The sequence below is a fragment of the Castanea sativa genome, chromosome 10, assembly GCF_040712315.1.
Source record: "Castanea sativa cultivar Marrone di Chiusa Pesio chromosome 10, ASM4071231v1".
NCBI lineage: Eukaryota > Viridiplantae > Streptophyta > Magnoliopsida > Fagales > Fagaceae > Castanea > Castanea sativa.
In genome coordinates, this window is record NC_134022.1 from 24,635,870 (window position 1) to 24,706,847 (window position 70,978).

A 70,978-nucleotide genomic window follows, 5' to 3' on the forward strand; every position below is an offset into this window, starting at 1 on the left:
TAAGTAGCTCAAAGGATTATGCATACTGTTGGATTCTCTTTTTAACTTCAAATAACACTCCACTTAGCAATAGATCCAGGTATTTGCAGGTGTTAATTTATTCATGAATATACCATGGATATACTTGCAAATGCTTTGAGTAATGCTCAAGGGCATATTTCTTAGTTAAGTTATTACAACAAGAGTCTTGGCCATCCACCATAGATAAATTAGATACTAATTTACCCAATGTATGTGGTCCAAGGAGCCAGACATGATCGAGATTCTATTTAGTACTTAGATAACCAAAGAAGTGTTAATTTACCCAAGGTATGTGGTCCGAAGAGCCTAGCATAACCAAGGTTCTGTTTAACACTTAAAGGAATAAGAAGCATTAATTTACCTAAGGTATGTAGTCCGAGAAACCAGGCATGACCGAGGTTCTTTTTAATAATTAAACAAATAATGAAGAGTATTAATTTACCCAATGTATGCGGTCCGAGTAGCTAGACATGATCAACGTTCTATTTAATACTCAGATAGATAGTGAACAATGCTAATTTACCCAAGGTATATGGTCCGAGGAACCAGACATAACCAAGGTTTTGTTTAACACTTAGATGAATATTGAGCAGTGCTAATTTACCCAAGGCACGTGGTCCGAGGAACTAGGCATAATTAATGTTCTGTTTAACACTTAGATAAATGTTGTAGAGTATTAATTTACCCAAGGTATGTGATCCGAGGAACCATACATGACCAAGGTTCTATTTAATACTTAAACAAATAATAAATACAACAAATAATACTATAAACAAAAATGTAGCAGAGTTGTCTTCCATTAATAATAATACCTTTGCAGGTTATTTACATTCCAAGGACATTGTATAACATGCTCATCTAAATCTTCTAGGAAATAAGCCCATGTATTAGCTACCAAGGTAATACGATATGGCCCCTCCCAATTAGGCCCCAACTTTCCCCATGCTAGGTTTTTTGCAGTACTCACAACCTTCCTCAGTACTAAGTGACCAAGTGCTAATGGCCTTTCTCTCACATTTGTATCATACCCCTACTTGAGCTTCTGTTGATAATATGCTAACTGGACCATGGCAACTTCTCTTCGTTCCTCGCTCAAATCTAGGCTTTTTTCTAATAGGTTATCATTGTTGTATGAGTAAGCAAACTCGCCCTCAGCATTGGAAATCCAGTCTCTAAAGGTATCACAGCTTTGGACCCATAAGTCATCGAAAATGGCGTTTCCCTAGTTGACCGACGAGGACTAGTCCAATCTGTCCAGAGAACATGTGGTAGCCCTTCTACCCATCTACCCTTTGCATCGACCAACCTCTTCTTAAGTCCATTCACTATAACCTTATTAACAGCCTCGATCTGCCCATTCCCCTGTGGGTAGGCTGGAGTTGAATATCTGTTTCTAATGCCTAATTCACTACAATACCTCTTGAAAGCTTTACTATCAAACTGAAGCTCAATTATCTAAGATGAGAGTGTGAGGAATCCCGAATCAAGTGACAATATTTTTCCATACAAACCTCTTTGCATCCATGTCCCTAATATTAGCTAGCAACTCAGCCTCTACCCACTTTATGAAGTAATCGGTGTCGACCAGAAGCCATCTCCTGTTTCCTGCTGCTTTAGGAAATGGTCCTACAATATCCAAGCCCCGCTGAGCAAAAGGTCATAGGCTAGACAAAGGATTAAGGATGCCCCCTGGCTAATGGATGTTTGGAACAAATCTCTAGCATTGGTCACATTTCTTCACATACTCCTGTGCCTCTTTCTGCATACTTGGCCACCAATACCCTTGAGTAAGGGCCCTGTGGGCTAGTAATCTGCCCCCTGTATGACTTCTACAAATTCCCTCATGCAACTCCTCTAGAAAAAGAATGTTTATACAACTTTTGATCCTCGGACAACCAGAAACGAGGGACTTTCCTACAAATCTTGTCTGCCTCTACCTTCTCCAGGCAGAATGCTTTCCTTGAGGAATAAAACAACAAAATCCATCTAGCTGGGCCGACCTTGATCTGGTGACCTTGGACCTTATCCTTATTCTCCTTGGTGGGCTTATGTAGATCTTCAACAAGTATAACTTGAGGTAAGTCATGTGTGGAGGAAGTTGCCAAAGTAGCCAGAGGATCAGCATGTGTGTTTCTGTCCTCGGGATTCGCTGCAAAGTGAAAGATTCAAAGCTTGATTGCAAGCGTCTAGCTTGTCTTAAATACTCTTGCATTTTTAAATCTCTAACTTCCAACTCTCCCTTTACTTGGCCCACCACTAGCCTCAAATCTAAGAATACATCCACCTTCTTTCCTCCCATTTTCTAAACCGCAATCATCCCTACCAATAAAGTTTTGTGACCAAGAAACCTAACCTTAAAGACTTCTCAATAGTAATCTTCTTTGGGGACACCACAACTAGTCCCACTCCAGATCCTCTTTGATTAGCTGCACCATCAACATACAATTTCCAAGATAAGGGTCCCTGTAAGGAGATTGCTTCAACTAGTTTTCCTCCTAAATTCTACTTTCCATCCTCCATTTCTAGTGGAGACTTAGTAAACTCAACCACCAAATCTGCAAGAACCTGGCCCTTAATAGAGGTCCGAGGCATATACTTGATGTCAAAAGCAGCCAAAATTGTTCCCCATTTAGCAATTCTCCCTGTGTAATCAGCTTTCCGAAGTAGTGATTGAAAAGGAAGTTAGGTTAAAACCACAACTGTATGAGCTTGGAAGTAATGAGAAAGTTTTCGTGTAGCATGTACCACCGCCAAGATAGCCTTCTCTAGTGGCAGATAACGAATTACTGCCTCTTGCAATGACTTGCTCACTTAATAAACTGGCCGCTGTACTCCATTGTCCACCCTTATCAATACCAGGCTCACCGCATGAGAGGCTACAACAATATAGGCAAAAAGAACCTCTTCTTCTTCGGGCCTAGACATAATGAGTGGCTGAGAAAGATATTCATTCAACTGTTGAAAAGCTAAGGCACACTCTTTAGTCCACTCAAATCCCTTCCACTTGTGTAACAATTGGAAGAAAGGCTTGCACCTGTCTGCCGACTGAGAGATGAATTGATTCAAGGCAGCAATTATTCCTGTCAACCTCTGGACTTCCTTGGGATTTCAAGGAGGCTGCAGATTGTTAATTGCCTTAATTTGATCGAGGTTGACTTCAATTCCCCGATAAGTGACCATATAACCAAGAAATTTGCCTGAACTAACGCCAAAAGAACACTTAGAAGCATTAAGGCGTAATTTATGCTTTCTTAGTATTTCAAAAATATTTCCGAGGTCATTCACATGCTCGAACTCTACCTTACTCTTCACCACCATATCATCTATATAGACTTCAATGTTTTTGCCAAGTTGAGGCTCAAACATCCTAGTCATCATCCTCTGATAAGTAGATTCTAAATTATTCAATCCAAAATGCATCACTTTGTAGTGGTAGTTCCCAGTGGGAATAACAAAAGCAGTCTTCTCTTGATCATCCAAAGCCAACAGTATTTGATGATACCCTTGAAAAGTATCCAAAAAGCTCATTCGAGGATGGCCTACAATAGCATCTACCAATTGGTCTATCCAAGGCATTGGAAAAGGGTCTTTTGGGCAGGCTTTGTTCAAATCAGTGAAGTCTACACATACTCGCTATTTCCCATTCTTTTTCTTTACCACCATTATATTAGCCAACCATTCAAGATAAAAAACCTCTTTTATTTCCCTTGCCTGCTTAAGTTTGATCACCTCCTCCTTAACAGTATGAGAATGTTCTTTAGGAGTACAGTTACCTCCTCTGGAGAGGGAAGAATTGATTTTTTTTTCCTCAGGGAGAGTGTTGATGTGTTTGCATGGAGTACTTATGAAGCTCTTGGGGTGAATCCATTATTTTCCATCACTTAAATGTTAATCCATCTGTTCCTCCTAAGAAGCAACCACCTTAAGGGAAAGTTTTGTATTCAAAGCCCAAAAGTGAAAAGGACTAAGGCCTAAAGAGCCCAAAACAATAAATTTGTAGAAAGCGGGCTAGAAACTGAACTCTAATGAGTTGGACAGTAATCACAGTAAGCCAAATGATACTTGAAAGCATGAATAAACAGTTTTGTGCAAAGAAAATCCTCCTAGACAAAGGTCAAGGATGATAGTTCTTATATATTTCTCTTAGACTTAAACACAATTATAATTCTTGAGTGTACAGTGATTTTTCCATAGATTATCTGATGATCCCTTGTAACGGGGATTTCCTTCTTTATATTCCCCTTCCTCACTTCATCTCAGCCCTCCACATATAGATCAAATTGTTGGCTTTGATACTTGTCCCATTAGCACCTTTTTGAAGTCTTTGTGGATAGCTGTAAGGTCGGAGGTCACTGTTCATGTATCACCTCCACATTAATGCAGCTAGAGAGTTAACTCCAACGCATTCAATGCGATGATAGCAGTTTTCTTCTTAGATATTTCTCATCTTTCCTTTGTCTTATCCCCATCTGATGCTTATCCTTACCAATTTGATCGTTTGGTGCCTTATTCTTGATGAGCGATCGGACTTTTGACCTCTACTCTACTTGGCCAGGGAGGTGTTTCTCCTCGGACTACACTCTCAATCACTTATAACCAGACTTCTTCCACTGACTACTGACTTGTAGGCCCTCATTAGTATTTGTTTGTCCTCGGACGACTTGATGTCCTCGGACACGGCCCATGGCCCAATATCCATTTCCAGACCCTTTATCCTTACATCAACAATTGCAAAAATATTGTGAAAACAACAAGTAACAACATTTTCACAAAACATTTATTTTCAGTTGTGGTTGGTCACAATTTCATATATTATTATTTTATTTCGACCTATAAGAAATTGACTCCTCAATTATTGTAAAAATTTTGTGAAATTTTTTGTGTCAATATAACAACATATATGCCAGCTCATATAAATATTTAAAAAAAAAAAAACACAAACCGATGACTGAAGAAAAAGAAAAGCCAATGAAGTGATGAACAATACAAATTGAACAAACCAAAAAGTATCGTAGCTTTTACACATTCACACAACAAGTTTTACTATATTTTCACAAAACATTTTTTTTTTCAGTTGTGGTTGATCACTGTCTCATATTTTATTTCGACCCATAAGAATTTGACACCTCAATAATTGTAAAAATATTATGAAATTTGTTGTGTCAGTATAACAATATATATATGCCAGCTCATATAAATATTTAAAAGAAAAAAAATTATAAATCGATGACTAGGAAAAAAGGGGGGCATTGTATTTACAATACCAATTGAACAAACCAAAAAAGCACTGTAGATGCCGTAGATTTGTGCATTCGTGCTTTTTATACATATAAATAAATATAAGCCCATCAGTACACTCTCCCTTCCTAAAATTGGACACAAGGAAATAACATCCTTCAATTTTAGAAATCCCTCAAATGCTAGAAGGAGAGGGGAAGGCAAGCAAGGGAAGAGAGGGTTGAGAATTTGATGGATGTGATTAGGGTTTTGTTTAAGGGTCCAGCAATGTTTGACATTTTTAAGAAGTCTCAAATTTTGATCCTAAGAGCATTACCATCAGCTCTTCTATCTCAAATGTCATTTTCACACATAAAATCCTACTTTTTATATCTTAACACACCACTTTGTGTGTGTGAGTATATATATATATATACAAAATCCTCCACCACCCATACCCAATCAACCGCCACAGCCCACAACCACCGACCACCCCCACAAAATCAACCATCCACCACCAATATCAGCCACTGCTACCAAAAAAAAAAGAAGCAAACAATTCAAACAAACACTACAACCAATATTATCCCCTACACCAAAAATAAAAATAAAAAAAACCACAACCAATATTAGCAGCGGCGCTGGTGAGACCCATCCATTGCCACAAATCTACACCCACAACCTAATCAACCCACCACCACCATCAACCAATATTGGCAGTAGCACTGGTGAGACCCATTGACAGTCACAAATCTCACACCCACAACCCATAACCCAATCTGAGACCATCCTAAATCTCAAACCCATCCCAAATCTCACACCCATAACCCGATCAATCCACCACCATCAACCAAAATCAGCCAACCACCAACAATCAAAACAACCAACCACCATTAGAAACACTGCCACAACCACCAAAAGAGAGAGAGAGAGAGAGAGAGAGAGAGAGAGAGAGAGAGAGAGAGAGACGAGGTGTGGAGAGAGGAGAGATCGGTAGCTCTAGGCAAGATCGGCGGGCGGCGGCTCCAAGTGAGATCGGTGACACGACAGCAACTTGAAGTCCGCGGAGTAAAGTGAGGACGATAAAGGAAGAGAGTGAGAGATAAAAAAAAATGAGAGTGAGAAAGAAATAGGGAGCAAGGGAGAGATGGAGACTAGAGAGGAGAGAGAGAGAGCTGTGTTGCAGACAAAGAGAGAGATATGTGTTGGGAGGAGAGAGAAAGTAAATAAAATATGCAAAAAAAAAAAAATTGGGATTGATGTCCGTATCGTCTCATATTTGAGACGGTACTGTAGCGGTGTGCCAAAAGTTTTAAGATTTGAAATACCTGATGAGGATTGGTTTTTGGTGTTTGGTGTGTCAAATGCCAAATATTTGGCATTTAACACACTTGATGGTAGTGCTCTAATAGGCTAACACTACTGTGTCCATGAGGCCATGAGCTCCTTGGTGCCACTCAAGTGACACCCTGTGCTGTGACGGTGAATGTTTGTTTTTCAATTAAAATGTAATTTGTATTTTCTCACTACCATAGTGCCATTAATGGTATTTGAGACTTCAGACTTGAGACCTAACTTATTAAGCATTCTCCATCCATCAAGTTATACATACAAGAGCATTCACATTAGTCTATATATAATAAAAAAATGTGTAGAATTTACACTGTTTTGCCTAAAAATAACTCACATCAGTCTGTGTAAATTTACACTGACACTATTCATTTTATATTTAATTGTTTATTCTTTCTTTACTTATCTTGAGGATGAAAGAAAAGAGTGGATGATGGTTTTGTGTGTGAAAAAAGAAAAACAATTAAAAAATCAAGAAAATTTGATATTTAATAAAATATAGTGTAAAATAGATAATTTGATGTGAGGTATTTTGAAAAATAAATATGTAAAAAAAATAAATATATATATATGCTAAAATAGACAGAAATTTTTGGACTATGTAAGTTTGTCTACAAAACACACCTATTAATTTGGGATACAGATCTTGTGCAATATTGACACATGAAATACATGAAATAATTCATCTATGGCATTGGCACCTCACTCACACAGTGCCTAAAACATAGGATATATAATACTGTGTTGGGAAAGGGGGGAGGTGGAGAGAAAAGAAGAGAAGATTGGCCATTTCCTCCATTTGGTTGCTCAAGGAGAAAGAAAGATAGGGATAAAAGTTCCCCCGGGCCCACTTTTTTTAACCATCCCATTTTGGGCGAAATTGAAAGAGAAAACCTGACACTTCGATCAATTAAAAGTTAAAGTTGGTCCCTAAAAAAAAGTTTAAAAAATCTGAACCTCTACACGTCTTTGGTGTAATGGTTATTCTACAAGTATAAGTGTTTGCGGAGTGTAGGAGGTAAGGGCTAAGATTCAAGTATCTAGGAATGAGTTTTACACATATATATACTTAGATTAGGTTAGAGTAGAATTTCCATCTTATATGTAAAAAATAAAAAAATCTGACACTTTGACTCTTTATGACATTAAATTTACATTTTAATCCAAAATTTTACTTTCATCTCTCTCAAATTTAGGTGGGTATAAAAGTAAAAAGACGCATATGTTTCTTTCCATTTACAAACCAAACAAAGGAAAGCAAAATAATTGTTAGCTTTTCTCTTCTTATTTCCAAACATACATGAGAGAAATGTTTCCTTTTCTCTTATTTTATTTCATTTCTCTTCTTTCAGTTGTAACCAAACAAAGTGTAGAACTTAAAGTAATCCAGGAGCAATATATCAGACTCTCACATAAGATGTGAGTTCCATAATAACACAGAACACTGCTTTCAGACTACCTTTACTAGAGAGGGTTTTGGCTAGAAGCATTGCAATTTGTGGGTGTAATGATTAATTTTAAATTCTAGAAGCAAAGAAAAAAAAATTGTCAAAAGATAAAAAAGAAAAGGTGATAAAAAGCAACGTGCAAAAAAAAAAAAAAAAAAAAGAAATGTTAATGAGCAGCGTTGCGTTGAGTAGATTGCCGATGATTGATGAGTTCTGTTGTGTTGGAGTCAATAAGGGTCCCCCCATTCCTCCCGACACCACACAAGACTCTCTTCTCTTCTTCTAATCTTCTCTATGACAGACAGTCTGGCTGCTTTTGGCTGGCACGCGTGGTTGCCACAGGCCAGCCCTCGTGGAAAACTGGGAATGCTCTATTGCTACTTTGTGGGAATGGTCCACTTTCCCATCCCATTTTTATTTCCCATCCAACTATCCCTCCATCCTAGCCCAAATCATTCTAAACAAAATGCTAAAATATTAAAAGTTTTCCTGCATGATGATTACAAATTGAGATAATTAAGTTTCAACCATCTTATGAATAAATTTTGAATTTACTCTTAGTTATTAGTAACAATGTGTATCAATTTGTAATTTTGTAAGCTAAATGCTAATAAATTGATGTGAAAATAAATAAGATTAGTAAATTTTAATCACCTAATAAGTAAATTTTGAACTATCTATTTATGATTAATTACATGTCAATTTGTAATTTTATAAGCTCACAATAATAAAATATGGAATACCTTTACCACTAATATAAATAAATATATATATATAATTTTAAATTTAAAACACGTGCATATATTACCTTAATTATATATTATTGATTTTAAATGAGATAAAATTATATAAGCTAAAATATTATTCTATTCTAAAAAAAAAAAGCCTAAAATATTTTTTTTTTCTTAAAGTTTGCATGAAATTTGTTTTTCATGGCAGAACTTTTTTAAAGAGGTTTTTTGTTCCCAATAGTTAATCATTTTTATTATCACTATAGCAACACACAAATCATTCTCTCTTTTGTTCTCTGCCTCTCTCCCCTTTTTGAATACTTTGCCAAATGTCGTGTTGCAATTGTTGGTAGTCTATGCATTGTCATCAGGATGTTGTGGTGGTCGTTGGCGTTGGTGGTTGATAACGTTAACATGTTGTTGCATGTGGTCGATAGTGTCAATGTGTTGTAGATCTAAGATTTTTAGATTTTAGCGGGTTTTTAAGATCTAGGTATTTTTCATGTGGTGTTGTTGCATGTTGTAATATTCATAGATAACTAAATTAGCCACAATACTATATCATTATCCAATTTAAACTTCTTCTTTTTTTCTCTCCAAACATTTTTTTCCTAATCAACCCAAAATTTAGATCCTCATGAACAACATACCCCAAAGTGAACCCTCATTGACATCATTATCCGATTTAAGTATTACTTTTTTTCTCTCTCTAAACAATTGTTTTTCCTAATCAACCCAAAAATTAGATCCTCATGATCAACATACCCTAAAGTGAACCTTCTTTGGCTCAACAGTCATCCTGCCAGCACATGAGAAGCTTCATTAGCTTCTCTAGGAACCTAGTTAAAATTGCCATTGGCCTTAATTTGCCGCTCCAGCACTTGGATGTCTTTAACCAAAGTCAAAATTCTCCATGATATCGAAGAGCATTGCCCTTACACAGCTTGAATACAAACTTGATTATCACTTCAATATCTACATTGTTCAAATTGTTATCTTGCTAACTGTATAAACCATCTAAGAGAGAAAGAGAGAGCAAAATTTTGGCTAAATGTGGTTTTGAAGAATTTGTTGCTAATGAAGTGACTTTTGGTAGGTAAAATGTTTGTTTCTTTTTTGGCATCTTCGTATGAGAATACTCATACAGAATGTTGCCAGGCATAAAATTATTGCCAGATGCATAGATTGTTGATGAAAAAACATTACAAACATTGGAAACAATGCCAGGTAACAAGCCACCAAATAAAATTAATTCATGTGACGTTACCTTACAAATTTGTCCAGTTAGCCTAGGTAATAATGCAAAAATAATGGCATATCAATGCACCTTCATGAAACGTCTTGTTCAAGTTCAAGAAGGTCTACTCCTTTCCTTATATGGCATGCTTAATATTGGGCCAAAATGGGCAAATGCCCTTTTCGCGCAAAAAAAACAGCATTATGCCTTATTTCCCAAACTAATTAGATAAATGCCCCTCTTTTGAAACTCAATTTTCTCAAAATCGAGTTAAGCCCTATAGCGACATTTTAAGGAGCCTATAGTGGCATTTTGTAACTCGAGCTTCATGAAATCGAGTTATAGGATAAAAAAAATAATAATAAAAAAAAAAAAAACTTGCATGGAACTCGAGTTCATGAAACTCATGAACTCGAGTTACAAAACGCTACTATAGATCTTTAAAATGTCTCTATAGGTCCTTAAAATGTCGCTATAGGCTCCTTAAACCGTCGTTATAGGGCTCCAGTTTTTTTTTTTTTTAATTTAATTTTGAGAAAATCGAGTTTCAAAAGAGGGGCATTTCCCTAATTAGTTTGGGAAATGGGGCATTTCTCTAATTAGTTTGGAAAATGGGGCATTTGCCCTTTTTTTTTTTGTGCGAAATAGGCATTTGCCCATTTTCGCCCTTAATATTGTCCTAATTTAGATAAGTACGAGATAAGTTGGAAGCTCTGGTGATCAAACAAAATCAAATCCCTTCAACAATTTACAAGGACTATCACTATTTCGTGCCTAAGAGCAATTGCTTCAACCCCTTTATAATAGAAAAAGTGTATCATTTTACAAATTTTTGCACAAAATCTACCCACATAAGTCGTTCTATAACCCTATGTATTTTCAAAATTGTTATGGTAACCATTTATATTTAAAGCAACCGCATTAGTCATTCCAAAATAGAAAAGATGTTAGTTTTACACATTTTATCCAAAAAATACCTGCATTAGTGCTTGCATAACTTTGTATATATCCAAAAGTGTTACAGTAATCGTGCATATGTACACGGTTATTGTTGCTTTGCATTTAATATTTTAGTATTTTTTTTCTCTCTCCTCTTTGGCCCCACTCACCCTCACCTCACTCTCTCTTTTTCTCATTTGATCAGAACGGGTTATTACTTCCAACTCTCTCAGCTCTCTCTTTCTCTCATCTCATAATCTTCCTCTAGCTTCCATGGCTGAACATCACACCGCTAATCGCCACTCACCCTTGCCACAGTCGTGGTGGTTTTCCTTTGTTTCTCGTCAAAGCTCTCGCCGAAGCATCTCCAATCTCTCGTCGCTTGCCACAGCCACCTCTATGGTGGTATCACTTCTTCTATTTTTTTTTCTTTGATTGATCAATGAGTTTTGGGATTCTTTGTATGATTAGTGGGCTTTGAGATTTTTATCAATGGGTTTTGATCCTTTTTTATTCTTTGTTTGATTAGTGGGTTCTGGGATTCTTTTTTTGATTAGTGAGCTTTGGGATTTCATATGCATTTGGGTTTAATAGGGTTTCGGGTATTTGGGTTGAATGGGATTCCATATGTATTTGGGTTGATTTGGCTGGTTTGAGATTTCTTTAGATTTGGGCTTTTGGAGGCGGGTTGCATGATGAAAGGTGGGTTGATGATAGTGGTTGATCTCATTGATGGTGGCTAGGTGGGTTGATGGTGGGTGTGGATTGATCGTTGATGGTAGCTGGGTGTTGGTGATTTTTGGGTTGTGTTGGGTCTGAGAGAAAGAGAGGCAATGAGTGAGAGGGTTCTAGAGAGGAGTGTGGAGGAAATAATAAAAAGTGTAAAAAAATAAATATTTTATTGAATAAATTATTAGAACAGATTAATTGTTGTGGGCGTTTTGTAAAAGTGGGTGTGTAAAATAGAAATTTTTTTTTTTTTTTTTTTTGTAAAATAGACAAAAAATTTTACACCCACCGATGCAATTACTCTTACATGGTTATTGTAACTTTCTATTTGAGTTATAAGAATATATAATAGCAAGTGTATAATAGAAAAATGGGTAAAATTTATAGATTTTGGCCTAAAAATGACCTATATTAGTGAATGTATAATTGTGTAAATTTAAAAATATGCTACAATAACTGTGTAGATTTATATTAATACTATTCATTTTGCATTTAGTTTTTTGATTATTTCTTTATACATCTTGAGTATGAAAATAATGAAGGTCAGTTATTGTTACGTGTGAAGAGAGAGAAACAATTAAAATAATCAAAAAAATTAATATTTTTAATAAAATTTAATGTTAAACAGATAATCTAATGTAAAATTGAAAAAGTAAATTCTTATACAAAAATAGAAATAAATTTTTGCTTAAGATTATGCAAGTGCTCTAATATTACCTTAAAGGAAATCTTAGAGCATCCACATCAGATGGTGGAAAATCTTCTATAATACACAATTTTCTTCATTTTATACATTTTTGCCAAAAAACACACCTACGTCAGTGGGTGTAAAGTTGTCTAAAATTGCACAAAAATGTAAAAATGCTACAGTGGCCGTGCATATATACACGGTCACTGTAGCTTGTGTATAGATTAATTTAATAATTTCTTCTCTCTCCTACTACGCCTAACTCTCTCATCTCAGCTCTCTCTTTACCATTCATCACAGCTCTCTCTTCCTCTCATCTCTTTCCCGATCAGCTTCTCCTTCTTCAAAATCTCAGGCTGATCTCAGCGGAGATCTCTCGCGCCACGGACTGAATCCGATGGAGATCTCACGCGCCACGGACTGAGTCCGATCGACGAGTTTGGGCGGCGAGTTAGTTGGGAACGCTGATTAGCCTCTTCGATCCAACAATCCGTTTAGAAACGGAGGGTGATGGAGAATTGATCGGACATGGAGGGCGAAGCTCGTTACTACCTGGACAGCTCCAGCGCCTCCTCTGGTGCCATGGGGTTTTTTGTGAGGCCGAGGTCTCAAACTCTAGCGCCGCCGAAGATCGAGACGATGAGTCCTTGATGATGGGTTAAGGGGTCTCGATTTTCTGTGGGGTTTGGATTTACTGTTTGGATTTTTTGTGGGGTGATGGTGGTTGATGGTGGTGGCTGGGTGGGTTTGATGGTGGTGGCTGGGCGGCTGGTGGCTAGGTTTGGGTTGGGTCTGTGAGAGGGTTCTAAGAGGAGGAGAGGGAAGAAAATAATAAAAAATGTAAAAAGAATGAATATTTTATTGAATAAATGTGTAGAATAGATAAACCGATGTGGGTGTTTTGTAAAAGTGAATGTGTAAAATAGAAAAAATGGATTTTTTCGTGTAAAATAGACAGAAAATTTGAACGAGCTGATGTGGTTGCTCTTACCATATTCAAGCGGAGGAGCTTAGGGTTTGGGCTGCTCATCCCAAAGCAGTGGGCCATCTAACCCCTGGAACAGAGGCATTAACCTATGAATTATGAAACTATTAAATGATTGTAGGACCATGCAGCCCTCCCATATGAAACATAACATACAACAAACGAATTCTTATGGGATCGCTCAAAAGCCAGTACTTCCCTTGAGGCTTTTACACCGCCTCCGGCCATTTTTAACGCCAATAGAATTCCCATTACGTACGTTTCCATAGGCAGCAGTTGTGTGTGTGTGTGTGTGTGTGTAATGCTAGATACTCATACTAATAAGTAAAATGTTCAAATGAAAAAATAGCAATGTTATAGCTATATATAATAAATAATATGAAGGAGGCTTAATTATTTGATTCCAGAATATGAGAATATTTTTGCATAACATACTCACAAAATAATAAAACATGCCTCCAAAAATGTTCGTTGAGATGTGAAGAAAAAAACACATTTTGAAAGAGAATTATTCTATTCCACCATGTGATGTGACCTATCTTGATAAACTCATTAGATGGAAATAGTATATGTTAACATATAGAGTGTTGTGGGCTTTAGGCCCAACTAGTTTACTTGTTTAGCACTCTTACTTGTATAGCACTCTTACTTGTACTACACTCATATTTACTTGTATTGCACTCATATGCCTCCTATATAAAGGCACTCATGTATATTCTTTCAGTGAGAAATACAAGACTATTCAATTCAGTATTTCTAACATGGTATCAGAGCCACTGCTCTGACCTTTTCTTAGCAGTCTTGTCTTTATTGGTGTAACTCCGTTCTCAATATTGCTTCCGCTGTCACGACAACTGCCGCAGCCTTTCGCCGTTGAACCTTCGAGTCTTCCAGACATCGTCCTCAGGTTTCGGACCTGCAACAGCCGCCGTTGAGGAGTCCGAACACTGCAAAGACCACTGCCTTTTTCAGCACCGCCGTGAATATTGCTCCGAAAAATTTTCCGAAGGTATCACGAAGATCATCTTGCTCCGATCTATCTTTTTCGTGAAAACCTCACAGTTATCGGAGTCTCCACGCGCCCTCACGCGCCGCCAGAAGTTTCTGCACTGCAGTTCACGCGCCCACACGCCTCCACGCGCCGAACCAAGCCGCCACGCACCTGCTCACGCGCCTCCACGCGCCATACTGATCCTGCTGACGTCAGCCCTAGCCACGTCATCTGCCACGTCAGCTGCCACGTCAGCAAGCCACGTCAGCTACTGTTGACTTTGACCGTTGACTGTTGACCGTTGACTTTTCTGGAGTTGACTTTTTCAGTCCAGGTTCTCCTTACTCAGTTTTTCGCGTAGATTTCATTTTTGCAATCCATTTTTGCATATTTTGCTTCTAAATGAAGAATAAGGACAGGTCTTCTTCCTTTTGCAACAATCATCGCAGACAATCTAGTAAACGCTTTTGCAATTTTTGCAAACGTTTTGGCCATAATATTGAGACTTGCTTTCAGCGCAATAAATCAGCTGTTTCAGGTTCTTCTGCCACTATTGCTAACATTGAGAGTGTCCAACCAATGGCTCCCGTCTTTGCACAGTCTAAGTCTTCAGGTCGCACTTTCACCATGACCACAGATGACCTTAAAAACATCATCGCCAATGTCATTCGTATGGTTGGTAATGCATCTTATTCCTCTTCTCTCTCAGCTTTGTCCGGTATGTCTCCTTCCTCTTGGCTTATGGATTACGCTTGTTGCAATCACATGACACCTCACTCGTCCTTATTTTCTCGAACTTAAACCCGCACCACACCCTCTTACTATTCGCACAAAGAAATGGTTCCACAATGTCCGGTCATAATATGGGTTCCGTTTCAACCTCCAACTTCTCCGTTTCTCGGGGTCTTTAATGTTCCCGACCTTTCTTACAATTTGTTTTACGTGGGACAATTAGCCGAGTTGGGTTATCGAATCATATTTGATTATTCTCGGGTGTATTGTGCGGGATCCAAGGACGGGACAGAGCTAGGGACCGGTCCCGAGTTTGGCGTATGTTTCCGTGGACAACCTTCGTCTTCCACTTGTTGCTCCTGTTTCTATTGCCGCAGCTGCTGCGGTTTCCTCTATTCCTTCTCTTGCTCTTTGGCATGCTCGACTTGGTCACGCATCTTCTTCCAGTGTACAACAATTGGCTTCTAGAGGTTTGCTAGGTTCAGTGTCTACAGAAAATTTTGATTGTGTTTCATGTCAATTAGGAAAACAACCAGCTTTGCCTTTCAATTCTAGTGAATCTATATCCACTGATATCTTTGACCTTATTCATTCTGATGTTTGGGGACCTTCCTCTGTCTCTAGTATTGGTGGATCTCGATATTTTGTTGTCTTTGTTGATGATTACTCTCGCTATAGCTGGATCTTTAATATGAAACATCGTTCTGAATTATTGCAAGTGTATTCTAATTTTGCAAAAATGGTTGAAACTCAATTTTCTAAACGTATCAAAATTTTTCGATCTGATAATGCTCTTGAGTACACTCAATATACTTTCCAAGCTGTTTTGCATTCCTATGGCACTGTTCATCAACTAACTTGTCCAGGTATCTCTCAGCAAAATGGTAGAGCCGAACGAAAACTTCGTCATATTCTTGACACTGTTCATGCTCTTCTTCTCTCTGCCAAAGTTCCTGCTCCTTTTTGGGGCGAAGCTGCTCTTCATGCTGTTCATACTATTAATCGCATTCCCAGTCCTGTCATCCAAAATCAAACTCCATATGAGCGCCTTTTTGGGTCACCTCCAGACTATCACCACCTTTGCTCATTCGGCTCTGCTTGTTTCGTTCTTCTTCAGCCACATGAGCATAACAAACTTGAGCCTAGGTCAAGACTTTGTTGTTTTCTTGGTTATGCCGAAACTCAAAAGGGGTATCGGTGTTATGATCCTATTTCTCATCGTCTTCGTGTCTCCCGCAATGTTGTCTTTTGGGAACATCGCCTCTTTGTCGAGCTCTCTCACTTCCGTGCTTCTTTATCTTCCTCTTCTGTCTTAGATCTATTTCCAGATGAGACACAAATTCCTTCTGTGGCTGCTCCTGACCCTCCTATAGCTGATCCTGATCCTCTTGTAGCTACTCCTAATTCTCCTATTAACTTCTCTGTCCAACCACCAGAAATCCTTGATCCCTTTCCTAGTTCCCCTTTTAATGAACAGGTGGAAGATGAACAGGTCGAAGACGAGCTACCCAACCTTGATCCTGGTTCCCCTGCTCCTGCTCCGCCTGAAGATCATGTACAAGACATTCCACCTCGTCACTCAACTCGGGTAAGGTCTATTCCTGCACATTTACTTGACTATCATTGTTACACTGCCCTTGCTACATTGCACGAGCCTCACACCTATCGTGAGGCTTCCACTGACCCTTTATGGCAGATTGCAATGAAAGAGGAACTTGATGCATTATCTAAAAACCATACTTGGGACTTGGTCACTCTCCCCCCTAGGAAATCTGTGGTTGGCTGTAAGTGGATCTACAAGATTAAGACTCGCTCTGATGGGTCCATTGAGCGCTACAAAGCTCGTCTTGTTGCAAAAGGTTTTACACAGGAGTATGGGATTGATTATGAAGAGACCTTTGCTCCGGTTGCTCGTATCTCATCTGTTCGTGCCCTCTTAGCTGTTGCTGCTGCCAGTAAATGGGATCTTTTCCAGATGGATGTCAAAAATGCATTCCTTAATGGGGATTTGAGTGAAGAAGTTTATATGCAACCTCCTCCTAGTCTCTCTGTTGAATCAAACAAGGTTTGTCACCTTCGACGTGCACTTTATGGCCTTAAACAAGCTCCACGTGCTTGGTTTGCCAAGTTCAGCTCTACCATCTCTCGTTTGGGTTACATGGCCAGTCATTATGATTCTGCCTTATTTCTTCGTCGCACTGACAAAGGCACTATTTTACTTCTCCTGTATGTAGATGATATGATCATAACTGGTGATGACCTCAGTGGCATTCAAGAACTCAAAGATTTTCTCAGTCAGCAGTTTGAGATGAAAGATCTTGGACATCTTAGCTACTTCTTGGGTCTTGAAATCACTCATTCTACAGATGGACTTTACATTACTCAAGCCAAATATGCCTCTGAACTCTTATCTAGAGTTGGACTCACTGATAGCAAAACTGTTGACACTCCAGTCGAGCTTAATGCGCATCTGACTCCCTCAGGGGGGAAACCATTGTCTAATCCCTCTCTTTACAGACGCTTAGTTGGCAGCCTAGTTTATCTCACTGTTACTCGTCCAGACATTTCCTATGCTGTTCACCAGGTGAGCCAATATCTGTCTGCTCCACGATCGACTCACTATGCTGCTGTTCTGCGCATTCTTCGGTACTTAAAGGGCACTCTCTTCCATGGTCTTTTCTACTCTGCTCGGTCTCCTCTTGTTCTCCGTGCATTTTCTGATGCTGATTGGGCAGGAGATCCCACTGATCGCAGGTCCACCACTGGTTATTGCTTTCTTCTTGGTTCTTCTCTGATTTCTTGGCGAAGCAAGAAACAAACTCATGTGGCCCGTTCTAGTACTGAAGCAGAATATCGTGCCCTTGCTGATACCACATCTGAGCTTCTTTGGCTACGATGGCTTCTCAAAGACTTAGGTGTGTCGACATCCTCTGCTACTCCTCTTTATTGTGACAACAAAAGTGCCATTCATATTGCTCACAATGATGTCTTTCATGAACGGACTAAACACATCGAGATCGATTGTCATTTTATCCGTTATCATCTTGTCCATGGTGCTCTCAAGCTAATCTCAGTCTCCTCTACAAATCAACTTGCAGATATCTTCACCAAGTCACATCCTAAGGGACGCCTTCGTACTTTGGTTGACAACCTCAAGTTGGTCTCACATCCACCTTGAGTTTGAGGGGGGCTGTTAACATATATAGTGTTGTGGGCTTTAGGCCCAACTAGTTTACTTGTTTAGCACTCTTACTTGTATAGCACTCTTACTTGTACTACACTCATATTTACTTGTATTGCACTCATATGCCTCCTATATAAAGGCACTCATGTATATTCTTTCAGTGAGAAATACAAGACTATTCAATTCAGTATTTCTAACAGTATACACGTTCAAAACTCATTTTGGATCTTCTAATAAGCAACCTATTCTTCCTCCTGTTGTTTCTGAACAATTGAAGAAAGAAGGATGTCGTATAGAGAACTGAAGAATTTAAACAGAAAGATATCTCACCCCATGGAATAAATAATTGAGATAAATAATGGAATTATATACCTTAATTCTTACGTACATGCTAAGATAATTACAATACTCGCACGAGCTGAAATCAGGTGGTTCTTGAATCAACGTGGCACTAGAATCAGGCGGTTCCATCCATCTACGATTTCGATTACAATCAAAGTTGAACTTGATGAAGGTAAATTAAACCCTTGTGGGCCGTACCGCGCGTACTCATTTCCATTTATGTTTTTATTATTCAAACCAAAACTATATATTAGGATAATACATTTAAATGAGTTATTTCCATCCATTTGAAAGTATAGTTATACCTTCTTCTTCTTCTTTTTTAGAAGCAAAAGTATAGTTATACCTAAAAGAGAAACATGTGATGCTTTAAAATTCGGTACACTCCATTTTTAGATAAAGTAATTTTTGAAGAGAGTTTCAGATTATAGCGTCCGCTCTTAATAATAACTGCTTATCATCATATTAAGATACCAATTAATTTTTGGTGTAGGCGAAGATCGAATTTCAAATCTTTTATTTTAATTTTAAGTTTTTTTATTAAACCAAATTATTTAAATTAATAGGTACATACGTAATAACACACTCCCATCAGTCCCATGGCCCTGGGAATTAATTATTTCGTTATTGTAACATCATATTAAATTGGTAACTGAATAAATTCTTAATTAAATTAAGTGTTCGTGTCAACTGTCAAAGTCAAAATATGAATCTATGACTTATCCTTTGTTATCATTCCAGCATGGATTTGACTGTACCTGCGCTGCCGTTGAGTGTCTCTTATCCATGAATGAAGAAATTGTAAAAGAAACCTAATATATATATATATATATATATATATACACACACACACACATACACACATATACATACATACACGAGAAATGATATTTTCATAATATTTTAACAACAAATTATATTGTTACTAATTGAAAAAAAAGTAATTTTAATGGTGGGTTTAAACTGAAACTAGTAACAACTCATCACTAAAATTTGTTGTAAAAATGTATGTACCCTCTATTATTATTCCAACATGGATTTAATATCACTTTAAAGGAAAATATAAAAGTTGTGAAAAAAATCAATAGTTTTTTTTTTTAATAAAAATTTTATAAAAATATTTTCTAAACCAATATCCTAGTATTACCCCTGTATCACTGAATCCTTGATTAGACAATTATGATGGACACAAAACAACACATTCATTGAAGCCACACAAAGACTTCTACAACCAAACCAAACCGGCGTTTTTGATAAAGTAACTATAAAATCCAAACTATATCATTAGTAAGGCAACGTTTGAAACAATTTGGATTTCTAACAAATCAAGTCCTTTGGACTCGATTTCCCCATGGCGCCAACAATTGAGGTGGACAATTAATCCAGCTGTATGTCCACCTGTAAATCGAGTTCATTGGACTCGTTTTCCAAAATCGAGTCCAAAGGACTCAAGTTTCTGGTGTCTGAGCCCACCACCTTCTAATTTCATATGCCTGGTCATGTGGATCTATTTAATAGAAATCGAGTCTAATAGACTCGATTTTCTGTCTGGTCGCCACCTGGACAAATCGACTGCATTAGACTCGATTTTTTTTAATGGAAATCGACTCTACTAAACTCGATTTTTATGAATGGTCCCCAGCCCGTCCACGTGTCATGTGAGTCCCAACTAAGACCTTTTTCCCCCCTTACCCGGCTCACACCCTCTCTTCTACTCTCACACCTCTCTTCTGCTCTCACAACTTTCCTCTCTTCACTCACACAACTTGCCTCTCTTCACTCACACAACAATCACACTCAACTTTCATCAACTCTCAGGTAATGTTTTTACAATATTGATAATATTTTTTGCTAGTTAATATTGTGGTTATTTGCTAGATTTTTTTTTTTTAAGAAACAATTAGAACATATTAGGAAAATTTTTGTTTTTTAGTTTGAAAATTTTTGTTTTTTTGTTTGTTAGTGTAAATATTGTGATTAATTTATTTGTTAGTATATTGTGGGTAGTTTATTTGTTAGTATATTGTGATAATTTGTTATTTTTTTAATTATTATTATGATTAATTATTGGGAATACTTAGTACTAAATATTGTGATTAATGTTATTATAACATATTTGGAAATATTGTTTTTTTTTTGTTAGTGTAAATATTGTGATTAAATTATTTGCTAAGTTTTTTATAAAAAAATTAATATTGTGATTAATTATTGGGAATTTTTAGTACCAAATATTGTGATTAATTATGTTATTACAACATATTGGGAATATTTGTTTATTTTTTGTTAGTGTAAATATTGTGATTAAATTATTTTCTAGGTTTTTTAAAAAAATTAATATTGTGATTAATTATTGGGAATATTTAGTATTGGGGAAATATTTAGTACCAAATATTGTGATTAATTATGTTATTACAACATATTGGGAATATTTTTTTTGTTAGTGTAAATATTGTGATTAATAATATGCTAGGTTTTAAAAAAAAAATTAATATTGGGAATATTTAGTACTAAATATTGTGATCAATTGTTAGGAATATTTAGTACTTTTAGGTTTTTGTCATTGGTATGAAATGGATTATGAGTTTGATACCTAAGACACCCATTACAGGCTTTTTAGAATAAATTATTTCAAGATATAGTTGTTTAAAATTTGTAACAAAGATTTCAATGGGTAACTAGTTGGTATAATATTTTTGTTCATCATATCTTATTTGAATGGGTTTTGAAAGTCATGCCTCTAGAATGATTTGGATATGAGTATATGCAAATTTGGTTGAGGTTAGTATTGTTGGCATGTCATACGCAAAGTTTTGTGATTGATGTTGATTGAGAGTTATAAATTTGTCACTAACACAATTGCACTTGATGATCTATAGGTTGGTAATGATCTATATAAATATATATTACGGTGGATCCCTTAGCAATGTCAATCCTTATGACAGATTTCCATTTCAAGGTCCGGGTATCTAGTGCTGTTATATGATGATACGCCGTAAGTTGAAGACCCTGAGTGATTTGAAGATAAAAATTATGGAAGAACTGCAACTGAACCCTGCTTTGCATGACATACATATTACTTTTCGTTCTCCACATGAAGTCCTCAATCATTGCATTAATTACAGATATATGGCGATAACAGAAGATAAACATGTGAATTTCATGTTTCACAACATGCGTTAATGGGAACAAGTAGCAAATTTTGAGTTGTACATCACTTCGGAGCCGCGTGCGAAAGTCGGCGCAAATTTTGAGTTGTACATCACTTTGAAAGCTTATTTGAACCTTTTCTTGACCAATTGGAGACGGTAAAGGTAATTACCCAGGGAACTTGTAATGACAAACTTTAAAAGGAAGCTATATCCTTTTAAAAAAAATAAATAAATAAAAAAGCAAGGAACTTAGATAGAATCAATTACCTGAGAGTGAGAGAGAGACCGTGAATGACCTAACAAGGCTCGAAAAGATGCTAGGATCGCAGAGATGGTGGGTTAGAGAGATGGTTAGAGTCCGATGAGGAGATGAGCCAACGACAACAGAATGAGCCACCGATGAAGCTGAGCCGCCGATGAGTTGAGAGGAGAGAGAGAGAGAGAGAGTCTCGTGCTTGAGTGGGTTTGAGCGTCTAGGTGTTTAAGAGTGAGAGTGAGAGACTGTAAGAGAGATTGTGAGCGAGATGGTGTGAGACTAAGTGAGTATTTGAATTTTTGTAATTTTGAGAGTGAGAGATGAGTGTGATCTGTGATTTTGAGAGTGAGAGCGAGAGACTGAGAGTGTTTTGGTGAGAGTGATCTAGGAGTTTAAGTGTTTGGGACACGTGGACGACTGAACAGAAATTAAGTCCAAGAGACTCGAGTTCTTAAAACGACTCCAATATACTCAAGTTTTATATCTACGTGGACATATTATCCACCTCAGCTAGTACCACGATTGGGAAATCGAGTACAAAGTACTCGATTTATAAGCCCAAAATCGAGTTCATTGGACTCGATTTGTTAGAAACCAAATTAGTTTCAAACGTTGGCTAACTAATAATATTGTTTGAATTTTATAGTTATTTAAAAAATTAGGTCAACTAAACCACATTTCACGATTGTAATTTGCACCAAATTCTAGGTGTTTTTTTTTTTTAATTTTTTATTATGGGCAACTTCTAGGTGTTTATCACAAGGCCCACTTGATCCATTCATAAGTTCCGTCACTAGCTTGGCTTGTGTATCAAGCGATAGATGGCTGATTTTTTCTTAAATTATACTAGCCTCTGAGCATGCGCTCACGCGTGTACTCAGAGACTCTTCTATTTTTTAGGTAAAGATTAATAATTTTGCATTTATTATAATTTGGGATTTCTACTTTTTTCCATCACAAATATATATATATATATATATATATATATAAGGGTGTGATAAATACGTGGGGTGAGTTTTATAGATTGGAGGAGTTTCAAAATTAACAAAAGAGTGGTCCTATTTTGTAGGGAGTTAGTGAGTAGATGTAAAAATTTAAATCAACGTAAAAGTAGGAGTTTATTAGAAGAAATAAGGCATGTCAACATAGAAGTAGGAATTTATTATTTTTGTCAATTTACTATTTTAACTCCATTTTTAAGTTTTAGGTAGGGTATTTTTGACAGTAAAAAAGTAATAACTAACTTTCTTTTGTCAATTTACAATTTTAACCCCATTTTTTAATTTGTTGGTTAATTAATTTAAGAGTATTTTTAACAAGAAAAAAAACAATAACTAACTTTATGAATCCACTTAATATATACAGATAAAAGTAAAGTTGAGAAATTATTACCTATCTTCTTTTTATTTGTATTGTCCTGGATAAGATCGCCTTTTTTTTTCCCTATCCAACAGTAATCAACGTGCCGACCACACACCCAACCTTATTACACCATCGTTGCTTTGCCAACTTCTAAGGTCCCAAGTTTTGCTGGTTAATGAAATGGAATGTTTATTAAATTAAAAAAAAGTATATATTTTCAAGTTTTGCTTATTTTGTCGCTGCTAATCTGGACCGGCGGGCCCAACATTGTGTGTGAATTGGGCCCTTCTCAATTGCTGAGTCCGAAGTGACTCCCCTCCTCAAAAATAATAATCATATTTCTTACAGTAACGTTGGTTACACTAACGTTGGTTTTCTTTTTTCTTTTTTCTAAAATCATTAAAAACGTTGTTCAAACTAATCATTCTAAGCGAGTAAACGACAATGTACAAAGAGAGAGAAAAGAAAAATGACACGTAGTGTAATTATTATTTTTTTTTCAAAATACACACGTGGTGTAATTGGGAATTTATGTTCACCTTCTTCTTAAATAAACTGCATCCGGACAAACTCATTAACAACGAATGTGTCGTGTGATTAGGAAACTCTATCTGTTATAAATAAGTCCCATAATAAGCACATAGAACTATATTTTCTACTCCTGTTTCACAAGGAGAGAGGGAGAGAGATTTTGCTCCCAAAAAAAAAAAACAGAGAGGGAGAGAGATTTGCATGTTCTTAACACATTTCTTTGTTTCATTTCAAGAGCACGCATTTTTCGCACCATTTTTCTGTTTATATATATTTTTTTATTGACAAGGATCTCCACATTCTCTCCGTTTTACGTATCCACATTTCACACGGCTTTTTTATGGTCATAAATCACAATGTTTGTGTACCATTCCTCAAAAGTCTCATTCTCTCTGGGACTAGTTTGATCAGCCATTCAGACACTTTAAAGCTAAACAATCTCTCACTTTTTTTCTCGTTTCATTAATTTCTAAGCAAACCCAAGAAAACCTTGATCCCACTGCATTAGAGTCAGATTATCAAGTTTTTGCAGAAAAAAAAAAGAAGTGAAAATGGCTATCTGATTCTCTGTTTTCTTATATAAAATTAGATTACAGACTTGAACTTTTTGGTTTCTTGGGTATAGATTAATAGAGAGAGAGATAGTGTGTGTGCGTGAAATAAGGGTGTAGAATCAGTATCAGAATCTGATGGCTGAGTTTGGAGCAAAATGGGGTTGGGGTTTGAGATGGGTGTGGATGGTTATGATGTATTATCTGATAGCTTTGGTGGTTGTTTCGGGCGTTTCGGCCCAAAGGGAGCTGAGACTGGAAGCTTTAAGTTTCAATGGAACTGAAGAAATACCTGAATCCAATTACCTTCTCAAAGCTGTAAATTTCTTGTGGCAAGCCAACAAATCGGGTTATCACCACGTCTGGCCGGTATTTTTCATTTTCAATTTCACTGTTTTTCTTTTATTCCTTCTCTTTTTACTTTCCTCCTATCAAAGTCCTTTTCGATTTAAACTATATTACTTTAGATTCTTCTATATATATCCACATGTTAATCAATGATCAAGTAGTTTTAGTTGTGTGCTTAGACTTTTATAATTAATCGCTTTTGGTGGATTAGTGGTCCTATTGGAAGTGCTTGTGGATAAAGTATGGTATATTATTTTTGGTTGTGGCTAGATCAAATGGTCTTGTCAACTTTTATGTACATTTTGATGTTAAACACTAGTGTATGTAGTTGTATACTTTTATGGTGAAAATGGACTGGAAATGGAATTTTTTTGGGGTTGATTTAAAATATGGGTCACTGTAAATTTTGCTTTGCAGGAGATCAAATTGAATTGGCAAATTATTGTCGGTTCAATAGTTGGATTCTTTGGAGCTGCATTTGGGAGTGTTGGTGGCGTTGGTGGTGGTGGCATTTTTGTTCCTATGCTTACTCTGATTATTGGGTTTGATCCCAAATCAGCAACAGCTATATCAAAATGTAAGAGAACGTGTATTTTTGTATTAGTTTATTTTCTTAAAGGTTGGATAATCTTAACAATAACAATAACCAAGCCTTAATCTCAAAAAATTTGTGGGTTTGGCTATGGATTTCAGGCCGGCTATGACGGTAGATATTCTTAAATCGTTTCTTAAAGAAACTCACTTTGGATTGAAATACCTAATCTTGTTGAATCCTAAGATAGAGGATGGTAAAAAAGAGGAACTTTCTTTTTTAAATGAAAGGAACATCACGCATGCTGTTTAGAATGATTAAAAGATTTATTTGTGTGGGGGTAAAGACTTTTTTTTTTCTATAGTTTCTTTTCAAACCACTTGACTTCCAAAGCTCTTTTTGGCTGGAGGATGGAAAATGTAGGAAGGATTGAAAACTATTTGTGTTTTCTTTCATGTGTATTTGGTAGAGAGGATGAAAAAGTGGAATAATAGAGAATAAATTACTATTATGCCTTTATTAATTTAAAGTAATAAAGATGAAAAAGTGGTAGTAGTTCTGTAATTTTTTTTCTATACATTTTCTTTATTCTTTTCTTTCCAATCTAGAAAGAAAAAGACATGGTGGACCCAAGTGAAAAACTCCATCCACCCCATTTCTTTTTCTCTCCCTTTTCACTTCAACCAAACAATGTAAAATTTCATTTTCTTCTCCCTTTTCCTTCCCCCATTTCCATCATCATCTCCCTTTTCACCCCAACCAAACATAGCTGAAGATTCTTGACCATGCAAACTGGTTACTCCCTTGGCATGAAACCTTTATTGTTTGAGCCAAGTTGACTAGTCATTGAATTTTATGGTGAATCTAAAGTTTTGAAGTTTGGACATGGTTGACTTTTGATTTTGGAAAACACCTTTAGCTATAGTGTGATTCCTTCACTTTGTATTAAACAATGGTGTAATTAACAAAATCAGAAATTTCGTCTGTTGTGTCAGGTATGATCATGGGTGCCGCAGCCTCAACTGTTTACTACAACCTTAAGCTAAGGCATCCTACACTTGATATGCCCATTATTGACTATGATTTAGCACTGCTCATCCAGCCAATGCTTATGATGGGCATTAGTATCGGAGTGGCTTTCAATGTTATATTTGCTGATTGGATGGTCACGGTTTTGCTTATTGTTCTGTTTATAGGTAATGATTAGAGGAATTGTAGGTAATGATTAGAAGAATTGTCATTCCTCTATTTAGGCATTTTCCTCCAATAACACCCTTGTTTGATTCTGGTGGCTTGCAGGCACATCAACAAAGGCATTCCTTAAGGGTGTTGAAACATGGAAAAAGGAAACCATTATGAAAAATGTAATTACATAAATTTTTTACACATACATGCATGAATTTGGGCCATGAATACATTCATTTTCATGTTTGGTCCAAATTCCCATTTATTTTTCTGTTATTACAAATTAATTGCTTACCATTGAACCTCAACTTTTCAAATTTTAGGAGGCTGCTAAGCGACTGGGCTCAAATGGTGAGTTGATTCACTATTCCTCTAATTGTATAAAAGTCATAGAGTTAGCATTGCTTGGAGTTATTTTCTGAAATCGGCATTCAAAATTGTGTCCTGTTCCATCAGGTTCTGATGGTGCAGAAGTGGAATACAAGCCTCTTCCTGATGGCCCAAAAAATGACACTCATAAAGACACCAAAGAACCAGAGGTAATAATACACTGTTAAGCTATTATGGGTGCCATGGAATTCTGGAAGCTAAATCAATATAAACATTGCAGGTTACTATTATTGAGAATATATATTGGAAGGAACTTGGACTTCTTGTTTTTGTCTGGATTTCATTCCTTTTCCTTCAGATTGCCAAGGTTTAGCCTCTTCTGCTGTTATCTTCCCTCAAAAGTTTTATATCATGCAATCTCTACTTGATCATGTAACATCAAATGCTCATTTTAAAATATTAATTTCCCATTGATAACAGAATCATACAGCTACTTGTTCAACAGAATACTGGGTGTTGAATTTCTTGCAGGTATTTCTATTGACACTAAAGGCCTCCTGTTTTCTTTCCTTTCAATGTGTGTATGCCTTTGTGTGTGTTGCGTTGCTTGTTGAGGATAAATTACCTAACACTGTCTACAGATCCCTATTTCTTTTGGGGTGTCTTTGTACGAGGCAGTTAGCCTTTACAAGGGACACAGAGTTATTGCATCCAAGGGAGATGAGGGGACAAATTGGAAAGTACATCAGCTGATTTTCTATTGTGCCGGCGGTGTACTGGGAGGAATAGTTGGTGGGCTGCTTGGCCTAGGTGGAGGGTTTATTATGGGTCCACTATTTTTGGAGCTGGGAGTACCCCCTCAGGTCTGTTTGTAGTTTTTATTGAAACACATAAAATCATCATTCATGTACAAGATGCTTTTGAAATTATCTGGAACTACGAAATTATTTGGTATTTGTGAATAACTTGCAAAGCAATGGTTAAGAAATTAGAAATCCAACCATCTCCTTCTTATGTCGCATTTTTATTTTATTTTATAAGGCTGAGTATGCTGTTAAAAGTTAGCAGGTTTTAAGCTTTTTGGATAATTCAGTCCCATGACTTATTGTCCAACTAGGTACTCAAAGCTAAACCAGTGTAAATGTAAAATTGCTAGTGAGTAATCATGCATCTCTGCGTCGCCAAATAATAAAAAATAAAGATGTAAAAGATCTCATTGTTTACAAATATATCATCTACAACGTTGGATATCTTCTGTGCAGGTCTCAAGTGCCACTGCCACCTTTGCAATGACCTTCTCATCATCTATGTCTGTTGTGGAATACTATCTTCTGAATCGTTTCCCTGTTCCTTATGGTAAGTCAGTACCCTACAACACCCAGATAATCTCTATAAAATTGTGCTTTCTTATGTTTTTGATAGTCATGTAACATCTTGATCATTTGCAACTTTTATGGCAGCTCTCTACTTTGCTGCTGTGGCTACTATCGCAGCCTTCATAGGACAGCATGTTGTGAGAAAGTTGATCATTTTATTTGGGAGAGCATCACTGATCATCTTTATTCTAGCCTTCACAATATTTGTTAGTGCAATTTCACTAGGTGAGCATTATTGTTCCCTTTTATATTGCTTATTGAACTAGCTTTTCCATAAATTTTAAATTTTTTTTATAAATGCCTACTTTTCCATTAACTTTAAAATATGTGAACTTGAATTCTCAAATATTAAATGGTCTGTTTGTTAGGTGGAGTAGGCATATCAAACATGATTGGGAAGATTCAGCGGCATGAATATATGGGATTTGAGAACCTCTGCAATTACGATGCATAGCTTGTTTTTCTTTTTCTTTTTCTTCCTACCTTTGGTTTCTAATGTTAAACATAGTCCTGAGGATGTAAATTTTCTTTACACTTTTGTACCACTTGTTGGGTCTTATGATGAAGTGCTTCAAGTAATTTCTTCAAATCCTTTGTTATTTATGCTTTCTATGTTTTATCTTTTCATGAGAAATCTCTGGTGCATTTGGCCACCAAGAACACATGAGAAGAACATGTACAATCTTACTGCAAGAAGTTATACAATCGCTTTTTATTCTTAATTTTTCTATTTTCCTTTTTTTCCCCACCCCTCGTAAACAACCAACTAGCCATATTTTCCAAGATCTTACACCATGTTTGGGAGTTCTTAAAAGAATGAAATAGAATAAGAATATATTGTATCTGCTCTAAGCCTCTAACTTTATATTAGAAGGTTCTGTTCTCAAATATTAATGGCATTTGGCTTATATTATTACTCAATCATGTTTGTCATACGAATTGAAGAGTTGCAAAATGAAACTCTTTTCTCGCATTTACTCTTATCACGCTCATCGTTAGTCGTTAGACTCGGTTACTATGCATACGGCAGTTGGTGATTATTGTTTGAAACCATGGCAATTGGTGATATGAAGAAACTTTTTTCTGTACACACCCTTATGCTGTGAAAGAACACAGAGAATTTCTCTATTGGAAGAAAACTGTGATTAATGACTTAATGAGCAAAGTTTGTACAATATATACCAAGAGAAACCAGAAATGGAAAAATATCTAGAAACTGTTATAACAGCCAATATATTTCTACATGATTCTAATAACTACCTCTCCCATGTGCACACGTATGACCACTAACAGGTTTAATATGCAAATACTAAAACGACATTGTTTTCTTTTAATTGAGACACGTGTAGTTTTCTTCTTAGACGACGCCGTTTTTGGTGTTACTGTCGGAATAGTGTCTCCTTTTCCTTCTTCAACCTCTTCAAATTTGTAGTTGGTGCTTCTATTCCCCTCAAACGAAAGGGGAATCCCCCACATGAGTATTTGCCAACTATAGTATTTACTACTAGCTACTTTTTTTTTTTTTTTTTTTTGAGAAGGATCTACTTTATTATTTGTTTCAAATAAGTTTATTGTTCGTCACAGGTTATATTGAGATAAGATAAAACTAGACATGCATTAAAAATAAAGGGGGATTATATTAAGATGAGATAAAGAAAACCTTGAAACACATTTGAATTTTTAAGGATTACAAATTGGAAAAAAATAGGTCAACTCGAATATGGCTTGTGTCCAGTGTTTTTTTGCATGGGATACGCTAACATATATCCAAAGTTAAATACGTGTCTGAACCATAGTATGTCTAACGTAAAAGTCATGGGACACAATCTTTATCCAAGCAACTCAAGGTCAAAATCACATTTTCACCTAACTATGCTCTCGTGAGAAATCAATTTGGTTATGTATTGTATTATTTAATTATTCAAGAAGTAAGAATAAAGGGTCTCGTAAATGTATTTGTCAAACCCGTACTTTATTGCTTACGATGCATGGCCACAGTGCCTGCAACCCCTGAACTCAAGGCTACCACAATTTTACCCTTTTCAGCTTTTCTGCCAATCTTAATGCAATCCAGTAATGCATGATGCTTCTATGTCGATAAGTTGTGATGTCAAAGGACATGTGGGGATGCATAGAATGGAAAAACAGTTATTTTTAATCTCTAGGCAAATGTTAAGGTGCAAAAAAGAAAAGAAAAATTGTCAGAAAAAAGTAAAGAGAAAGACATCAAATAGTACTTATAAAGTTGGAAAAAAAATGAGATAAACCTATAAAAAAGACAAATTATCAATGAAATTTCAAAAAAATTGTTGTTAATAGGCACTTTGAAAGAGCCCTTATTCTACCAAGCTATAGAATTATAGTCAATAGTTTCATATATAATTCAACCAAAACTCTCTCTCTCTCTCTCTCTCTCTCTCTCTCTCTTAGAGTCTTAGTACTTTTTCTCTGCAAGAGGAATCATTGCCGGTCTGAATGATGATTTGAATTATGTAGGTGTTTAATTGGGGATAAGGTTAAGTAGTAATGTAATTTGGACCAACAAAGGAAAATGATAAAAGTTGCAACTTGCATGACAAAAAGAAGAGGGACTTTGCCTCATTCAGCAAAAAAAAAAAGGAGAGGGACCAATTTGTCATATGACACAGACGCACGCACGCACGTAAAGAAGATGGAAGTAGAATCGAAGATTAGTGGCTCCTGCTCCACTCGTGTAAAAGTCAATATTGGAAAACAGAGAGCAAACTTTTGATACTTTATAGGAACCAAATTGGAAAATAGAGCAAACTTTATTGACTAGATTGAATCAATTTACAATCATTAAGTTTTTTTTTTTATTGTTATTTTTGAAACTCTATGGACCGATTTGGAAAATAGATCGAACTCTAAAAGGCCAAATCGGATCGATTTACAGATTTACAGATTTGAAATTTTAGAAACCAAACTGAAAAGTGGAACAAATTTTAGGAATAAAAAATGTTGTTTGCCCATTATTTGTTTAGTTGTTTTGGGAAATGGAATGTATTTATTTTTTTTACAAAACTACGTAAGGAGGACTAGAGGAGCAACCCAAGAGATAGCACAATGGACTAAGAACCATAACTTATAAAACAAATTTCAATAGTTAAGAGCTTTTTGTTCCCATTCCAAGAGGGTTTGTGTGATAGAAAGAAACAAAAACAATTTTACTAGCATTACACTCCGTTTGTTTTTATTTAAACTTTTTTCTAGGATACATTTTAATAACTGATTATTTATGTTTGGTTGTGAGACTAAAATGAATAAAAAAATTTTGTTGTTTAGAATCGCACAGAAAATTATTAATATTTCTTGTAATTTCAAATAATTGTATAAAAAAATCTATCATTCACGAAAACAAAATCCAAATGAGAAGATTTTTTTTTTTTTTTTTCTAATTTTGGAATCTCAAATGGGAAAAAAAACATCAAATCTGGAACCTACGAGATTCTTTTTTTGGAAAAATGATTGGTTTATGTAAAAAGAATAAATAACTTTTTAGACCTTAAAAATTTAGGTATGGTAATTTAAACCTTAGAATTTTAGGCATGGTAACAAAAACTAAAAATCACAAAACAAAAAACCATTCAAAAAAAAGATCGGAATTTGCACCGCTGTAAGTTCCTTTAAAAAACTTCCGCCCATTTTCTCTTGTGCGTTATAAATACTTTGTTTTTGTTTTTGTTTTTTTTAAATAGAGGTTTTGGGCCAAAATAAACGGAGTGTAAAACAAAGTCTGTCTAAAGCCCTTTTATTTTTTTGTTCGTTTGTTATTTTAGCTGAGCGGGCTTAAACTCATTCATTGATATTCCTTGATTGATATCAATAAATCAGATGGATGGTATTAAATGGGTAATCCTATATTTGCCCAAATTAAAATTAAAATTAAAATTAGCTTTCAAATAACAGTAAAGTAAATTGAAATATTTAAAATTACGATTGTACCCCTTAGTCTACTTTTCTTTGTTTCCCCTCCCTGGTCCTTGCTCAGTTCTCCCCGATCTGATCTTAGAGCTAAAATCTTTACCCAAATTTCGCACTCCAAAACCACCGTTGACCAGCGCACGGCGCCGTTTTGAGCTTTGGCGGACAAGTCCTCAGCTCATCTCTCATTCTTTCTTGTCAGGTACACCTTTCTTTTTTTCTTTTTTTTTGGTTTCTAATTCTGCTCCTATAATTTTATCAAATCAATTGCAAATGTCATGAACTTATTAATTCCATTTCATGGTCAATATTTTCATTCAATCATTGTAAAAGGCTATGAAAATATATGTTTTTTTTTTAATCATTACTGGTTCTGAGTCATATTTAGTTTTCAAAAGGTGACAATATATTACATTAAAGAAGAATAGGAATTAGTTTAAGTAACAATCATCACTTAGGATTTGCTTGGAATCATAACCAAACAGGAAAACCTAGGAATCAGCACCTAGTATTTGGAAATTTCCAACATAAAATTTCATTCCTCAATAGTCTATTAATCTGTCTTCTATGTTTACTTGGGACTTTTATAAATAGGCTTTTAGGAGTACATCAATAAGGAATAATTATCTATATATATAAACATAATCCCACTAAACATATAACAGAATAAAATTACATCGAGGGAAATTCAAATTAGTACTGATTTTCGTCAAGTATAGTTTTGGGTTAGTGGTGTAGATGTGGTAGATTAGGGTCTGGTTGATGCTGGCTCTTCTTTGTTGATCTTAGTACAATTTAACTCTCATCGTCCCTTCTGATGAATTAGGTAGTACTGAACTCCTCCATTTCTGGTAGAAACAAACAACGCGCTCATCCGATTTTTTTTTTTTTTTGATAAGTAAAGAAATGGTTAATATTATCCGAAATTCTTTACATGTTGGCGAAATGTTTGGTGGTGCTGGATGAATCATAGGGTTTGTAATGGGATCATGGGAAGTGTCATATGGGGTAATAGCTAGACCTTTATAAGCAGCCAAATTCTCAATATTAAAGGTGGAACATTTTTTGTAATCAGTTGGAAAATCATTAATTATGTGAATTTGGTCCAACCTGTTTTGAAACTTTTGAGTGGTCTGACACTAACGGCTTTGTGGGGAAACTGTTTGGGTCTAATTAGAACCATGATATAATTTCCTACTTGAAATTTCATATAATATGATTTTGTTTGAGTTTGGTAGCGGTCATTGCTTGTTTGAGATTGTTTACTGTTGTCATGATGTAATTCATGATGACTATGTGTTCCTACTCAGCCATGTACTAATTGAAATTTCTTTGCTCATTTCCCTCTCTATCCCTTTTAGGCTTAATATGCTTTTTCTCAATAACCTATTTTGGTGTACGATCCTACAGTCAACCTCACTCACCTTAGGTAGATTCTACTATTCCCAGGGAGTTCGACTTGAGATGGGATGGTCCGAATGCAATCTAGGTTAAGGTCTCCCTTGCAATCTTCATCTATGTCCTCAATTTCATTGTTAGGCTCATAAGATTATTCTTCTAGATCTTCCTAATCACTTTATTTCCTTTGCTCATAAATGATGAGGACTTTATTGGGGCACTTGGCAGCAACACAACTAAAGCCCTGACATTTAAAGCATTTGAATCGAGAATTCAGAGTGAGGGGTCTACTATCCAATTTTTCCCTTTTCATTTACTAATTGACACATTACTGGAGTTAGGCTTGGATTGTGGTGAAACTACCGGTGGTTTACTACCCAAAGACTGTAGGTTACTTGAGTATCAAGTGTTAGGTTGCTTAACACTGTGACTTGATGATTGTTTCATAGTTTTGGACAAGGGTGTAGGCCTGGTCTAAGGTGGTGACCTCATGGGGAACTAACTCTTCCTAGAAGTTGTCACTTAGGCCTCTCCTAAATCTACTCAATGTCATCAGCTCATCTTCAACCATGTTGCACCTCATCTTATACTCGTGAAATTGTGCCATGTGCTTAGCCATGGGCCTGCTACCATGTTGAACCTTGTATTATACTCCTTAAGCTTCTCCTTTTTTCTACCCAGTCAGTAATAGCAGGTTGGTTCCTCCTAATGATTTAGATTTAAGCATGAAAGTAAGAACCAGATTCCTGCTGCTAATGGAAGTTCGAAATTCAAATTAGCACTACTTTTGGTGTTTGCAACCCCCTCCCCCCCCACCCCCTCTTTTTTCTCTGTTGGGAATTTAATTTCTTTTTTATTAGTCATCCAACCTTGCTCTTATATTTCTGAGCTTCATTGTTAACTATATGATTATTGTTCATAGGTTTCAAAGTTATGAACTGGATACAGCGCAAGATCTATCTTTACAATGTCACTTTTGGGCTCTACATGTTGGATTGGTGGGAGCGTTATCTTTTCAGTATCCTTTATTACATAACTTTCTCTAAGGATCTGATCTGCTTATATATATGTCTTATTGAAAGTTTCAATTCAAAGTCACTTGCGCTTTGGGGTGATGTTGTATTGTTGCTCTTGCTCACATGTAGATGAAATTGCAAAAATCATGATCAAATTTGGATAACTTTCATGATTTTTATCAGTGGCTAAATAGTAATAATAATAATATGAACGTTTTGCAGTTGCCATGTAATTATTCTTGTTGCTTTAATGATTTGGCTGGGTAGCGCAGGGCTTTGTGAAATCTGCCATGTAACTAAGCACTGGAGTTTTAATTTCAAGTTCCTCTTACAATTTAGTTTGTGAAAACAAGATTCATGAACATGTGCTCAGTTTGTTTGCCATGCTTCTAACATACTCTAACAAATAGTTATATTAGTTTGTTTTGTGAGGCAAAAATGAAAAGTAAGTTTGACATCTGATTTGTAGAGTGTTATCTTGTTGGTTTCATGTGCCATGTTAACCGAAAGTAATCTCCCTGCCCTCTTCTTGTATGCTTGTATGATATTGTCCTTGAGTTCCTAAACTTTACCAGATACGTTGGTGATTGTCTTGATGTGGTTCGTTCTTTACAATGGATCACGATATGTGACTGAGATCTGCAAGAGGTATCTAAATAGCCTTTATTCTGGTTCCTTTCTGCTAGCATAACTACCACTCCCCTGCTTCACAGATTAGTCGCTTTGTACTTGGTTACTTTGGCGTGGGACCTATTAAGCTCGTGCTGATTTTCTTTGCAGTTATTATATGTGTTGACTATCTTTCATGCATTATGTAAGTTTTTGCATATCAAATGTCATGATTGGGGATTTGGAGATCATAGAGTTCATGTCTGATTCAGCGTGGTTAATATATACAGTCTTTTTTATAATAACCTTGTTGCTATTTAAATTTTAAAATTGAATTTTGGTTGGTTCAGAAGAAAGAAATAATAATAAAAGCTAGCCTGGAGAAACTTGCCAGTTATTTAATGGCAATATGCGAAAATTCGCCCACCACTTAATGTTCCAGGCATTACCTTAGACAAGTAAATTATTTGATAGTGTTGAATTTTGCTCCATAAGGGAGTTGCAGAATCTCAGTATCAGTTTTTGTAATGTTTGACTCGGTTTAATTCACAGATGACTCTTCTGTATATATATTTTCTTTCAAATGTCAGGAGAAAATCTCTTTGAATACCACTGCTTTGCACAATTATCAATGTAGCAGATACTTAATGATACAGGATCAGCTAATAAAAGAAGAAAGGGGGAGGGGGAGGGGGAGGGGGAGGGGGAGGGTATTCTCGGGCTAATGTTCACAGTACTGTGGCAAGTTGCTGTTTATTCTATGTATCAGTTCTATAAATTGGAGTGTTCTTATTTTAGTGCAAATTTTTTTAGGTGAGAATTATTGTTCCCTGCATTGAATTTGGTGAATCAAATCCTTAAAATGTTTGTGTCTATATGCTAGGTGGGGTTGGCATATTGAACCTGATTGGCAGAATTCAGTGGCCGGAATACATGGGAGTTGAGAGCTGCTGGAAGTACAATGCATTGCACATGCCTTCCTTTCTTCCATTTCTTTCCGCCCCCTAAATCCCTACATTTAGGATTTCTTGTGTTAAGTATACTCCGAAGGCAAAAAAATCTTTGCTATGCTTTGTACTAATTCTTTATATTCCTTAGTCTTTGTTATATATGCTTTCCATGTCAAACATATTTTGATGAGAAAATGTTGTTACATGTGGCTGCCTAGAGATTTGACAACTTGTTGAGCCTTGAGAGTTCAAGGGACATTTGATAACGTTGTTTGTATTTTTTGAAATATGTGTGAGTAAAAAAGTGTATGAAAATGCGTGTAATGTTGTTTAAAAATTAAAAACTGTTGCTTAAAATGTCATACCAAATAACCCCCAAATTACTATTATTTTAAAGGAGAGGTGCTACGTTCACAACATTTTTACAACAAATCATAAGTTGTTAGTTGTTATTAGTTCAAATTTAAACTTAACACTAAGATTATTTTTTTTGCCTTAATAATAACAATCACTAACAGTCTGCCATTTAAGATTTGTTATAAAAATGTTGTGAAAATATTGTGTACATATCATTTCTCATTGTAAAATTATGGACAAAAATTGATAATTTGATACACGTCCAATCAAATATTCAAAAACTAAAATAAAAACCTAGAATTTATTATTATTATATAATTACCTCTTTGTATTTACATCTATATTAAATTGACTTTTGTTTGTCTTTTTTTTTTTTTTTTTTTTGAAGGAAAAAAAAAAATTATAGAGAAAATTTTTGTAACCTTTTTAATTTTTCTTCTGTAAATCTATTTTTCAACTCTTATTTTCCCTCAAATCTATATCCTTAAAATAAATAAAGTTTTCAAGTTTGCAATCACATTCTCTCTCAAGGAAAAAAATTGTGTGTTTTAGTTAGCTCAATTGGTAAAATTTCTAATGACTGAATAAGAGATTTGAGTTTCAATTTCTGTTTATACCAAAAATTCATTGGTGTCTTAGTCTGATGATAAATCCGACATTAACAAACAAATACCAAATAGGTACATAGTAATAGTTATAGGTGTTCACCAAACTGCACAATTAGCACTAAAATTGCCCGCAAAATGGCATGACTTCACTGTAAGTAACAATGCACCACATCACATTGCATGGTGCAGTGCAATTTGCGGTTTTATAATGAGAAAATCGCATAAACCACACGGCACCGCACCCTCTCAATATATTAATATAATTATTTTTTAAATATTAAATATATTATTATAATTTAATAACCCTAGCAAGTATTGGTTAGGAAAGCCAACTGAAACTAAAGAAAAACTAATTCAATAGTTTAAAACTTGGCTCAAAACAAAGGGAAAATTAAGTTTTGGGCGGGGCTGGAAAATTTTATAATTTGAAAAATATACTGATTTTGAACCGTTCAAACTGCATTTTATACATCGTACGGCATATGTGAACGCAAAAATAAGGTGTAATGTGGTTATAATTTTGGCTAAACTCTAAATCGTACTACTCCGCACATTTGACTGCAAAAATGAGGTGCGGTGCAGTGCAGTTTTGGCTTAACCAATTTTAATTTTAGTTAAATCGCATCGCAAAGTATAATGCTAAAAATGGCCTAAAACTGCACCGTACCGAACCTTAAACACAGCTGGTAATAGTATACTATGAGTCTGTGATTACTAGTGTTTTCTGTAAGTCCAAAAATTTTCTATAAACAAAACCCTTTTTTAAGCTTATTTTCAAGTGTACTTTTTAAGAAGGAAAATGCATCCAAGTCCAACACACACATACGTGTAAAAGTTTATCACAGATGACGCGGATCAGGGATTAATAAAAGAGAGAGGAAAAAACAAAAACAAGCGTAAGGAAAACGCAATCCCAACCAGCGTTTTTCCACGTCGAATCTCAGTACTCTGTCGGAGTACTACTTATATCTCGCAAGTTAAAAAAGTTTTTTAAAAAAAAAAAGAAAAGAAAAATCAGAGAAGAAGCCCTAATCTAAAACGCGTCGATCTCTGGTGGCCTAGGTTGTTCCTCATCGGAAAAGCCATGGTGTTCTACTTCAAAGCTCGACCAGAGGCTGGCGATTACACTATTTTCATGGGCCTCGACAAGTTCGAGAACGAGGAGCTCATCAAATACGGCTTCCCCGAAGACATTTGGTTTTTTTAATTTTCATTATCTATTCACAGCAATTATTCTCGTTTCTTTGAATTTTTTGTGTGTTAATTACTGGTTTCTAAGTTAGTTAGTACAACATTGCACTTTTGATCTTAGTAGGTTTGGTTTGTTTGCTTGTTTGTTTCTAGGTTCCATGTGGATAAAATGTCTTCAGCCCATGTTTATATAAGACTGCACAAAGGTCAGACTATTGATGATATTAGTGAAGGTGTATTGGAGGATTGTGTTCAGCTTGTCAAAGCAAATTCCATCCAAGGCAAACTATCTGATTACTATCATTTTGTTTATTTTTATTCTTTTATGTGTTCAAAGAATCATTGTGTAGCTAATAATCATCGGAATAGATATTGTAATTTGATTATTTTATTGAGGCTTTATGTATGATCATTAAAAAAGGGTCACATATTTGTAATAAGATCACTCACTAGACATTGCCAAGAGCCTTGTGGCTCGATTGGCACTTCTGGGTGTTTCCAATGAAATCCCCCGCTCCCCCAATTTTTGAATTATCCAATAAATATCACTTACTAGACATCAGAATAAAGGAGAGTTATCATTTATTCTTTTTACATGTTCAAAGAATCAGTGTTTAGCTAATAATCATTTGAATAGATTGTGTAATTTGATTATTTATTGAGGTTTCATTTATGATTATTAAAAAAGGGCCGCATATATGTAATAAAATTACTTACCAGAAATATCACTTCCTGGTGTTTCCAATGGAGACATCTAGTGTGCAAATTCCCCCTCCCCCAAATTTTGAATTATCCAAAAAATATCACTTACTAGGCATCAGGAAAAAGTAGAAGAGAGTTATCAATTATTCCTTAACATTTAATTCTTCTTGTTGTTCCTTTTTGCTCTGAATTAGGTAGTGCTGTGGTGTTTTAGATGACTCACTTTTTGGGATTATATGGCAGGCAACAAGGTGAATAACATTGATGTTGTTTACACACCCTGGTCCAATTTGAAGAAAACTGCTTCTATGGACGTTGGTCAAGTTGGTTTTCACAACCCAAAAATGGTGGGGCTCAATATCTTATTTGGGATGCTATTTTGATTTTTAACTTTTGTATCCTTTTCATTTGAGCATAAATGACAGTTTGATCTTTTGTTGGATTTTTATGCTAAATATAGGTTCGAACTGTGAGAGTGGAGAAGCGGATTAATGAGATAGTTAATAGGTTGAACAGGACAAAAGTGGAAAGGAAACCTGATTTGAAAGGTAAAATTAGTATCTCATTTTTCTTGAGGTTTTCTTTTTAGATGGATATGCTAAGCTAGTACACTTGTTGCTCATTATGAAGGAATTTGTGTGCAGCTTTTGGGTCTTTTGTTCCTCTTAATGATATTTAGCAATAGACTCTGGTATCACTTTTATATTTATATGCTTGGGAATTCATTCATGAGTTATTATGATTTTATGAATTAATTCATATTCTATTATCTTGTCATAATGGTATTACAAATCACTTACTTATATCTCGTAATTGCAGCTGAGCGAGAAGCAGTTAATGCAGCGGAACGAGCAGAGAGAAAACTACAGCTGAGAGACAAAGTGAGTTCATCATACTCTTTTAATGATTGCTTCCCTCTTTGGCCACAATGAGGTCAGTAAGATCAAGAGATATCTAATATTTGGTTGAACACGGAACATCAGAAACCAATATAGATGTAGCCTTATGGGTATACAATGTTCTTAAAACTTGCCAGGCGCACAATTCTGAATTCTAACCCGATTAAAGGAATTACTTTGGAATTAATTTTAACTAAAATTAAGGTTTTGCACAGTAGAATTTGACACGTATTTCTTGGTGGTGGAACCTTGTTTTGGGCTGCATAGACTTTAGGTGCCTTGAAGGCTGCTTATTAAAACAGATTCATATGCTTGATGCCTTGAAATCAATGACGCAGTGAGGTTTATATTTGACTTTTGTGATGTGTAAATACTAAATACGCTTTGGCTCAAGTGGTAAGGGATGGGAATGAGGTTATGCTAGGTCTAAGGTTTAAATCTTACTGAAGTTTTTAAAAAATTACACTATGGTTTTATGGGATGACCATTCTGAAGATCTCATCCATTCAAATATTTTCCTCTGGAAAATCATGTCCAACACAGAACATCCTCTTCCTTCCATTTTATATATAAAGCCTGAGGACCAGTAAGTATCATAGACTAGTTCTTGCTTCTCTAGAAATTAGTATGGCGGTAGGGTGCCTCTGGACAGATGTCCAGTGGATTTGAATTCCAAAATTCCAATTGATTATCTAATCCCATTTGATTCCATAGGCTGGCTTTAAGGAGGGAATAGGATTCCTCTTGCTTGAATTTGACTGCTACTCATAGTTTAATGTGCACAATATTCCTTGACCATGAACATCACTATTCATGGAAGGCATGTTGATTCCATCTTTAAAAATAAATATGCTCTTTGCTTGAAGCAAGATACCCTTTTTCTTCTAATGGAATGGGAACAACTTTTTTGATGGAATTGTGAGGTATTGAACTTGGTCCACTTTCCAGTTCTCTTGCTTAAGGTGTCTCCTCCTCTTACCATGAAATTGTACTTGAGTTCCAATTATAGATCTATACAACTACTTCTTGCTAAATTAGTTATCATGTTATACTTGGGTAGTTTTCATTTCACCTTGCTTGTGGTCACAATCATTTGACTGCTGTAGGACTTTTTCTGTCATCTGAAAAATGTTATTACTAGTATAAGATAAGTGCCACACTTTCCCCTTAGGTCCGTGCCCACCCATATTATTACGAAACTTAGATCACCTCCTGTTTGGTACTTTTAGTAGAACAAGGAAGCTTTCAAAAGGATTTTTTATTATTATTATTATTAATTTTTTTTAAAGGGTTGTTAAGTATGGCTTGCACAAAAGGTTTATTGGAAATGTTTTGGTGATCGTCTGGGTGCATTTGTGATTTCAAAATTTAAAACGCAGTTAGGCACTTGTCTTCTTCCCTTTTCTTTTTGCTGATCTCCAAATACTTTATCTTGTTACAAAATTTGAAAAACCAGGTAGGTCATCTTCTTCTTCTCATCTCTCTGTCTCTCCCTTGTTTACTTTTTTTTTTTTTTGGTGGCCCGGGGGGGGGGGGGGGTGGTGAGTGATGTATATTACATGGTTTGTGCTATGCATGCTTCCTATCAAATAGGTAAAACAAAGAAACAGTTCATTCATTTCCTGTCATCTGAAGTTCCCACAGCATTCAATTTCAGGTTTTTCTCTTGCAGTATGTCGTTAGTCATTGCCATTAGTTTACGGAGTTCTCCTGCAATCCATCAAATGGCTTATGGTACTTAGCATATAAATTTACGTAAGAAGAAGGTGTTGATTCTAGATTGGTGTTATATGTGCAAAAGTAATGGAGAATCAATAGACAATCTTTTACTACATTGTCCTATTGTTTATGAATTGTGGTCTATGGTGTTCATGTTGTTTGGTATCCATTGGGTGATGCCAAAGACTTTAGTTGAGCTCCTTCCTTGTTGGCAAGGAAATTTTGGTCATCATCGTAATGGTGTTATTTGGTTGGTTGTCTCTCATTGTTTGAAGTGCTGCATTTGGCGGGAGAGAAACAACCGGTATTTTGAAGATTCTGAAAGGACTATAGCTGGTCTAAAACTTTTCTTCTATAAAACTCTATTGGACTGGATGTCTACCATAGGAAGTCATTCTATTTCTTTGATCTATGATTTGATGGATGCTTGTATTTTATGTATTTGATTCTGTTGGTCCCTGGCTGTATACTTCCTGTATACTAGGGTGACTCATTATTAAGTTCTTGAATGAAATTTCCTTTACTTATAAAAAAAAAAAAGTATATATATTTATTGGTCAGCTCTTGAACCCATAGTCTTACCCTCAATCTTGCTCTTACAAGGGAGGAGAGGTCATTTGAGTCAGAGCTAATGGGCTTTTAGTGTACCATATGGCTGTAGTCTTTGGAAGGGAATTAGAGCTGGTTGGTAGAAGTCCTCTGCTTTCATTTCTTTTAAAACAGGGGCTTGTAGGAGGACAAAAAAATGGCATGACATGTGGTGTAGCTTTGAAGGGGATGAATTTGGGTATTTGATTGCAGATAACACAGATGCTACAGAATCTTCTTTGGTGGGTCTCTCACAGTGGGTTTTAGGGAGGTGGGGCAGGTTGGCCTCAATACTGGAATTTGAGATTTGTTCAAAAAATTTATGACTGGGAATTGGAGGAGGTGGATTCTCTGATGGACTTGTTATACTCTAACCCTCATTTTTCTAGAGGCACCGATTGATGCCTTAGCATTCAATATTATTATAATTGTTTACAAGTTGCCAGCAAAAGCATTTTACTTGGAAAGGTTTATAGAATAAAAAGGTGCTTAAGAAAGTGGCTTTCTTTGTGCAGACAGCTACCTTGAGTAAAACCTTGACTATAGAAAATCTTTATATTTTTATTTGCTGAATGACTATAGACATCTTATGAAGAGAAATATATCACTAGTAAATTGGTGTTGTCTGTACAATGGAGACATCTATTACTCCATTGCGCGGTTGGTTATGATCTGTTGGTACTTGTTTTGTTTTGTTTTTTCTTCCCTGCTTTGCTTTTGGTGTACATTGTTTAAGGTCAAAGAGGCTGGTAGATGTCTACTTTTGTTGGCAAGAGTTGCATGGGAAGCATCACCATGTGGGATGTGACTACTCATTGTCTCACGTGGATGATTTGGAGGGACTGGTTTCAAAGATGTGGAGAGATCAATCATTGAATTTAAATTGTTTTTTACATCTGTTTTATTGTTGTACTATGCTGCTTTTCTCTCTCTTTCTTTCTCTCTCTCTCTCGGGTGTTGGGGGGGGGGGGGAGGTGGTTCTTGTAATTAAGCTGATTTTCAGGATCTTTTGAGTTTGCTTATGTAATTATTTAGGAAGCGCTCCTATTTGAGCATAGTCTTTAATAAAATCAATATTACTTATGAAAAAAAAAACTTGGTGTTTTGAAGGCTGTAAGTCTTCGATTGCAGAACTTGGGGTACTCTATCTCATTTTTAATATTTAGATGACAAGTTGATTCTAGTGCATGTGATTGTAGAGGAATGGTCAATCTTTTGATGGTTAAGTCACATAAGCTTTAGAAGATTACACACATGTTGAATTGGTAAGGTACACATGCACCCAACTGGTTTGAACTCAGACCTCACCTTCCACTCGTTCTTTTGGGAGGACGAAGTGCCATTCTGCTGCACATAATTATGATTTTGATATTAAGTCTTTCTAATATTTTAGGTCCCATCTTCTTAAGTAAGTTTTGTGTGCGTTTTAGCTATGATTACTGGTACTGCGCCGTGAGCCCAGTAACATTCTTGGATTAAATTGGATTGCAAAGTAACTTTATTCCTTAGTTTTAAGTCCCAAACAGCCAAGAGCCTCTTGTAGCTCAACAACAGACATCCAAGATTCAAATCCCCCCTCCTCCATTGTAACTATCAAAATTTTTTTAAAAAAAATTTGTGTTAATGGACAAAATCTCACATTTTTAATGTGTGTATATATATATATATATATTGAAGATTTTTGATTGTTGATTAAAGTCCTTGACATTTGTCCTTGCAGAAACGACGCGAGGAGATGGAAAGGCTTGAAAAGGAGAGACAATCAGAGCTAAGAAGCTACAAGGGTTTGATGGTTTCTGAAAACATGACATCTAATAAACAGATTGCAACAACAAGCAAGTCCTTGCAGGAACTGGAAGAAGACTTCATGTAAGAGAATCTTTTGTTAAAATGTTCAATAGATGCTAGCTGCCAAAGTTACTGGGCCTATAAAGAAGGGTGTCATATAGTTTGTGATTCTAGGCCTCAAGTAATTTCATCATGCCTGAATAACACATTCCCTAGTCTGTTTCCTGTGGATGTTAAATAAGAAAATGGTGTCTGCAATGTTAACAGAGGAGGAAGGAGGTGGGGGGAAGAAATCTCCTTTTACCTACCATATATGTACTTTGATGGTGATGAAAAACATTATTTGTATCTGCATTGGGATAGTGGGTGATAAAGCTGTGTTTTCTTACCCAACTTTATAAACAAAACATATGTCTATTTTATTTAAGGTTTCATCTGGTTCAGATTGTCTAGTATTTATGAACCTATGCATACATGCACATGTTATGTTTAACAAAGGGGATGGGGGGATGGATCTTCTTTTACTACCATATATGTACTTAGGCTATGATGAGAAACATTATTCACATATGCATTGGGATAGTGGATGATAAAAACTGTGTTTTTTTGTCTAACATTATAAATAAATAAAAACTTGTGTCTAATTTATTTAAGGTTTCATTTGGCTCAGATTGTTTCATATATAAAAGTTGTGCACACATATGTTATATTTAACAGAGGTTGGAAGGGACTGGGGAATGAATTCTTCTCCTATAACTACCATATTTGTACTTGGGTTATGACTACTAACATTAATTGTATTCGGCATTGGGACACTAGGGGTGTTATGATTCAGACAACAGCAACCGACCAACATATGCGTGTAACTGCACTTGGACTCTCAACTTGCACATCAGTTTCTGCAGAGACTTAGGATAAGAATAAAGAAGTTGTAGTTGGAGTTAAAGATTAGGAATGATAAGTATTGGGACCAGTTTAGGAGTTTAAATAAATTAGGAGTTGTTTATTAAGCCATCCCTATTATGTAGGAAGAGATCAGTCTAGATTGGTTGTTGAGCGTGTAGGTGGTGGGTTGTTTGTCATCTGGATCTGATACCAAAATGTTAAAACCTGATGTTTGTAGAGTTAAATGAAGGGTTGTTGGTTGTATTCAAGATAACTACTCTCCTGAATGGGGAATTAGAAAGAGAATTTAGGATAATTTTCTACTGTTTTTCATTAATACATTCTGCCCTTTAAAATAAGGCCTATGACAGTTACATCAGAAATTCATATTACAAATACAAACAACTGCTGATAACAACCAATCTACACTTATCTCTTCCTACATAATAGGGATGGCTTAATAAACAACTCCTAATTTATTTAAACTCCTAAACTGCTCCCAATACTTATCATTCCTAATCTTTAACTCCCAACTACAACTTCTTTATTCTTATCCTAAGTCTCTGCAGAAACTGATGTGCAAGTTGAGAGTCCAAGTGCAGTTACACGCATATGTTGGTCTGTTGCGGTTGTCTGAATCATAACAAGGGGGTGTTTGGCAAGGTAGTTTAAACACATTTCCACACATTTTAAACAACATTTCCACACATTTTTTCACTCACACGTGTATCAAAAACACCCGAACAATATAACTTAAACTACTCTCCCAAACATCCCCTAGGTGATGAAAGCTGTGTTTTCTTTGTATAATTTATAAACAGTACTCATGTCTAGTCTGTTTAAGGTTTCACCTGGTTCAGATTGCCTCATATATGTCAACTTATACACACACAAATGTTCTATGATTTACTTACACTATGTTCTAGAGTTATTAATTTTATTTTATTTATTAAAAAAACACTTCGTTTGAGAGTTCCTAAAAGAACTGGATAATGGAATTGGTATGGTGTATTTTCTTTTGTATTTGGGCATTTATAAAAGAAGGATGAAAAGAAAGAAATATATAATTTACTATATATCCTTCTTTTGTAAAAATAGATATAAAAATTGATATTTCTCCCTTATTTCATAAACAATTGTTTTCACTATTTTTGGAATGAATGCTTGGGAGGGAATTTCCTTCCAAATCCTTACATTAACATTCTATTAAGCTCCCTAGCATAGGAATATGTGAATATCACTTAATACTTTTTTCCATTGCATTCCATTTCTCCCTCCCAAACAAGTTGTAAAGTAATGGTTTTAGGCTAATAGCAAGATTTTGTTTTGAGGTTGGATAGAGAAGGCTGCGGACCACTTATAAATTATAATTGGTGCTCTTGGTTATTGTTTAGATTCTAATTACAAAAGCAAGAGTTGTATGTGTTTTATTGTTAAATTTGAATTCACTGGACCCTTAAAAATTGCTACCTTGCTACAAATGGAGAATGTAGGAAGAATTGTGGGGTCCCCCAAGCTGGTTTTGCAAAGACCTAAATGTCTGAGGATGTTGTCTTGACGTTCATCCTTGTTTCTGATGAACTCAAGGATCTTGCCTAGAATTCTCTAAAGCTCTTGGGAAATTTCTATTGTAGAGTTCTTAAAATCCAATCATTCATGGTTAAATGAATTGTTCAGATTTTGCCACATCATCACCATTTTCATTGGATAGCACACTTTGTGCTAGTCTGTTTGTTTTGTTGATGATGTGACAATCTTAAACATCCATCGAACTATGAATGGTTAAGATTTTTAGAACTTTATGGTGGAGTTACCTTAATTACTCTGGAGGATAATTCTCCCAATTCCCGACAGAATAGTTACTTATCCTCTTCAAGACTGCAATTGGTAAGTGTGATGCACACTAGACATCTCCAATCATTGAAGAGATCAATGCCCCTTAGCTATTTACCCTGGCTACTGAAATAACTAGTGTATTTGATATGTTACAACACAACTGCTAATGTATGTTGACTCATTGAATGCTGGTTGAAACTCAAACAGGGCCATAGATGCCTGTAATTCCAGAAGCAAAATCTCTTTAAAATCCTTGTTTCTTTGCCCAATGTGCTGCATTCTTTACACTTAATCAATAAACCACTTCTTGTTTGAATCAGGCATCGATAAGAGATCAATAAGAAGTCTATATGTAATGCTGGGTACATTTCTTGTCTTCAAGGATCCATGTGGCCATATGGGCCTAGTTAATATGGGCTGTAATAAATGATGACAATGACTTAAGACAGTGACAACCCTGGTTATAAGTCTATATGGTATATACAACCATATAAAGGGCGTTTCAATTTTCTAAAGAACTAGAAAATTCAGAACTCTGCCTAAGCAGTAATAAGTACTTAATAAGATTCAGTTTGATTGTGTCATAAATTTCTGGGCATGTGCATAAAAAATCTCTCAATTGGCTTGGGAAAAAAAGGAAAAAAACTCATTCAATTCGGGTACATGAGTGCATGACCGTGCAGAGTCCCATGTGATTGTGCACACGCTTTACTATCTTAGAAAGATTTCCTTCCTAAAAGCATTTATTGATTTTATCCTAAGGGGTTTCAGTTCTCTGCGGTTCTCGCGAGTCACTGCTGCACTACAGATATGGAGCTTGGTACTCGTGCACTGGTTCTGGTTTTCCTTGTTTTTTTGTTATGAAGGAGTGTACATAATATAAGCTTTGGTTATTTACATGTTACTTATTGTGTTTTTTTTTTTTTCCCTTAAATTCTTTAAAAACATTGAATAAAATTTTAAATTTGAAAAATCAAACCTTGTTAAGACTGCATATGTTTTTGCATTTGCCCTCAAAAAGTGATAGATGTTTTTACCTAAATGACCATCATTTTTTTTAATTATACTAATTTTTTCATGATTTTGAGAAATATATGATTCAATTGGATGGAAATCTTTAAGAAAATAATTTTTTGATTTTTTTTTTACTTTTTATTTTAAATGACTTGAATGAGTCATGAATGGATTCAAATAGTCTATAATCAACATGTGGATTTGAAATCATTTATGTGCATGTTGTTATGTTTAATTTATAATTCAAGTGATCTTTTAAGGGAAAAATACTTAAAACTTGATATATTACGTGTTAAAATTGCATATCTAGAAGTAATTGTTCTTCAAATTTATTGACTTTTTTATAATGAAATTTATCCTCAAATCCAAGGAAACCACGTCTTTTTGAAAATAAACTCCTTAAGACTGTCAAAATATAGTAATATCTATATTTAGTATTTACTCTTTTAGTTCTCTACCTATACCAATTAATATATTTGAATTTAAAATCTTTACATTTTAAGCTATATATTAAAAAAAACATTTAAATTTAAACCATAAACTCATTTATAATAATGTTTCTAATGTGTAGCTATTTTAACACGTGCCTATTAAACATACATATTATTCCACTTCAAATCATGACTCAACTTTACATGTAACGAGTTAACGGTTTGAAACTTTGAATTGAATTGAGCTTTTAAAGTGTACGGATTAATTTGAAATTTCTAAAAACATAAGGGTAAATTTGAATCCACCTTTAATTGATGAAATTTAAAATGTTATCTACCCAAATCATAAACAAGAACATATTCCAATTTTAATTTAAAAAATTGAAAGTCTCTTTTACACTAATCATATCATTAACATTGTTATATATGTATCCTAAAAAGAGAAATGCTAGATCTATTCTTATTGTTTATATAACTGGACTAAAAAAAAGGAATCATCTACTCTTTATATAAATATGGAGAAGTCATTTTTGTTTTTGACCTAAGTATTACACTTGGAGCACATAAAGTACTTTAAAAATTCATGAATTTATAGTATGGTGGATAATATTTAGGATTCTATATTTATAGCCCATCCTTCAAAATCACTAAGAATTTGAGACCATCAAAACCCAGTTTACAAGAATCATCTACTCAGAACAATTAAAAACATATAATTTTTGAATACCATTGAAAACTGAAAAACACTACAACAAAATAATTTTTTAATATATAAAAGTTATTGTGTTTTCAAAAGTAATACAGTAATTTTAAAACTAGGAAAAAAAAAATTAAACAATTAAAAAGTGGGTCCCAGTTTTGTTCCCATGAAGACGTGGCAAAGAATGGAACAAAACCGAAGGAATTGGAAATGTAGAGAGAAACAAACTCATAAGCCCGGTCTACTTATTTATCAGTTCAAAGACAGTGTACTATATATATACATAAAGCCCCCTAATATATTATTTCCTACAAAACCCTAACACACAAAATAAACAGCACCCTCTGTCTCTCTCTCTCTCGCTATCGCTTTCTTTTTTCAAGCTCTCTCTGTACAACAATGGCAACGCATTCGTTGGACGAAGAAACTGCGAAGAAAGTTCTCCGACAGGTCAAACAAACACCATTGATTCTTGCTTCTTTTTTGGTTTCGCTTTCACAGGCTTCGAAATTCGTGTTATGTATTTTTGAATGCTTATGGGTTTTTTTTTTTTTTTTTTTTTTCTTGGGTGCTCTTGTTTACAGGTTGAGTTTTACTTCAGTGATAGCAATCTTCCAAGGGACAATTTTCTCAAGAAAACCATCAGTGAGAACGAAGATGGATGTATCCTTGCTCTTCAGTTCATTGTTTTTTTCGCTTTATATTCTCTCTGTATGCAAATATATGATATGTGTGTACGTGGGTATGTGTTGGTACTTACTAAAGCACTGTTTGCTTTGGTGGGAAATTTTTGATCATGTGTAAATTATGTTTCTATACTCCTAATTTGCCAATGAGTGTGAATGAAGTACTATTGTGAAAAAAAATATATATTGTTTTGATCCTTCAGAGTGTTTTGAGCTCTTTGTTTTGGGATTTGGGATTTTGGGTATTGATATTATTTGAGTATTGTTTCAATGTATCCCCTTTCTTTGTTGAACTTGACTGAGAGTATAGTGGTGGATTTGGCATTGATATGTTCGTTTTCTCGGATGAGAGGTCATCTCAATTTGGGGAACATGAAGCCTGATGAGGTCCCTGAAGATACTGTTAAGGCGGTTGCCGAAACTCTTAAGACTTCTACTTGTCTAAAACTTTCTGAAGATGGTGAGTTTTTTTATTTTTTATTTTCAAGGTTATTGTTGTTCCTGTATTCTACATTGGTTTCAAAGATTATGCAGCTAATGAGAGTAAATAGAGCATACCTGTAAATATTTGTTGTAATACTGTCCTTGTATTGGAATAAGAGAAAATTGATGAACACTGGACAGACTTTTGTGTCTTAGATGAATTTAACTTCTGTGTATTTTGTGAGCTGGGAGAACATAAAAATTTAATTCTTTTTCTATTTTTGGTTAATTTGTCTGCATAAACTTGACTATGATGAGCAATGTCGCTATCTACTAAAGAGTTTTTTTTTTACCTTATTAGATATGTCCTGAAAAAAAAACGAGGTAATGGTGGAAAAGGCATCTAATCATGTGTTTTTATCATTTGGGGCCTGTGAATATTAAACCATCCCGCAAGATTTTTCTTGATTCAGCTATTTCAGTTAGTTGACTTTCTCAGTTTTCCCTTGAAATTCATTTTCAATATTTAATCATTGTTGTTTGTATTTTTTTCCCTCTCTATATCTTGTCAATCAATTACGGGGCTGAACTTTATTGGTACTATTTGTTTAGTGTATATGAATTTAGCTTGTATCTATGTTGATTGTTTAGCTTACATCTATGTTGATTGTTCTGAGGATTAACTTTTCTTACATTTTGTATTCTCTAAAAAAAATCTTGGTTTTTGTGTTTCAGGGAAAAAGGTGGGTAGGACTACAGAACTTCTAAAGCCAGAAGACGTAATAGAGCAGTTAGACATAAAAACAATAGCTGCATCACCTTTAGAGTACGACGTGACTCGTGAAGTTTTGGAGACATATTTTAATCAATTTGCCAAGGTATTGGTTGTCCTAATATCATTTGTTTGTCTGTAAGAAACTAAGATTGTAACAAGTTATCTTGGCATCAATACTCTGAGGCATGCTTCCCTCTGTTGTTCTTTTAGTAGTTATAAGGTTGCACTTATCATGGGTTAAGTTTAAAAAGGAAAAAAAAAAAATAGAGCTCAAAAGTGTTACACACATGTAAGGTTTGGACTAGGATTACATTTCTTGATTAGAAAAAATTGAGTTCTCTATATTTCTTAGGATGGCGGATTTTGTTTATTATGAAGTTGGTTTGAAATATTAGTTCCTTGAATTTTTATGCTAAGATGAACTCAATTGCTTTGTTAGTCTTTTACTAAAAGTCTAAAAGTGCATGGTGGTTGTAGTTCTTGTGTCTCAATTTACTGAGAAAATATATGCTGCTTTATTTACGCTCCTTTTTATAAGAGTTTGGTTTAACTTGTTTCAGGTTAATAGTGTGAGGTTGCCTCGTCACGTTGGAGACAAGAAGTTCTTCTGCGGCACTGCTTTGATCGAATTTTCAACAGAGGAGGATGCTGAAAAGGTTTTGAAGCAAAGTTTGGTTTATGCGGGTGTGACATTAGAACTAAAACCCAAGTAAGCTGTTCCTCTAGCTGGGGGTTTTAAGAATCTTTCTTTCTTTGGGAGTTGTTTTTAAAATTGAAATTCATGTCATTTGAGTATATTTGATGAAACAACTAAAACATTCACAAGTAACTGTAGTGGTCTGATGTTGTTCATCTGTCAGAGGCAATGCTGAGAGCTATCATCACTAATGATGTTGATGTTCTTGATTCTCTTCACCCAAAGAAAAGAGCAGCTAAAACAGTGGAATTTTTCATGCAATTTAATTTTGTAGTTAATTCACCTCCTAAGAAGACAATTATTATTAACAAGTTGGAAAAAAAACAGCTCATGTTGTGTAATGTTATATTTCCTGATTGAAGAACTTTTAAATCAAGTCAAATTCTTTAATGTTTATTCGACATATTGCTTATGGGAAGAAGAGTTTTGTTCGTGCTTGTGGGTGTGGTACCTTTGTCCTGGCATATGTGCTCTAACATAAATTTCCTGTTTCAGGAGGGATTTTGATATAGAGAGAACTAGAGAGACGGAGGAATATGAGAAGTCTCGTTCCCTTGGGGTTTCAAATCGTAAGAATAATTCAAATGCAGAAGCAAAGTAAGTAGCTGATATCACTATTTTTTACCATCTTTCCAGCCTATGTATTTGTTAACGTGGTTAACTCCATATATAATGATTGCAGCTACCCAAAAGGCTTAATTGTTGCATTTACATTGAAGAGCAAGTCAAATCGTGGCTCCACAGGAAAAAATGATACTAATGACACAGCCAATGATGTTAAAACTATTAGCAAAACAGATGGGGAATTAGATTCCTCAGAAAATGTGAACACAGAAACTGAAAAGATGGTTGCTGATGATGTTAGCAAAGATGAAAAAACCCCTGGAGAGAATATTGAGAAGGATGACAAAGAAAATGTTGATGAAAACAATGGTTTGGGAAGTGAAGAAAAAGAAATTGAAGATGTAGAGGAATCTCCTGAAGCAGGTGGTGATAAAGAAGGGAAATCTTCTGCTTCTGTCTACAAGGATGACATGAACGTTGTTTTGCGTGAGGATCTGAAAGTCATCTTTCAAAAGTTTGGCACAGTCAAGGTATCCTGTGGATTCCTCTTCCTACTTCCTTGCTTGAGATTTTACACATGAAATATTTTAGACACCTTTTGTTTTAGTGTCATGATTTTTCATGTCATATCCTTCAAAGCTCTCTTTACTCATGTTTTCATCCCTATTGTGATTTTAAAACATAAATAATTATGCCAACCCAAGTGGACTGTGCTCTTATTGGCAAATTTGCACATCTTTTTCTTGGGTCATTTGATCATGATGGTGAAAAGGATCTCTGTTAGTGTCCCCAAATGGTTGGGACTATGCTTTCTTTTACTTGATTCTGACATATCTCTGTGTGCACTTTTGTTTTTTCCTGTGAAGTTCATTGATTTCAAGATTGGAGAAGAGTCGGGATACATTCGGTTTGAACAACCTGAATCAGCTCAGAAAGCTCGTGCTGCCGCTGTCCTTGCTGAACAAGGGGGTCTCCCTGTGAAGAATTTCATTGCCATTCTAGAACCAGTAATTGGTAGGCAGCAACTTTTATCTTTGCACACACACACACAAACACACAAGTATATATAAAATGTTTTTTAGAAGTTCAGTAGTGCTTGCATGATGATTAATTTTCTTTTCCTAGTTTTAGTCTTTAGAATGTTCAACTACTATGTTGAGTGGCTAGCATAGCTAGTTTGGGAAATGGTAAAATTTATGAATATGCAACAGAGTGAGATGCTATCCACCTTGTGTTTGCTATTGATGTTGAGATGTAAATAATGAGAAAACGTAGCAGCACATGTGGACTGGTATGCAACTATTTTTTGAGCACAGTAAGACAGTTCCTAATTGAGTTTGTTGCTGAAGGTTTGATATTTGTATAGTGATGTCCACATTGTAGCTATTATCTTTTCTTTTCTTGGGGCTTATCCATTATTTATGGGAAATTACCCTATGGGACTACTTCTGTTTATGTGCGTTTACACCTTTTATTCTGCTCTCTTATTTGTGGATATACAGCCTGAGAGAGAGTAATGGCTGCTGTCATTCTTTTTTGTTATTCAGGGGGCTAAAATAATTTATTAGATGCATATGAGTGGTGTCATTCACGGGTGCATGACATTTATCAGTCTTTTTTCTACATTCCTTTGAGCGTATTTACTGCCATGCCAACCGTTATTCTGATTCTTAATGAGATGAGGCAATGTTCACTAAAGTCTTGGTGATTTGGGCATTGCAAACAGTTGCAGTAGAGGTTTATTTGGAGATTATTTGGATTGCTAATAGTGACACATATTTTGTGATGTTTTTACTGTCTAAAACCTAAACCCATGTAATGCAATGGTTGCCTGTTTGATCCCTTGATGAAATTTATTACTATGGTTGTGATGCATGTTATGAATTGAGTCACTAATAGAGCGTTTTGCCCACTATGCTTTCAGGCGATGATGAAAAGGAGTACTGGAGCTTTCTCCGTAATAATCAAGATAGGCGGCGGGATAACAAGGGCAACCGAGGAAGGTTAGTATGAGTGTAAATCCAATCAATTTTTACGTTCATCTAGGTCAAAAAGTCTTACCTGCAAATTCCCTACTTAATACTTCTCCCACTTTTTGTGAAAATTTATTTGCACTTGTTAGGGGAGGAAGATACAATAATAGAGGTGGGAAACATGGCCGCTCTAGAGAAAACGACTCTGGAACAGGTCGGCCAAATAAAGCTCAGAAAGTTGGAGCTTAATAAGAGCCATCAGTGAAGCTTAAATCGGTTATCGATCATTTTTTTCAGGACACCTTTCGACGTTTGGCGAATAAGTACGCACTGCTTATTGATCGCCTGGTGTCTTTTAGCAATATAAGTTTATGCTCTTCATAGTATAAAATGTGTTTTTGTTCCCTTTCAATGTAACTCTGAATAATTTTACTAAATTGCCTTTTTTTTGAACGGTCCCTTCTACTATCAATGTACTCAACAAATTTTGTTAATTGGTTCTACTTGTTACACCATTCGTAAATATGAATTGTCTTTTAGGAATTCGTAACTATGAAGAAATTATATAAAACAACTCTGAGAAATCCTTATTTTTTTCTCTCAGAAAGAAAAAGAAAAAGAAACCCTTTTTGAAAAACTTGAAAAAGAAAAAGAATTTGCTTTGATGCTGAAAGAACTCAAATTAGCGAAACAAATTTTTTTAATTTTTTTTTGTTGAAGTCTATTTTCTTAAAAGAGAGAGATGAACTAAAATCTTTATCTCTGAAATGAATGATTTAGATGTGTAATAAAAGCAATACAATAAATGTTTTTGGAAGAATAGATTTGTGGAGTGTGGACATCATTGTTAATAAACTCGTACAAAAATTAAATTTAAAACATATTATATGCATAAAAAGCATAAAAAAGAATAAGTAATGTGTAGATATAATTCTAGGAAATTTAAACCAAATGAATGTGATTATGTTATATTTGTAAAATAATTTTTAGTCATTTAATTAGCAATAAAAAGTTTTGTATTCGTATTGTACCTGAATACTTTATTATTAGAACATATAATAAAACTATTAAATGTTTTTGAAAACAGTAAAAAAAAATTGTTGAAGAGATTATTTAAAGGTACAACAACATTGCAAATTATATTTTCGAGGGTGAATTTCTTCAAAGCTCTTAACACTTTTCTTTTGTATTAGCTTAGCAAGAACTATCATGAAGGATTGCTAAACAAGTAGCTAAAAAAAATTAATATTTATACGGGAATCTATGAATCCTAAACAATGTGAATGCGGTGTTCAAAGGATTCGAACCCAGAATCTTCACACCATGACAACGATGCCAACCACGCATCTTCACATCATGACAACTATGCCATTCTCAAATTAATGGCTTCAAAGGTGCTTGTTACAAGGCCTATTATATATTAGAAAAAAGCTAAACAATGTTTTCTTTAGTGCTATGGAATTGACAATTTTTTATTTTGAAAACTCTAAGCAATACTATTCAGAAATAATAGATGTAACTCTTCATAAGCTTTAGTTTTTGGAAAAGAAGAGCATTGCACCACCTACATCTATTGATCTTAACTCCAATGACCATGAGAATGCTAACTATAAAGGTTATATACAAAGAAATTTAAAATATTCCAAGACATACGTATATGAGATTCTGGATTCAAAACTTTTTGCCAGTGTCAAGGGGCTATATTTATGGGATTACTCCCTGTAATAATTCGGTGCGTGTGTGACGGAGAGACTACATACACACAAGAGAATAGTCAAATAATTGAAGAAGTTTGGATACCCTCATTTGTCAAAAAAAAAAAAAAAAATTATAACTTGGAAATGATAGACTTGAATTTATCTCTTCCTCTTTATCCTTGAGATAATTTGAAACTGGCATTTTAAGAATTTGAACATTTTCATTACAATAGCTACTTAATTAGAAATATTGCTTTCTCCTTATTCCATATTTCTTTGGGACTTTAAAACTTATTCTCATAAATTTTTATCATTCATCTTTTTGACAAGGAAAATCTCTTTTCCATTTATGGACTCTTATCATCCAAAAAATAAATATTTTTCCTTAAATTTGAAGAGATATGAGGCTTGTGTATTTATTTTGATTTTCAATTAAATTATTTAAAAGCTTTTTCTTATACTTGAAGATCTCTACATAATGGGATGTTTCCCCTCTTATAGGGAAGAAAAAATAAGGATTTCCAGAAAATAAATCCTAGGTTGCCAATTTTAACAAAGTATCCTAAAGTAATTTTATTTTTGTTGTGAGTTGGTTTTTACCTTTTACAAATGAAAAGTATTACGTCTATAACATTTTTATAACAAATCATAGGTGGTAAGTTACCCACCATTGAAATTTCTTTTTGAGAAATGATATGTCAACAACATTTTCATAATATTTTTACAACAATTCCTAAGTGGTAGGTTCTTACTGATTGTTATTGTTGGGACAAAAAAATAATCTTAGTGTTAGATTCAAATTTAAACCACTAACAACTAACCACTTATAATTTGTTGTGAAAATGTTGTGGACGTAACATCTCTCTTTCTTTTTTACCCACTAGTAACAACGAATAACAACTTACCACTTAAAATTTGTTATGAAAATATTGTGGACAAACATTTCTCTTTGCAAATAAGTCCATTATGCTTTCACTAAATCTATGATGCTTGCTTTTAGAGCACTTATAGCAGTGGAGCTAAATAGTTATATAGCTATTTTAGCTCCAGCAAAACACAAAAATTAGCCATGCAGCAGTGGAGCTAAAAGTATTTTTTTTACTTCCATTGCTACAGTGCACATCTACCTCTATAGATGTGCATTGTAACTGAGAGCTAAAAAAAATAAAAAAATTTATTCCACTTCCTATTAAAATATTATTTATTTGTTTTTTTTCTTCTTCTTTTTTCCTTTCCCGTTCAGAACTCTCAACTCTCACCTCTCTCTCTCTCAGCTATCTCTCAACTTCCTCTCACCGCTGCCAGCCACCCCCACGCTACCTACCCACACCACTGGCTCACACCGCAAACCCATCTCACCCTTACTTGGTTGCTTTTTTTTCCCCCCCCTGTTGTGGCTGTGGTGTGGTGGTGGTTGTGTAGGTAGATCGGCGTCAGTGGATGGCTGGGTTCGTCGGTATTAGTGGGTTGTGGGTGGGTTTGTGGGTAGATCGGTGCTTTTGTGGTGGTGGCTATGGTGGGTTTCGTGGTGGTGGGTGTGGGTGTTGCCTGGTGGGTCTGGTGGATGTGGGCTTGGTTGATTTTTTTTTTCTTTATTGTGGGCTGTGGTGGTCGTGGTGGTGGTGTGGTTGTGTGTGTGGCTGTGATGATTGTATGCAGTGATTGTGTGTAGTGGATGTATTATTTTATTATAGTGGATATATTATTTTATTGTAGTAGATATCTTATTTAATTGTGATGTTTATATTATTTTATTGTGTTAGAAGTTAAAATAGATCCACTGTTGTAGCATATGTATAGGTAAAATAGATAAAGTAACTTTTAGCTCCACTGCTGTGGATGCTTAGAATGATTGATTTTTACCATCAAATTCTACAACAAAAAATTCACTAATTGAACTAACAAGATTACACAATCTACCAATTTTTCTGTATGACTTTTAGGTGTATCCCGCTCCCAATACAAGAGATGAAATGTACCCTAATTGTTTCACATATTATGGGTTGTTTGGTAGTATAACTAGAACAACAGTTTTCAGTATTTAAACAATATAACATGTATTTTCACATACTTTTTCACATATATATATATATATATATATTTTTTTTTAAATACAAATAATGTTACTAGAACAACATTACCAAATACCCCTTAATAATTTGAACCCTTGCTAAGTCTCTGTTCCCTAACATTTGTAGAAACCCAAGGGTGGAGCCAAGAGGTTGACCAAAATTGCCCCTTGACCCCACCAGAAACGGCCAAACCTAATAGAGTATGCTTTGTTGTGTCAAAATTTGTTACCGACATTTTGTTTAGTCCCGTCCAGTTGTTATTTGCACTAAAATCTTTGACTCTGTCACTGAGAAACCCATGTAGGATGTACTTCAGACGTATTGGGTTCTAAAAATTCATATGAACACCGTCTGGTATTTCATGTAAACAACCCAAAAAACAATAATTTTCATTAAGCCATGCCTATCTATTAAGATTTATGAAAGTATAAATTGTTTTCCAATCATTTAGGTGTCAAAATAACATCTGTGATTTACATAATAGATTTCTTTTTTTGTATGAAATTACATGAATTTCTATTATATTTATTTGATGGGAGCTCAATAAAGGTTTGTAACATTAATACAATTGCCAAGAGCTTTGCAACTGAATTGACACCTTCTTCTGCACCAAGTGCTTGGAGGTTTAGGGAAAAAATGATTCGAGCTATAGTGTTAACAACATATTATTATTATCTCTATAAAATAAAATAAAAAATATTTGATTTGAGACAAAAATTCAATTACGAGGTTTATTATTTAATTAATTCAAGGAGGAGGAAGTAGGGGTGAGTTACAAAGAAGACTGTAATAAAGGCAAGGATCCAAGAAAGGAAAGTTCTCTACGGTACATTAAATTGTTAGTTGGAAGTGATGAAGGTTGGGAAAGCAAGATAAATATATATATATGTTCATCTCACTTTTGGAGGAGATATAAAAGATCAAAGCATTGCTAGGTTTCTTTATCTTGACTTATATCTTGTGAGAGAGACAGAGAGACATGTTAGAAGGAAAAGCTGTAGTAATGGATACAGACATGTCATTGGAAATGCAAGCTCAAGCAATGGCTTTTGCTTCCCAAGCTCTTGATCTCCATGAAGTCTTTGATTGCAAAAGTATTGCTGCCTACATAAAGAAGGTAAAATGCTTATGTTATCTAATATTTCCTTCATTGTTTTGCACAACTTTGTTTATTTCTTTCTGAATTTCTCCATAGGAGTTTGACAAAATGTATGGCTCTGGGTGGCAATGTGTGGTGGGCACAAGCTTCAGTTGCTTCTTTACCCATCTCAAAGGAACTTTCATATATTATTCACTAGAAACTATCAACTTCCTCATCTTCAAAGGGGCCTCTTCTTCATTCTAATTATCAAACTCAACTTCTTCTTCTTTTTTTCTTTTTTTTGTTGAAGTGGAAGGAAGAGTAAAGAGAAATAAAATAACAGTGTGTCATTGAGATTAGATGGTGACTTTTGTGGATTCTTTCTGTTTGATTGGGAATCATCTAATGTTTTGAAGGCACATGTACAAAAGATGTTTTGTTTGCTTGCATAATTGATTACCTGAAGATGCGTTTGTAAAGTTCAACACATATATATAGTAATAGTACAATTGCTTAAGCTCATTTGTATTGGGCTTTGTACACTTTCTTTTTTTGAACCTGGGGTCATACCTATTTCAAATAAACTCTATAATTGTGTATAATAATAATAATAATAATAATAGATCTTATTTCCTTAATTCTTATTTTAGTGACTTTGTTTTCAATTATATATTAATACTACAACAAAGAAACTGAGGCTAGTCAATTACTTTGGGATGTCCAAAATACAACTACCAACACAAAATTATTTAATCCCGCCAAGAAGAGGGTTGAATTACTAAAATTTTAAATTTCCTAGTTTGTCATATAAAATCTTATTTATGTTTGTTGTATCTAATCGGTAGTATACAATTGCAAGCTTTCCCGGGTGATTTAAAAAAAAAAATATTAAGACAAATTTATAAAACTGTTTTAAACTTACTAAAGATTTCAAATTCCTTACTTTGTTTGGTTAACTAAAAATTGGCTGCTATTTATTATTCAGGACCAGAAATTTTTTTCAAAACAGTACTCAGACTCATAGATGGTCAAGCCAGCGAGTAATTGCATTATTGGCCTATTTATGGTGGGCCCTTACATTAATGATAAATGGTACATTCACAATTTTTTTTTTCCTTCAAATTTCATAATTATTGAGTGGTTTACTGTGTGGGATAGACATAACTAATATTCATATAGATTCACAATTTTTTTTTGATAAAAAATTGATTGTAACCTAAGACTACAACCTTATTTAATATTTTTTTTTATTGGAGTAAATTTTGAGAAATCCACCATTAGATTATATCTTTTGCTTATATCCTCCTAAAAAATTAAAGATTAATAGTTATGTCATCAATAAATTATTTAAATTGCAAATTTTTGTAGTTTAAAATTATGCATAATATATAAGCTTATAGATCATATAATAAATAATATCAAATTGATATAAAATTTGGCATGTGTATTAAGAGCATGTAGAACATGCAATTCAACAGTTAAATTTTTAAAATAAAAATATGTAGTAATATTTATTTTATTGTAGCTAAACATTGTCTTTTTTTTTTCTCACTAACAATTAAAAAAAAAAAAACCAATTCAAAAAATATGAAATTTCTCTATTTATTTATTTATTATTGGAATTTCTCTATTTATTGTCTGTATGTTTGTTTCTAAAAATTCAAAAACTCCCTTGTTTGTCGGTGAAGTCACTACTATGAAAATAAAGGTCAAAAGCACCCGTGCCATATTTCGAATTATTACTTTTAGCAAGTGGGTTAAAAAAGAATATAAAAAAAAAAAACGAAAAAGAAAAAGAGAAAAAATTAATTTGTCCGTTGAACTTTAAAAAAAAAAAAAAGACCAAGCAAGAAATCAGAACAGAATAGTCCACGTGTCGAGATCGTAACCGTCCAAATAAGCAAAACTTGCTCGAGGTTTAGCCTATAGGGTTTGAAAGTCCAAGAGTCCGCCCCTTTATGTTTGAATGAATAGAGCACCAGACCGTTTCACTCTCTCTCTCTCTCTCTAAAAAAAAAACGCATTTAGCAGATCGAGTTTTTTTCTTTTTGTTACCAAAACTGAGAGAGAGAGAGAGCTTTTTCTTCTTCTTTTAAATTTTTTTTTTTCTCCCCAAATCGCTCACTTGGATCTTCAAATGCGCACCGTTTTGATCCCATCACCGACTTCCTCTCCCAACAAATTGATTCTCTACGCTTCGCTTTCTGATTCTGAAGCTCAGTTCGGTGAGTTTTTCTCACTCTCACTCTCTCACTCACTCTGCCTTTGCTTTTTAACCTAAACAACAACAAAAAATTTTATCAGTTTAAATTTACTTTTGCGAGTGTTTGTGTATTTTTTTTTTTTTTTGAAGTTTGATCTGATGGAATTTTTGTTTGATCTTTAACCTAAGCTTCGAATTTATGCTAATTTTTATCGTACTTGAGATCGATGGATTTTAGGTTTTTGTTTTTTTGAGACATCTTCAATGTTTTGTCTGAAGTATAGCATAGGTTTTGATTTCTACTATTTTGTTTCATGTTTCTTTGTGTAAATTCTTCGTGTTTTGAATCTTATTCAGCTCAATTTTAAGTTACTGATCTCTCTCTCTCTCTCTCTCTCTCTAAAAATGTCGTATAATTAGCAAATTATTCTGAGCAAGACTGCCATTTAAACTCGCTGAGCTGAGGAATTGTAAATATCATGGACAACTATTGTTTATATATGAAGCTTTTTTTTGTTTGTTTGTTTTAATTGTTTGTTAAAAAAATCATTATATGAGATTATGAATTTTAGTTTTAGTTCACGATGATCGATTGGCTGCTACTGATTTTAGTGTTTAATTTTAGCTTTGGATCGGCTATTTAACTCTTTCTAATGCTTTGTTCTTACTATCAATTTTACAATTGGGTTATTAATATTATGATTTCTGTTTTTTTCTGTGCAAAAAGGTAGCTCCTGCCTCTGCGTAGGTAGAAGATAATGATTTGGAGAGAATATTCTGGAGATAGTTGTTGTCGTGTTGGAATTGGGGTATGTAGCTTTACCTATTTGTCAAGAAACTATGGAAGGTGATCGGAAAATCTCTACCACCCAAGATGGGCTCGGGGATGCTAGCCAGAAAATGCGAGCTTTACAAGGGTAATTTAATTGCCTGTTTGGTTATTTCATCTTTAGGTGTAATCTCAAAATGTAGCCATTATTCTTCCTCTTGTTTATATCTTGGAACCTTTTTCAACCAATCGATAAGGACTAAGCTGTCTCAAGTTCATTTCGGTGCTTGCTTTATAACTTTAGTTGAAACACATTTTAATTGGTGCTTAACACCTTTTCTCATAGAGATAAGAGTTAATTTCGTTGAATTTATGCAATATTGGGATTTTCTCTAGTGTATTATGCCAGTGATGTAAAAAATGAAGTTGTTGAGAGACAGTTTCTCTAAATTTTTTGTGTTTTTATAGAACTACAAACGACAAAATTTAACATCAGATTGACCTTATTGAGGAACTCTTTTCTTTAGTGATATTTTTATTTTGGAAACCTTGCTTCTTAGTACAACAAATTCAAAGATGCTATCTCAATTTTACTCATATCAGCGATTATCTATGCTCTGATTGAGGAATAGACAATATAGCAACTGAATTTTTCTTAATGTGATATTAATCTTTTTTAGGAGGACTAGTGGTCCTACAAGGCGTTCTACCAAAGGACAATGGACACCTGAAGAGGTAAAGTCTATTTTGTTTTACTACTTTTCACTGTTTTTGCTATATTAATGGAACTAATATAACTAGTTCTGAATTCATTGTTGTGTTTCTGTGATGATTATAATTGTTTAGTTGTATAACATTATATTTTTTGTTATATACTGGGTATGTGAATGCATAAATTTTCCTTGTGTTTTAGGATGAGATTTTGCAGAAGGCCGTTCAGCGTTTTAAAGGAAAGAACTGGAAAAAAATAGGTATTATTGCGTTTTACCAGTTTGTTTATCTTTGGAAGCTTAATTTATAACAAATTATGGGAATCATTATACTTCAGCATTTATTTTTTCCTTGTGCTTCTAGTTTTTTATTTTCTTTGTATATATGCCCTTTTAAGTTCTTCAAACATTTTGCTGTATAGATTTGCATATATTTTGTATATTATAGATTTATGAGCTATTGGTTACCAATTAATTTACACACTCATATGAGACAATGAGTAGCTGTATAGACAGCCTAGAGTTTTTCAGGCCCATGATAATGTTCTGGTTAATTAATTTTTACAAGAACAAATATGGCTATTATTGGATATTAGCAAAGGAAACAATAACTTTAATTTGCAATTTCAAACAGTGGACACTAGATTGCCCAACAAGGGAGGAATCTTTTCAAAACTAACACTTCTATTTGTTGGTTAGGTTTTCTTGCCCACTCTACGTAAGTTCAATGAAATTTAAGGCAAATTTGAGTCCTGCTCAAGCTTTTATGTCTGAATTGTTCCAGATAACTTTCTCTTCTCACTATCAATTTGTGTTATATGAATTTCTTATTCCTTCCTTTTGGTGAGTATCATGGAAAAAATGTTTATGCCGCCTCCCCCTCCCCCTCCCCCTCCCCCTAATTTATGGCAGACAAAGTCAAGATAGAAGCCTTATGGAAAATTGTGAACTTAATTGAACAAAACAAAAAACCATATTTAGAATAATTATTAAATGATAGAATAATGATTAATTTCTCCATTTCCTTACTACTTAAGCTTTTAGGACGATTAGTAATTTATCATGGTATCATAGTAAGAGGTCCTAAGTTCGAACCTTGTCTCCAACTCTCCTCATTACCTGCCATTAAAAAACAAAGTTAAAAATCCTGTGTTGGACCCCACAAGGGGGAATTTGGACCAACAAATGAGGGAGAATGTTTATTTCTGCTAATTTACTATCATTTCTTAGTTGGTACTACTTTTGAGCCCCAAATCATCTTTAGCATTAGTGTTGTTCTTTGATTGCATAAATTTTGAAAGTCACTTTTTGTATGATATCTGTTACATATCACCAAACCCTTCAGCCAGTGCTCCCATTTCTTAGAGCATCCCCAGCGAGGTTTTTAAATTGACAAAAAAGTCAATTTAGCAACCAATTCTCCAAAATTGTGGCTACAGCAAAGCAGCTAAACTATAGCAGTGGGCTGCAATCTATAGCAGCCCATTGTAGCTCAAAACTCAAAACAAATAATAATATTTTAATGTAGAGTGTTAAAAAAAAGTATTTTAATGTATTGATGGTCGTGGTTGTTGATTATTATGTTAGATATATTATTTTATTGTGTTGTTTATATTATTTTAATGTGTTGAATGTTAATATAAAACCTTTGCTGTAAGGTGTATTATAAAGTGGGTTGTTAAAATAGATAAAGTAGTGTTTTGAGTTGCTAAAAACTAATTTTTTTTAGATGCTTTATTGTGAATGCTCATTGGTGGTACTTTTGACTTATCATAATGTTTCATATTCTTTAATTGTAAAATTTCTCTTTGCAGCGGAGTGTTTTAAGGACCGTACCGATGTACAATGCCTTCACAGGTGGCAGAAGGTCTTGAATCCAGAGCTTGTCAAAGGTCCATGGTCTAAAGAGGTGACCTACAATAGCTGGTTCTGGTTTTCTGTCAATTCCCTCTCTCTGCATTTCACCAAAGTTGCATTGCTATTGACCATATGAAAATGTGCTTTTTATGGTTTAACACGACCTTACTGGTTACTTTTGTAAATGTAAATAGGAGGATGAAGTTATTATTGAATTGGTGAAGAAGTATGGTCCAAAAAAATGGTCGACCATTGCTCAGCATTTACCTGGACGTATTGGTAAGCAATGTCGGGAAAGGTATGCCTAAAGTATACTTGTACCTAAAAAAAGTGAGGCTTTAAAAAATTGTACATAAGCAAATAAGCTAAAAGCTAAACAAAAAAGCCTGTGGCAAACGGATGGTTATAATTTTACTCTTCAACTAGAAATTGTATTTTGCTGTTGTGTCCCAGCAACTGTACAGCGCATGTATACTCATGTAAATTGATACCAATTACAGGTGGCACAATCATCTTAATCCTTCTATAAACAAAGAGGCATGGACCCAAGAAGAGGAACTGGCTTTGATTCGCGCTCATCAGATCTATGGGAACCGATGGGCAGAGCTAACAAAGTTCTTGCCTGGAAGGTAAATATAGTTAGTTGTATAAGAGGCTGCACCTTTCCATTTTTTTTCTTTATTTTAGTGTTCCTAAGTATTCTTCTGTTCCTAATATGCTCTATTTCTTGCATCTTATGTTCCATGTTGAGTTTTATGCTATAACAATCTGCTTATTCATTTGATACTTGCAATCATCTTGAGTTTTGATATATCTGTGTTCATGTGGCCAACAGGACAGACAATGCTATTAAAAATCACTGGAACAGTTCTGTCAAAAAGAAATTGGATTCTTATCTAGCATCAGGTTTACTTGCTCACTACCCAGTCCTTCCTCATGTTGGACATCGAAATCAATCCATGCTTACATCTTCTTCAAGGATGCAGAGTAGTGGAGATGATAGTGGGCTCAAAGGGATGGAAGGTGAGGAAATTTCAGAATGCAGTCAAGATTCAACTGTTGCAGGTTGCTTTCAGTCTGCAAGTGAAATGGCCAATGCAGTTTTACATAACATAGAGGAACTCCCATTGACTCAAGAATCTGGTTTGGCAAAGGAGCAAAACTCCAGTCCATTATCTTGTTCTGAACAATATTACACATCTCTGGAAGATGTTGCTTTTTCAATGCCAGATATTTCTTGTGAAGCTGGTTGCCCTGACAAATTGCTTGAGCAAAATTTCTCGCATGGTGCTGGAACTTCTGTGAGCAGGGAAAACAAATTTAATGTACATGGGTTACCAAATATCTCATCACTGGAATTGGGGCAGGACTCATCACAGTTGCAAACTCATTGTATAAGTACTAATGAAAGCCATGAAATGGTGAATGTTCCTTGCCAAGCTTCTACTTCAATGGGGTATATGGCTATGGGTTCCTATGATAAAGCAGAGCACATGTTGATACCTGATGATGAGTGTTGTAGAGTCCTATTTTCAGAGGCAATGAATGATGGTAATTTTTTCACTGGAAATCTCACAAAAGGCTCAAATATGGTTGCCTCAGTTGGAGGCACAGATTCATTTCGTTGTCAATCGTCAAGCAGTATGATATCCGAAACTGTTGCAACTTCAGCTTCACAATCATATTGTCCTCCTAGGACTGATATAATTGGAACTTCGTGCTCTCAGCATTTTGTGCCTGCACCGTCACTTATATCTGTTGATGGTGGTACACTTATATACAGTGATGAACCCAACCAGTTATTTGAAACTCAAGAACAAGAGTTTGTCATTAGTGCTCATGATGGCTTTGTCTATACCAAGGACTCTCCCAATTCCCCTTGCAATAATGGTACAAAGAACACAGGATTGCAAGAACAACCAGATTTTGTAAAGGAACCTTCAAAATTAGTCCCTGTAAATTCTTTTGGTTCAGGATCAGATATAAAGCATACTTGCCCTTCTCTGGGTGAAGGACCACATGTACATACAGAACAGCTGGATGTTGGAGCTCTATGTTATGAGCCTCCTCGTTTCCCAAGCTTGGATATTCCATTTTTCAGCTGTGATCTGGTACAATCTGGTAGTGACATGCAGCAGCAAGAATATAGTCCACTTGGAATCCGCCAGCTTATGATGTCTTCTATGAACTGCCTTACCCCATTTAGGTTGTGGGATTCTCCATCTCGTGATGATAGTCCCGATGCTGTGCTGAAAAGTGCTGCTAAAACTTTCACAGGTACACCATCCATATTGAAGAAACGGCATCGCGACTTATTATCTCCATTGTCGGATAGAAGAATTGACAAAAAACTTGAGATTGACATGACGTCCAGTTTGGCCCGAGATTTTTCACGTTTAGATGTTTTGTTTGCTGACAGTGGGACCCAAAAAGGGCCTTTGCTCTCTCCATCATCTAACCGTAAGAGGAATTCTGGAACTTCCACTGATGATAAAGAAAACATTGATCATGCCTTTGAAGAGGGGGATCAAGGAGCTGCCCACATTGTGAGTTCTTTTTTTGTTTTTGAATTTTTTGAGCATTGGTTTTCTACAAATGAAGAAATTAGTAAAGACCCGTTTTACTTCGGTATAAATCTGTCAAATTAAGATGTGGTAGGCTCTAGCTAATTAGCTAGTATGTGAGTGTGATATTGACTATCTTCATAGTGTTGATTATAAAGTTGGGCTTCCAAAAAAATTGTATTATTATTCTCCTTTTTGATTAATTTGTTGATTCTTATTTTCTTGAAATTTGGATTTTTCATGTTTAGTACAGCTTTATCATTTTTCCTTTAATTGCCAATCCCCCAATTTGATATTATCAGTGTCATGGAGGGGATTGGTGGATAAAACTGAAGTTTGTTCAATACAGCCATTATGTTTACCTGTGTGTGTTTTCTCTCTCTCACTAATTTTTACCTTTTTCTGGTCCAGCAATCTTCTGGAGTGCTTGTTGAACACGACATGAACAATCTGCTGTTACATTCTCCCGATCAAGTTGGGTCCAAAGCAGACACAGCATTATTGGGTTCAAGTGCTGGAGCTCCAAGAAATCAACAATCTAGGAGCTTGGGGGCTGCATCAAATCAAGGAATTCTTAACAAATCATCATTTGCAAATCCATGCGTGCCTGTTAGCTCCCCTACTGTTTGTGGGAAGAAACATGAAAGTCATTCAGTTGCAGTTACATGCTTACAATCTGCTTCTTTTTCAGTTCCCCTTGAGAATAGAGGTGATAATGCTGGGAATGATGCCAGTCTTGAAACCTCTGGCATGTAAGATTCAGCCACTTTTCCTTTTGTTATCATTTTCCATATTATTGCTCTAGTGTTTGCTTTGGGAGACTATTGGTGATAATGCTGGGAATGATGGCGGTATTGAAAGCTTTAGCCTGTGAAATCAGCCACATTCTTCCTTTAGCATTTGTCAACCATTGAACCTGCCCTTGCATCAAGAACTTTTTTTCATATGCAACTAGAAAATTTTATGTGAAAATTTTATATTACCAGCAGCCTGAATGTTGTTGTCCTGATTTCTTGTGACACTGAGCTTTGAGCTTAGTGTCATTTCTTGCTAATCATTGAAGATTGACCATGATTGTTTCTGACTGTGGTTGCTTTGCTGATGGTGTTTTCAGATTTGGAGGAACTCCATTTAAAAGAAGTATCGAATCCCCTTCAGCATGGAAATCCCCATGGTTCATAAACTCTTTTCTGCCTGGCCCAAGGGTTGATACTGACATTACAATCGAGGTATTACGAGTTTTGGTTGAATTGTATTTTCTGTATGTGTTTGATATACTTTATAGTCCTTTATTAATACTCGCAAATTATTTCCAGGATATAGGGTATTTTATGAGCCCAGGGGATAGAAGCTATGATGCCATTGGGTTGATGAAACAGATAAGTGAGCAGAGTGCTGCTGCATATGCCAATGCCCAGGAGGTTTTGGGAAATGAAACCCCAAAAACATTACTAAAGGGAAAATCCATCAGCCAGGGGAATCTGGACCGAGAGAACAGTCATATGCCACATGATCCTCTGGGAAACCGTTCCCATTTGGCTCCAAACGTTTTGGTATGACCATTTTTGCTCGAGTTTTTCTTTTTCAAGTAAAATATATATATATATATATCCACAGAGTTGAGACAACAGTGGCCCATTCACTTAAGGCAACATAAGCCTGCCATCTATAGTAATAATAAAAACATTATGGAAAATGGTTATGAAGAAAATAATCCCTTTTTATCTACCAGTAATAGACTCCCTGATAGATATCAAGAAATCTGCTGAATAGATTTTTTGAAACGTTTGCAGACGGAGTGTCGCATCCTTGACTTCAGTGAATGTGGAACACCTGCAAAGGGAACCGAAAATGGAAGATCCTCAAATGCTTTAAGCTTCTCAAGTCCCTCTTCTTATCTGTTGAAGGGCTGCAGATAGCGATTCGTTCTATAGCTAAAAGCCTTATTGCTGTCATAATTTGAAGTTAATATATACATAGTCCTCTCTCTCTCTTGCTGTTTCATTGCTGGATCTCGATTTAATTAATTTACAGAAGATTGTACAAGTGCATTATACTTACCATATTATGTTACCTTATTTTGCAAACAGACCCTTGCCTCATAATCACAACAGGGAAACTCCATTGGAAGATGATGCATCATACTCGTATCACTTCCCCACAAACAAGCTTCAGCTATGTTAGGGGGTTTTTTTTTTTTTTTTTTTCCTTCGTGAAACAAAACAACTTTTCACTCTTCAAAAGACATTTGTTACGATTTAGGTAACCTGGGATTTTAGCATTACAATTTTTTGTCATTAAAATTGATACTATTTTTTGTCAAAAGTTGAAAAGTAGTATTCGGTCCATTTCAGTAGTTCTTCAGAATGAGAAAAGACAAGTTTGAGTGAAGACTATCCCCATTTTAAATCTGAATTTATTAAAAAATATAGATTTTAAACTTGTTCGCTTAAAAAGTTGAAAGTGCATAGAACGCTTTGCACTATTATGCGCTCTCAACTTAATTGGATTTACTAGTTAGACCTCAGGATGCATAAACTTACAAAAATCAAACACACGGGAGAAGGAGTGTTCACAGCAGGTTGGGCCATTTTAGCACCGCACTTTGCAGTGAAATTTAGCTAAAATCATAATTGTACTGCACTTTATTTTGCAATTATAAGTAGAGTGCAGCGTGGTTTAAAGTTTAGCCAAAACTATAATTGTACCGTATCTCATTTTTGTACCGCATTTTATTTTTGCGGTCATATATGCAGTGCGATGTATAAAATGCGATTTAAATAGTTTGAAGTTGTCATATTTTTCAAATTTTGGGTTTTTTCTACCTACTCAAAACTAATTTTTCCTTTTGTTTTTGGCCAAGTTTTATCCTATTGAGCTTATTTTTCTTTATTTTGGATTGGCTTTCTTAGTCAATACTTGTTAGGGTTATCAAACTTTTTTTTTTTTTTTAAACTAGGGTTATTAAACTATTAATAATATATTTAATATTAAAAATAAATAAATATATTAACATATAGAGAGATGGTGAGGTGCAATTTTCTTACTATGAAACTGCAAACCGCATTACACTATGCAATGCGGTTATGCCATTTTACAGACATTTTTGGTGCAGTTTGGTAAACACCCGATAATGAAAGGGAATGAGATTCTAACTTTTAACCCACTAACCTTATATTTGTAAGGGTTATATATAAACTTTACCACAATCTGGAATATTTACATTTATCCAAATTAAAATCAATAGCCTTTAATGCCTTATACACAAAATAAAGTTTTCAAAAAATCCAACATCAAGTTTTTATAAAAGTTTATTTTATAAATAGAAAATGTACCTACAATTATAAATAGAATTCTACATACATATATTTGATATAAACTTGTCCGAGAATATATTATCACATTTAAACCTAGTTTGTTTATAAATGACGCCTCAAAGGTGGGCTTGACTAATTGATTATATAAATATATAAGTTCTGTAAATAAAAGTACACATGGATGATTTATAAATCATCACATAGTAGGTTTGAGGAATTTTCCTCCAAACCAGTTTGGAAGAAAATTTTGACCTTATATGGTCAAACTAATCTTTCTCATCTTTTTCTTCCAATGTTGTCAAGGTAATAGAGGATTAAAGAAATACTTCTAGAAGCAACGTGAGCGCTATAAAATTTAAGCTGCAATAAAATTCTCAGCTTAAAGCAAATCTTTTGAAATATTCCTCCATTAACAAAACGCTATATCTTTAAACTCTCAATGGTTGAGGGGCCAATTATTACAACAGAATAGTAAAGGGGACGAATCCATTGAAATGGGAAGGCCTTACAGTCCCATTGGAAAAATGTTGCCAGCAACAAAATCAGGCAAAACTAGTAACAGCTGCATGAATAGCATCTGCAAGATGAGGGACTGTCCTGGAGCTCAGACCTGCCATGCTAATCCTCCTGCATATTTGACAGAAAGCAAGGACTTAGTAATCAGAGTTGACAATTGTTTTGTCCCATAAGAATGTATTGTTTCACGCAAATGCTAAATCATGCTTCTAAACCTCGTCCCAAGG

At 34.9% G+C, this 70,978-nt stretch overlaps 7 protein-coding genes across 7 annotated transcripts in view; 6 read left to right on the forward strand and 1 right to left on the reverse strand.

The window, feature by feature from the left end:
- Positions 1–24,034: 24,034 nt before the first annotated feature.
- Positions 24,035–28,936, forward strand: LOC142613747 (sulfite exporter TauE/SafE family protein 3-like). Its single transcript, XM_075786232.1, has 12 exons — positions 24,035–24,812; positions 25,209–25,368; positions 26,319–26,519; positions 26,623–26,687; positions 26,832–26,859; positions 26,965–27,047; positions 27,119–27,205; positions 27,319–27,369; positions 27,480–27,701; positions 28,101–28,194; positions 28,299–28,439; positions 28,583–28,936. Exons 1-12 carry the CDS (start codon positions 24,582–24,584, stop codon positions 28,666–28,668), a joined length of 1,449 nt encoding a protein of 482 aa, XP_075642347.1. The 5' UTR covers positions 24,035–24,581; the 3' UTR covers positions 28,669–28,936.
- Positions 28,937–32,192: 3,256 nt separating this feature from the next.
- Positions 32,193–36,473, forward strand: LOC142613732 (uncharacterized). The gene is made up of 4 exons (XM_075786204.1): positions 32,193–32,358; positions 34,477–34,572; positions 35,146–35,218; positions 36,063–36,473. Exons 2-4 carry the CDS (start codon positions 34,488–34,490, stop codon positions 36,121–36,123), a joined length of 219 nt encoding a protein of 72 aa, XP_075642319.1. The 5' UTR covers positions 32,193–32,358; positions 34,477–34,487; the 3' UTR covers positions 36,124–36,473.
- A 1,519-nt stretch (positions 36,474–37,992) lies between these two features.
- Positions 37,993–44,436, forward strand: LOC142613170 (uncharacterized). Its single transcript, XM_075785390.1, has 6 exons — positions 37,993–38,291; positions 38,439–38,571; positions 39,236–39,334; positions 39,448–39,535; positions 39,807–39,868; positions 43,914–44,436. Exons 1-6 carry the CDS (start codon positions 38,179–38,181, stop codon positions 44,064–44,066), a joined length of 648 nt encoding a protein of 215 aa, XP_075641505.1. The 5' UTR covers positions 37,993–38,178; the 3' UTR covers positions 44,067–44,436.
- Positions 44,437–49,129: 4,693 nt separating this feature from the next.
- LOC142613550 (la protein 1) lies at positions 49,130–54,488 on the forward strand. The gene is made up of 10 exons (XM_075785932.1): positions 49,130–49,297; positions 49,432–49,510; positions 49,844–49,993; positions 50,692–50,834; positions 51,292–51,440; positions 51,924–52,025; positions 52,111–52,522; positions 52,859–53,006; positions 53,917–53,995; positions 54,115–54,488. The coding sequence occupies exons 1-10, from the start codon at positions 49,247–49,249 to the stop codon at positions 54,212–54,214; spliced, it is 1,413 nt and encodes a 470-aa protein (XP_075642047.1). The 5' UTR covers positions 49,130–49,246; the 3' UTR covers positions 54,215–54,488.
- Positions 54,489–58,539: 4,051 nt separating this feature from the next.
- On the forward strand, positions 58,540–59,087 carry LOC142611721 (uncharacterized). The gene is made up of 2 exons (XM_075783837.1): positions 58,540–58,851; positions 58,930–59,087. Exons 1-2 carry the CDS (start codon positions 58,714–58,716, stop codon positions 59,077–59,079), a joined length of 288 nt encoding a protein of 95 aa, XP_075639952.1. The 5' UTR covers positions 58,540–58,713; the 3' UTR covers positions 59,080–59,087.
- A 1,692-nt stretch (positions 59,088–60,779) lies between these two features.
- On the forward strand, positions 60,780–69,053 carry LOC142613255 (transcription factor MYB3R-1-like). Its single transcript, XM_075785509.1, has 12 exons — positions 60,780–61,040; positions 61,746–61,935; positions 62,468–62,522; positions 62,701–62,758; positions 64,312–64,406; positions 64,549–64,652; positions 64,855–64,983; positions 65,190–66,900; positions 67,330–67,670; positions 68,033–68,147; positions 68,235–68,471; positions 68,712–69,053. Exons 2-12 carry the CDS (start codon positions 61,859–61,861, stop codon positions 68,835–68,837), a joined length of 3,048 nt encoding a protein of 1,015 aa, XP_075641624.1. The 5' UTR covers positions 60,780–61,040; positions 61,746–61,858; the 3' UTR covers positions 68,838–69,053.
- Positions 69,054–70,564: 1,511 nt separating this feature from the next.
- The window catches only part of LOC142613551 (aspartate aminotransferase, cytoplasmic), a 6,203-nt gene continuing 5,789 nt past the window's right edge, over positions 70,565–70,978 (reverse strand). Inside the window, exon 12 of the mRNA XM_075785933.1 lies at positions 70,565–70,862. Coding sequence (XP_075642048.1) covers positions 70,778–70,862 — 85 coding nt within the window. The 3' untranslated portion in view covers positions 70,565–70,777. The remainder of the gene's footprint in view (positions 70,863–70,978) is intronic.

Coding starts and splice junctions, on each gene's coding strand:
- LOC142613747 (XM_075786232.1), top strand. CDS start 24,582: ATGGCTGAGTTTGGAGCAAAATGGGGTTGGGGTTTGAGATGGGTGTGG. Junction 27,048..27,118: donor AAGACACCAAAGAACCAGAG/GTAATAATACAC, acceptor TAAACATTGCAG/GTTACTATTATTGAGAATAT. Junction 28,195..28,298: donor TCGTTTCCCTGTTCCTTATG/GTAAGTCAGTAC, acceptor CTTTTATGGCAG/CTCTCTACTTTGCTGCTGTG.
- LOC142613732 (XM_075786204.1), top strand. CDS start 34,488: ATGAACTGGATACAGCGCAAGATCTATCTTTACAATGTCACTTTTGGG. Junction 34,573..35,145: donor GTGGGAGCGTTATCTTTTCA/GTATCCTTTATT, acceptor AAACTTTACCAG/ATACGTTGGTGATTGTCTTG. Junction 35,219..36,062: donor GTGACTGAGATCTGCAAGAG/GTATCTAAATAG, acceptor TCTATATGCTAG/GTGGGGTTGGCATATTGAAC.
- LOC142613170 (XM_075785390.1), top strand. CDS start 38,179: ATGGTGTTCTACTTCAAAGCTCGACCAGAGGCTGGCGATTACACTATT. Junction 38,292..38,438: donor GGCTTCCCCGAAGACATTTG/GTTTTTTTAATT, acceptor GTTTGTTTCTAG/GTTCCATGTGGATAAAATGT. Junction 39,536..39,806: donor AAGGAAACCTGATTTGAAAG/GTAAAATTAGTA, acceptor TCGTAATTGCAG/CTGAGCGAGAAGCAGTTAAT.
- LOC142613550 (XM_075785932.1), top strand. CDS start 49,247: ATGGCAACGCATTCGTTGGACGAAGAAACTGCGAAGAAAGTTCTCCGA. Junction 51,441..51,923: donor ACATTAGAACTAAAACCCAA/GTAAGCTGTTCC, acceptor TTCCTGTTTCAG/GAGGGATTTTGATATAGAGA. Junction 52,523..52,858: donor AAAAGTTTGGCACAGTCAAG/GTATCCTGTGGA, acceptor TTTCCTGTGAAG/TTCATTGATTTCAAGATTGG.
- LOC142611721 (XM_075783837.1), top strand. CDS start 58,714: ATGTTAGAAGGAAAAGCTGTAGTAATGGATACAGACATGTCATTGGAA. Junction 58,852..58,929: donor TTGCTGCCTACATAAAGAAG/GTAAAATGCTTA, acceptor ATTTCTCCATAG/GAGTTTGACAAAATGTATGG.
- LOC142613255 (XM_075785509.1), top strand. CDS start 61,859: ATGGAAGGTGATCGGAAAATCTCTACCACCCAAGATGGGCTCGGGGAT. Junction 64,653..64,854: donor GGTAAGCAATGTCGGGAAAG/GTATGCCTAAAG, acceptor TACCAATTACAG/GTGGCACAATCATCTTAATC. Junction 66,901..67,329: donor ATCAAGGAGCTGCCCACATT/GTGAGTTCTTTT, acceptor TTTCTGGTCCAG/CAATCTTCTGGAGTGCTTGT.